Source organism: Lepisma saccharinum, chromosome 10 (assembly GCF_977018435.1).
Source record: "Lepisma saccharinum chromosome 10, izLepSacc3.1, whole genome shotgun sequence".
NCBI classification, from domain to species: domain Eukaryota; kingdom Metazoa; phylum Arthropoda; class Insecta; order Zygentoma; family Lepismatidae; genus Lepisma; species Lepisma saccharinum.
In genome coordinates, this window is record NC_139238.1 from 31,071,201 (window position 1) to 31,139,736 (window position 68,536).

General features: G+C 39.5%; 2 protein-coding genes across 2 annotated transcripts; both read right to left on the minus strand.

The window, feature by feature from the left end:
- Nucleotides 1–16,463: 16,463 nt before the first annotated feature.
- Nucleotides 16,464–18,287, minus strand: LOC145994046 (uncharacterized). Its single transcript, XM_083130129.1, has one exon. The coding sequence runs from the start codon at nt 18,285–18,287 to the stop codon at nt 16,464–16,466; it is 1,824 nt and encodes a 607-aa protein (XP_082986255.1).
- A 10,257-nt stretch (nt 18,288–28,544) lies between these two features.
- LOC145994047 (protein takeout-like) lies at nt 28,545–45,160 on the minus strand. The gene is made up of 6 exons (XM_083130130.1): nt 45,079–45,160; nt 39,905–39,997; nt 36,718–36,865; nt 35,245–35,378; nt 31,982–32,131; nt 28,545–28,699 (listed from the first exon to the last, which is right to left on the minus strand). Exons 1-6 carry the CDS (start codon nt 45,143–45,145, stop codon nt 28,545–28,547), a joined length of 747 nt encoding a protein of 248 aa, XP_082986256.1. The 5' UTR covers nt 45,146–45,160.
- Nucleotides 45,161–68,536: the final 23,376 nt, after the last annotated feature.

Below are 68,536 nucleotides of genomic sequence, written 5' to 3' on the forward strand. Positions count from 1 at the left end.
ATCCTTCTCGCCTAAATTAACTTTAATGTCGTTGCCTTCGAAGGTCACCTTCGATTTTCCAATCTTCCAAACCACACCGCCGCCTTCGTTGCTCTCCATGCTCGGATACAATCCGAACACTTCATCCTTGTCGAATTTCCCCGTGCTCAGGTAGTCTCGTGCCAAAGGTCCCAACTCGATCTTATCCAAAGACGACGACGTGCTACCTATGGCTCGACGTCGTGGCGGTACGTCTCTTAGTTCGAACGGCGTCGAAGGAATGCTCGAAATGGGCGTGGGTACGGTGTAACTTTTAGCTGCAAGTGGTACGAGTTCGTTGATCAAATTTTTATTTTGTTCCGTGACGCCTTTAATTTCTTTACCTAGATCGCCGATGGCGTCGATCACAGGTTGATCTTGACGTTTCTTCTCTTCGTAGAATCCGCGATTCTCGGATTTCCAACCTTTGAAGCGTTTCGCGAGGTAATCGCGAAGCTTGAGATTTTCGTCTTCGATTTTTCGTTTCGTCATAACGTTATTTATACACGTCGTTTCTCACAACGTTGCAACGTTTAGAAAGTCGTTGATTTTGTTTCTGTATTTTCCGTCGTTGGGTTTTCTCGTCATGTCGATCGTCGCGAATCCGAAATCGTCACTGTTCCAACAGTGGGAGCAGCAGCGTTCCGAAAATTGATTGTAGTTCATGTCTCCGCCTACGTAGTCATCGTACGCGTGCTTGAGGTTGGTGTGATCTTGACGAAACAAACATATGAAATTAGCGTTGTCGCGTACTAACTGTTTTGGAATTTTGGAAAACGTTTGAGCCAGGAAGAAGCAATCTATTCCTTTGTGACGACCTTGCGTGAAAAAATTGCGAATTTCATTTTGATTTTCCAGGATGACGTCGTCGAACACAACGACTGAATTTTCACGACAATCGTGGAGTGGTTTTATTTCCGAAGAGAACGTTGCAATGTCCAGACCATCGTACAGTTTCATCAGTTGCTGGTATTTCGCTTGTTCGAGACTTTTCGAAAATACGTAGAGGTGCCTGTTCTTCCAATCTAACCAATTCGGTGCGAGGAGAAAATTGTCCACGAGCAGTGTTGTTTTCCCACACTCTGAAGGACCTACGATCAGACAGCGGATGCTGTCGGGAAGCAACTCACCGTTCTTTTTTTTCGTTTGACTTTCCGAATCCGGTAGACGCTTCACCACGTTCCACGTACTCACAAGATCACTTCGTTCGCGTCGATCCAACTTTTTTCCGGAAGTCCCAGCCATTTGACAAACAGTTTGTCGCCTTTCCTACGCAATATTTTCTCGATGAGGTACGTGTCGGGATGTTTTGTTTTAGAGAGTTCCTCTTCGTAAAATCTTCCTTTCAAAATCTCGCCGCTACTATCTTTTATTATATACGTGTGTCGGTTTCCGGGTAAAACTCGAACCACCGTAAAAAGTTCCGTGCTCCAATTTTTTGTGAACCCCTTCTCGAAGGTGCGTTTGAATTTGCTGATCCTCACCTGGTCTCCAATTTTGAATTTTGATTTCTTGGTAGTCGTGGGAGTGTACTTTGGACAGTAAACTGTAGAAATTAAACGCTGCTCGTCAGATTTCGTAACGTCAGCCGGCTTCATGCCTATCGTTCTGTGTACCGTATTATTATAGGTGTCGACGAGTTCCGGCAGTATGTCGACCCATTTGTAATTTCCTCGAAGCGTGAATCGTTTCCACATGTGTGTTTTCAAGGTTCGATTAAATCTTTCCACGATGCTGGCTTTGATGTGACTGAAGGTTGAATAATGTCGAATGTCGTGTTTCCGAATAAACTTTTGGAATACGGCATTGTAAAATTCTTTACCGTTGTCCGTTTGCAAAAACCGAGGTCGTCTGTCGCTTTCGCGAAAAATTGTCTTGAATGCTTCCGTGACGCACGTTCCTGTTTTGGCTTTCAAAGGTAGAGCCCATGCGAATTTCGAAAACGTGTCTATGACGGTGAGGAGGTACTTGCTGCCCTTGTTCAATTTATGCACATTTTTCAAATTGCCGCTACTCATCTCCACGAGGTCACTTTGCCAGAGGTCATCGATTCCCTTGGTTACCACAGCTAAACGTTTGTAGTTGCGGCGTGCAGGTTTATGCAATTCTTCGACGATGGCTTGCCTAGACATTTTTTTTTAGAGATTACGTTTGAAGAGAAGCACCAGCGTGATGGGATTCAAAGAGGGTGGCACTTCGCTCGTGTTTTGAATGATCAACTTATCGCCGGTACTCACGTCAAAAACGGTGAGATCTTCGTCTTCGTGTATTTCATATATGTTGCGCGTTTCGTTCCAACGTGCCAGAGGAATATTTCCTGCTTTCTGAACACCACGATTCGATATCAAGGTCATGGTGGGAACGCTAGCTTTTCTGCCGTGAGACCAGTACGAAAATTCGTTTATCTGAATTGTACCATCGAGGAGAAACTTGTAGTACGGATGATAAGGATGTAACATGTACAGTTTGTTACCTTCGACGAACGTGGAGATTCTCTGTTGATTGGGTACGCTGTTGATTTCGATGGCTTGCAGAGAATGCAGTTTAGCGAATTTAGTATCGACGCTAACGAGGTTGCTGTGAAGCTGTCCCAGTGTATTTTGTACGGGCAACAAATATTCGACGATGGTATCCGTTACTGTAGAAAATGACGGCTTGATTTTCACTTCCACGTTCAACTGCTTGAAGTTTTCGTTGAGTTCTTGCAACTTGGCACCGAAAGAGGTCAGCGTCGATTCCTGCGTGGATTCCAGCACTCCAACTTGATCTCTGATGTTGACGACGATACTCTGAAGGTTCTCGACTTGATTCAATTTCGAACTTTTCTCGGTAAGATCGTTCACGATGCTTCGCATCTCGGTAAACTGCGTGTGAAGGTCGGCGATGCTCTGCGAAGTGGGCAGCGTCGACACCAGCGAAGCAAGTTCGTCTCGAATCTGTTCCACGTTCGCCGTTTCCGTTTCCAGTCGTTTCAGCATACGTGATATGCTTCTTTTCAAAGCGTGCAATTCTTTGGAGGTGGGGAGATTGGCAACCCTACTCTCGAGATCGCTCAACGAACTTTTGATGTCGCTCGAAACGGATAGCGCCGTCACCGCCGTTTTCAATTTTTCCAAATCTTCGCTCGAAGGTACGCTCGTCCGTAACGATTCCAAGTCACCCTGTATGTTGTCCAGTACGTGATGAAAATGAGCAAGGTTCGATTCGACGTTCAAATTTTCTAAATATTCGATCTTCTGCTGAACCGTGCTCAACGTGTCTTGTATGCTCGTCAACGCACTGGCTTCAGCGTGAATATTTTTAATTTCTTCGTTGATCAACTCCAGAGACGCCTGAAGCGTAGCGATGGTGGTTTGAATGTGTTCGAAATCTTGATAAGCCTCCAATTGAATTTTTATGTTCGCGACGCTTTTGCCGATGACCTGCAGTTCGTCTGACGATGGTAGGTTCGTCATGGTATCTTCCAAAGTCTGTAACTTGGATTTAATTTCTTCCAACGTGCTGGCGAATTCTTCTTGTAATTTGGAAACAACAACATGCAAGCGTTCTACATCAATATCCTTCACGACGGTTTGAAGTTCAGAGAAATTCTTTTCGATTGCGGAAGTTCGTTCTTCGATTTCGAGTTTCAATTTTTCCAAATCTTCATTTTTCGATTGAAATTGTTGTAATTTGGCCAAATCATTTTGAAGCTTATCCACGCTCAACTGTATATTTTGAACGTTGTCGTAAGAAGGTACGTCGACATAATTTTTTATGAGCGTTTTCAGTTCGGAATCGATTTTCAGAATGGGGTCCAGACATTGCGTTTGGAGCATAGCAATCTCCGACTCTAAACTTTTGTTTAAGGTCTCCTGCAAAGCGATCAAATCGCTCCTCAACTTTTTAATTCTGACGTCCAACATGAGAATCTCTTCTGCATGGTCTACACGTTTGGTGTGGCCGAAAATATCGTTAGGCATTTTGGTTAACGGTTATTTATAATAGGATAGACGATTCGTAATTCTACGAAGAGAGGAATAAGTTTGTCGTAATCTCCTAGGAGTTCAACGTATAAACAATCTCCTGCAGAAACATCGTACGTTATGTTAGAAAGCATCTTGTCGTGCTTGATTCGAAAAATGTTCTTGCCGGTAGATATTTTGATTTCACCTACCTTTTCCGGATTCACGGTGATTTGAAGTTTTCCATCGATCGGAATTTTGTAAAAATGTAAATTGTTGTTGAAGACGTAAAACATCTTGCCCACATCGTCATCCAATTTCGTCCAAATGCTGTTAAGGTGAACAATCAGTAGACCGTTGAGTTTAGTTAGCATGGAAGGTAGAAATTCATGATCTGTCGTCGCGCGGTGTACAGTCTCCATGTTGGTTTGTTTTCGGAAACCAAAGAGATTCATAGTATGCTGGTTATTTAAAATACGGTCAAAGTTTTTTTTTTGTAATAACAGTCAGTGTTGTTTTTTTGTAATGACTAACAAAATGTTTTGTTTTTTTTTTGGGTTTTTTTTTGTTTTTTTTTTTGTTTTTGTTTTATGAATCTTCTGTTGAAGATGGGCATATGTTGCAGGTTTTGTTTTCTGCTAAGCGATAGTGCCCCCACGGCAGTGTGTGGATTCCACACTCGAGGACGCACCTCTTGTCGTCGTTGGGATCCAGGGCAATCTTCCTCACTTTGTTGGTGGTCAACACATGGTCGACGCTCTGGATGCGCTGTTCTGCTCTTAGAACCGACGACCTGGTCTTGAGGCAATCGACGAAGTCCTCGAATGTGAGATGCTCCCGAACCACCTGTCTGCCGACACCCTTGGCCTTCTTGGTAACGCTACCCTCGGCTTTGATGGTATAGGCCTTGGCGCGAAGACCTGCAAACTCAAGAATCACATCTCCGTCCTTCTCGTCTTTGAGTTTGCCAGGCACCTTCTTGTTGCGGGCCAGGATGTCGTACTGGTTCGGCTGGGGATAGCCCGAGGTGTCGAAGAGCCTAACCAAAGATGGAACTGTGGCTATATCCCCGTATGCGTCGGCTGTGCGAACGTGGTACACCAAGCTGTCTGTGTCTGTGTAGAGGAGCGAGATATTGTGGTTGTAATGTGCACGTAGTATATCGTAGTACGTCTCGAACATGTGGAGCTTGCTCAGATCCAGAACAGTGGCTCCAACGTAGATGGGCTTGGCGAGTTTCACCACACCTTGCTTCATGTGAATCAGAGCCAGCTGCTCGTTATAGATTGTTCGAGACTTGAACAATGGACTCGCGACAAGCTGACGACATCGCTCTTTCCTCGTCACCAATTTTATGTCCACGCGATTCCGTACATTCTCCATGGTCTTGCCAAACACCGCATTATTCATGAGCTTGAAGAAATCCTTATCAAGCTCGGACGTGGCTGCGGTGCGGTGTTCAGTGTTAACTTCAATATATGGACGCAACCATGAAGAATGCTCGAACTTGAGGATACGGTGAACTACGTGGACTGTAACCCCTCGCTGCATCAACCACCGGAGATTCTGGTAGTGAAGGACGTAATTCTTCTTGGGTTCGAAATCCATGACGAGCTTCGTCTGGTTAGAATCGGGTGGACACTTGAACTCGGGTGCAGGGGGAAGATCGCAGAACATATCCTGCAGCTTCTCGGAGAACTCAAGGTCCACCTCGGCAAAGAACCCATGTTCCGAATCGTCGAAACCTTCAATGTCGAAGTTGGAAGGGTCAACCCACTCGAACCCTCTAAAGGGGAGTGGCTGCATCATGGAGTGCCCGTACAAGTTATTCACGTCCGTGTGCATGATGTAGCTGGACGGTTGTGAGGGGTCGAAACCGGTGGCCATGTGGTGATTGTTGGCGTGCGAGTGTCGCTGCGACACCTGGACCATTCCACCCCGTACGGCACGTTCCACAAACAGCATCATGTCTACGTCCGAAAGAAGCTCCAGCTCGATCTTCGTCACCAGAAACATGGCTGACCACGCCAGTCCGGGGAGACTATAGAAGTAGGCGGGATCCAGGTGGTAGATGTTCATTGCAGTCGCCCGGAACGTCTGGATCACGTCGGCGAGGAGCGTCACATCAAGTCTGAGGTAGGCGTCGTGGTAGTCTCCGAGATTTTGGCAATCCAGCTCGCGCCACATGGACTGAGCATGGTTATAGTCATCCTCAGAGATGCCGGAGCCTCGCAGTTTGCTATAGAAGTTTGCTCGAGGAGGAAGCGACGTCTCCGCAAACTTGGTAGAGTCGGTGACGTATTCGTAGGGGTAGACCCCCTTACGCCTGAAGAGACTGGCGTCCAAGTTCGGAAAATTCGCAGAGGTGATGAGCATTTTCTCGTCGCTAAGCTTCCCTGCAAGGGCATCGAGGCTGGCCGGGAGGAACCTCAGGGAGTCGAGGAAGCGAAGTTCGACGGTAGAGTCGGATGCTGGGATTCGAACCAACTTGCTCACACTGATGTAACGCTCCTCGTTTTGTGCCAGGACGTTGATTCGCATGTCGTCGTACCCAAGATGCTTGATCAGGTGGTGAAAGTCGTACCCCGAGCCGTTGTGAAAAAACACAGGGATGAAGCGCGGGTCCCGGGCCAAGCGGTTACAGTCGTTGCACCAAGGACCAACATACCTGCCGTTAAAGTGATCGTGGTGTCGGACTTTATAGTTGTTGGCGGTGTACTCCTCAACGCAGACAGGGCAAGTGATGGCCTCGTCGTGTCTACGTTGATCATCGGGGGACAGTGGGAGCATAGACTTGGGGGTCAACAATACCTTCCCTATCTCGTTGGCTTCCACAACCATCCTCTCGAGGAAGTGTTTGGCAGCGTCGGGACCGCGGTACACGTAGGGCTCGGGGGCGATGTGCTGGTCTCGTCGCACCACAACATATGCAAAACTGGATGCCTCGTGGAGTTGGTAAGGGGTGGTGGAAGAAACTTCAGGATCGGGATCGCAAGTGGACAGGGGTTTGAGGAAGGCCTCGAAATCCGCGATGATGATAGCAGAGTGCTTCGCCATAGCACCGTGCATGTGGAAACGCTCCACGGTGCCAGGTTTGGACAAGTCTGCCACCCCCGGTTCGTTGGCTTTGCAGTAGAGCTTGTGGTTAGCGAGCTTCTCGGCAGCGATGTTGCGACCTCTGATGCGTTGATAATCCCCCCGTTCTCGATTACGAAATTTAGACAAGCACCTGGGACAAACTTCTATGTGGGTTTTGTCTTTGCTCAGCTGGCTCGAAACAAGCCGAGAGAGCGAACGAATGAGGGTGTAATGGTGATGGGTCTCGTCCTTGATGAGCAGAAGGTGAATTTCCTGCGCACCATCGTTGTTTACGTCGCTCACCCGGATGGGGTACACCACATTTTTGTCGGTGAGGCCATAAACGTTGATGGCCAACCGAGGGTTGTGTGTACGGGCCTCGAACTTGCGAATGTCCGAGACCTCCACCGGGTAGTCAATCCCAGCAATAGCATCTTCCAGCTCTGGCTCATAGGGTAGGTAGTGGTTAACTCGGTGTGGATGGTTTTTCCGGTCGACAGGGTGCAACGCCGCAAGCACACACCATACGAAGCACTTGTTATCTTTATTTTGGATGTTCAGGACGGCCGTCTTTGCCGCAATTGCTTTTGGTAAGCGGACGTAGCTGGAGGCGGAGAGAGGCACAAACTTGGAAAGTTTGACGCGCAACTCGTGAGGCTTACCACACAGCGAACCCCCCGAGCCCTTAGCTTCATGTTCTTCTTGCTTTGCCAGCAGCTCCTCGACAAACTTGTTGTAGATGTCCTCGAGGTTGTCGACATCCGCCAAATGCAGCGTCTTCGCCTTGGTGTTGTGGCAGAAGCTGTAAATTTCATCAGACGGCTTCTTGTACCAGCAACAAAGCGATGCGTAGAATTTGGTAGAGTGCGTTGCAAGTGCATCGCCGAGAATGGAAATAATTTGGGCTTGCACGTTCTCCAAAAAGCTACGCACGTCGCATGAGTCCTCCGAAGTAAAAAAAAAATCCTCTAACAAATGCTGGAAAGCAGACTGGTTCGCTTTCGCCACATGCTTGACACGTTTGGCGGGTGGTGCATTGATGGTGGCTGCTTCCGCCTTCCTCTTGGTGGAGGTCGAAGGCTGTGCCCCAGATGTATTTTTGCTTAGACAAGTAAGCTTATGTTTCTTGGCATACGCAATCGTAATATGTTTATTGCATCCGGAACACAGTTCAGTGGCAGCCAAATGCTTGTCTGGCACGCAGGTGCGACAATGTCTTGCAAAATTTTTGCTTAATATAGTTTTTTTGCACACAGGGCAACTTTTCATAGAGGGCATTTTTTCGGGGTATGTTTATTTATATATGGGTAGCGTTGTCTTCCTCAAATATGTGTTTTAATCAACTCTATAAAAAAAAATATAAAAAAATATATAAGAAAAATATGATTGTAGATGGAAAAAAACACAATAAATATTGTATGTATGTGTAATTTTATTTAGCTTACTTTCGCTAGACACGAATTTTCTTCAGATTTTATTGCCCACTAGTATATTTTTCCACCAATCTAGTAGAGGTGTGAAACTATGAAAATATACTTGTTTATATATATTTTTTTTTGTTTTGGCTGATATAATAGCAAATATATATATATAGTTATTTTGAAATTCTAAAACTTTCAGGTATACTTATTTTTATATGCAAACATACATCATAAAAAAATTACACAATCGTATTTTTTTCCATACACATATTTTTTATTTTCAGAAAACAAAATTATTTTCGATCTTTATTTTTTTAAAAAATTTATTTGTGTTTATAGTATTTGTCGGGCAATAGCAGATAGAGCAAGAATCGTTTTCCTACAACCCATAGTTTATAAATTACAAAACATCTTAGAAATTACATCTTGAAATTTTAATCCAAAATAACTCAAAAACAGCAGGTACTAGTCATCATCCCTCCATTAGGTTGTAGAGTACTTCTAATTTTGTATCGAATACTATTAAAATTTTCGAAATAGGGTAAAAACTAAGCCAGCAAATCAAGTTTCTCAAAAAATAAAAAAATTGTCTGTATTTCCGAAACTTGAGGGGGTAGAATTGATTTTATTTGCCAGTCGAATAGTTCTCGTCGAATCCTATCCAACAAACCTAAAATCATCATCCTAGCTCAATTAGAAGCCGAGAAAATCAATATCTTGGAAAACGTCTTAAGATTTTTGTCTTAAGAAAATTTTCTTGATAGACCGGAAGTAACATCTTGACAGACCGGAAGTCGACTTTCTTAAAGATTAAGATATTTGTCTTAAGACGTTTTCCAAGATATTGATTTTCTCGACTCCTATGGGACCTAGAACCATGTAACTTTGGTCTATGTATATACCAGTACTTGCCCGACCCTGTGGCCGAGTGGTTAGCACATCGCGCTGCGACGCCAAGGGTCCCGGGTTCGAATCCCGGTCGGGTATGGTTGTTTGTGAATATCCATTTTCATCAATTCCATCACTCATCCCCATCTTCGCAAATTAGCCAAAAGGCACAAAAACACGAAATAAAATAAACTAAATCAATCAATCAATCAATCAATCAATATACCAATACTTTTCCTACATATTCACTCACCTTACAACCCACTCGATCAAAAAATAAAATTTACCCCCTGCGCGCATGCGCGCATGTTAAAATTTAAAATATAGGCTCGACATTAAAACAAAATATTATTTTTTTCCTCCTCTCCTCTCTCTGGCCAAGATTGCAAATAATTGCAGAAATAATAATACCATGATATTTTTTAGACTGTAAGTCTAAATAAATAAGATTCGAATAACTATGTACTTCTACTAGCCTTTGCGATGGCGCAGCGGTAGCGTCGTTGCCTTGTAATCAAGGGTTCGATACCTACACAAGTGGTTCTTGAAACTGTAGGTTCAATCCCGATTAGCCTTACTGTGCATAAAATAGACTTAAAAAAAAACATCAAATCAATCAGTACTTCCACTAGCCTCTGCGATGGCGCAGCGGTAGCATTATAATCAAAAAATCTCGGCTTCGATACCCACACAAGTGGTTCTTGAAACTGTAGGCCCAGTCCCGATTAGCCTTACTGGGCATAAAATAGACTTAAAACATCAAATCAATCAGTACTTCCACCAGCCTCTGCAATAGCACAGCGATAGCATTATAATCAAAAAATCTCGGCTTCGATACCCACACAAGTAGTTCTTGAAACTGTAGGCCCAGTCCCGATTAGCCTTACTGTACATAAAATAGACTTAAAACATCAAATCAATCAGTACTTCCACCAGCCTCTGCGATAGCACATCAATAGCCTTGTAATCTCGGCTTCGATACCCACACAAGTGGTTTTTTTGAAACTGTAGGCCCAGTCCCGATTAGCCTTACTGTGCATAAAATAGACTTAAAACATCAAATCAATCAGTACTTCCACCAGCCTCTGCGATAGCACAGCAATAGCCTTGTAATCTTGGCTTCGATACCCGCACAAGTAGTTCTTGAAACTGTAGGTCCAGTCCCGATTAGCCTTACTGTGCATAAAATAGATTTAAAAAACAACAAAATCCAATCCAGAGTATCACCAAATTCAAAAAATAGAGTTTCCCCTGTACACTTGTATAATTTTAAACTCAAAGTTCGATACCCAGCAGAGGTGGTTCGGATCTCGCTGTAGGCTCAGTTTCCATTAGCCTTACTATGCATAAAATAGACTTAAAACAACAAAATCCAATCAAGAGTATCAACAAATTCAAAAAAAATAAAATTTCCCCTGTACACTTGTATAATTGTAAACTCCAAGTTCGATACCCAGTGGAAGTGGTTCGGAACCCACTGTAGACCTAGTTTCGATTAGCCTTACTGCGTAAATTTTAGTTTTATAGCTAGTCAAGCAACTTGTGTGCGTATAACTTATGCTGATATGGTACTCACCTGACAGACCAAACTAATTTAGCTTCTATTACACTTGATATTTACACTTGGTATAGCGTATACTTTTATGCGACTGCCCAGTAGCAATACTCGACTGCAACTGATGTGGGCGGGGTTTCTAATAGAAACTTATACCTGTCGGTAGCTAAAATTCCAAAGTTAGTTCGTGACGATAAATAATAACAAAAAAAAACAACACACCCGTCCATCATGATTTGGATCGCAGCCTTTAAAGCTTTCTGCGTCACTAGCGTGCCCCAGCAGCGAAACCAACACAATACCACCGGAAGGTCTACTCCACCCAGTTGCGGCCAGTTTTTGTGCAGGTAACCTCGGTGGGAATAATCGCGAAGACAATCAGACGCCGCCGCTTCACGTTCCCACGCTCATCATGATTTGGATCGCTGCCTTTGGAGCTTTCTGCATCACTGGCGTGCCCAGCAGCAAAACCAATGCAATACCACCGGAAGGTCTACTCCACCCAGTTGCGGCCAGTTTTTGTGCAGGTGACCTCGGTAGGAATAATCGCGAAGACAATCAGACGCCGCCGCTTCACGTTCCCACGCTCATCATGATTTGGATCGCTGCCTTTGGAGCTTTCTGCATCACTGGCGTGCCCAGCAGCGAAACCAATGCAATACCACCGGAAGGTCTACTCCACCCAGTTGCGGCCAGTTTTTGTACAGGTGACCTCGGTGGGAATAATCGCGAAGACAATCAGACGCCGCCGCTTCACGTTCCCACGCTAACTCCTCTAGTTACTAGCAGTACTCTGCCAAATAACCAAAATACTACGACAACAATTAACCCACCCACTATTGCCGGCACCACCACTACCATACAAAAAAAAACACGTGAAACTCTACAGAGGTGCGGTTATTTAGAGCCGCAGCCATTAGAACCTTTTTGGTTGGGCACCACGCACCCTGGCGGGGTTAGGGGCCAGGCATCTAAAAAAACAACAATTATTTATTTGTTTGTTTGCGTTACAATACGAAAATAATAAGAAGCGCGCGCGCATATGCATGTGCAGCACATCGTTCCCGCGATGAGGTTTGCAAAAGTCGCGATATACATTGGCGCCCCGGGACTTGGAAATAATGCATATTCGCTCACCACTGTTGCCAGCTTAGTCTCTCTCTTCATCTACAGCAATATTGGCATCTCTCTATCTTTTTTTAGTTGGAGGTGGGTTGCCAACACACTCTAGTTAATAATGCTACATATTATACACGCACACACATACTGTGTTGCCATCTCTCTTTTACGGCAGTATATATTTGTTGCCGGCTCTATTGCACAGTGTGTGTATGTTACGCCAGTGTATAAATTGGCTAAACCCTTATCAAGTAAGAAAAACTATAGGTAGGTGTTGGCAGCATTGTCGGTTGTTTAACTCTTCCCCCTCTCTCTTTTTTTTTTTTTTGTAAAAAAACCATGGTAGAAATACCAGTAGGTTGGCAACCTTGATTTATGCAATTAATTAAAGCAAGCCTCAAGCCTCAAGCAAGATTGCCAGCTCCTTGCCTTAGGTTAGGTTAGACCAAAATAAAAACCTTGGTAACTTTTCGAGTAAAATATTAGCAACACTGCAAGACAAGCCTCAAGCAGTATTGCCAGCTCCTTGCTTGAGGTTAGGTTAGACCAAATAAAAACCTTAGTCATTTTTTTCGAGTAAGAGGTTGGCAACACTGCGAGCCCCACCGAGCCCCAGCTGGCAACACTGCGAGAAAAGCCTCAAGCAAGATTGCCAGCTCCTCGCGTTAGGTTAGATTAGCCCAAGAAATAAAAACCTTGGTAACTTTTCGAGTAAGAGGTTGGCACCGAGCCCCACCGAGCCCCAGCTGGCAACACTGCGAGAAAAGCCTCAAGCAAGATTGCCAGCTCCTTGTTTGAGGTTAGGTTAGACCGAAAAAGAAAAACCTTGGTTATTTTTTCGAGTAAGAGGTTGGCAACACTGTGTACCTCACTATACCTCATTTTCGGGCGCAGAACCCGGCCCACTGTACTACTTATGGCCCAGTGCGTCTAATAAGGAGCGCAACCGTAAGTGCTTCGGGGCGTCTAATTTCGACACAACGCCACCGAGGGACGGACAAACACAAAAGCTGACGCTGTTCTCCTCGTCAGAGGTATTAAATCAAATTTTGATCACTAGGATCAAAAAGGAGATACATTTCTGAATTCATTTGCTCACTTATTAACTTTCCTAATTGTTTCATATACGAGCATATTCTTAATTATCTTAATTGGCTACTTACAACATTTTATTCACTCCTTCTATAATTTTTATACTCTTCCTTTATGTATTTTGCATTAACTATAATATATATAATCACTCTTCTCCGCTCCTAGTTTCTACAATTAACTCTGCTCTTCTTTATATGGCGTGCTTTCATCTATCGTCACTCTTGTGAAACATTTCTTCCTTGCATTTCTCAGTGTCGTCGGAACTGGCACGTGACAGATGGGAGGCCGCTGTAGTCTGTAAAATCACTCTCCCTCCGTCTATCAGTTTCACACATAACACACTTGTCAGAGAGGTCACATTTATACTTCCTCTCTCGTCGCATTGGGGAAGGGGGGGGGGGGCTGAAAGTTCAAATCTTATTGGCTCTTTCAAAATACATTGAACTATGGAAGGAACCCATGAACATATGAACTCTTCACAAATTACAAAAACTGACTCTAATCAGGATCTGGCCAGATAAAACAAACACACTCATTCACACACAATTATGAAATAATAGTACACTTAATCAATTACTCATAATTATACACAAAAATACATAACAACAAATACTGTTTTTAACAGAACCAATCTGCAAAAAGGAAGCTAGGCAGCTCATAACAAGAAAGAAGTGTAAAGTTTTTCCATTAAACGAAACCCGCGTTTAATTTTTTATGTCTTTTCCAACTGGAAACAAGCTTTAAGAAAATTTTGTTCCCATGAAACCTGTGCGTCACAAGAAATACTCTCGCGTAATGTTAAGAGCGGGGTATAATAGAGGGTATATGGACGTATACGCCGTATAGTCTCTGGTTGAGAGCATACCTTTTACTGTCATTTCGTTGATATTTATTCATATAATTTGGTCATCACTGCAGTCGGCTAGTTACTGTGAAAAACGTGATCGGAAACATAATGCCGAAAAGGCCAACCATTTGATCATTTTAAGCATACATATATGACGAAAGAACACATTGCTGCAAATGATGCTAATTCAAGAATTTGTGCAAAACGTTCTTGTGACAAATGTGGTGACGTATCAACGAGTAGATAGAAGCGGATAAAATTTTAATAATAATGCGGCTATAAATGCACTTACTCATTTTAACAACAGATACATCTCTCAAATCTACAAAAATCAACTTTGTTACTGCAGGAAATGATATTAATACTGTTGCACGTTGTAAATACAAGAGTCATAACCAGAAACTTTATATTTCACTGTACACTAAGATAAGAATATATATATATATATAATTTGACTTATAATTTTGATTTTTTGATTGATTGATTGATTGATTTGGTTTATTTTCATTCGATTTTGTGCCACTTTTGGCTAATCGCAAAGACGATGAAATTGATGAAGGGACACTCGCAAAACATCCATGCGCAGGCTGGGATTCGAACCCGAGACCCATGGCGTCGGAGCACGCTGAGGTAACCGCTCACCACGTAGGTCGGCTTATAATCAATGGATCTCGGGTTTGATACTCGGTAGAAGCACATAGTGGTTCGGATCCAATTTTAAACTGTAGGTCCAGTCCCGATTAGTCCATATGTGCGTAAGTTGGACTTAATACAAAAAACTACAAAAAAACAGGTACGGAAAACTCCAGAAGAAAACTAAATTGCTCAATGCCTAAGTGTAGCTGTTTTCTAAGTATTTTTGCAAGTATTTAATATTTAGTGTTATTGACAGTATGATTAAAGTTATTAACAATGTACCAACTAACAATTCACAAAAACAATATCAACAAGAAAATAAAATACAATAACATGCTGTACTGCATCACTTACGTTCAAATGCAATCATTAATATATTTGTGAGTTTCACATTTTAAAAATACATTATCTGTTGCAATATGCTCATTTATGCCAATCATGGGCATATCATCATAATCATTGGATTTTTCTTGCACAAGTTAAATTCTTTATGAATATATTTAATGAAAATATAATCCAAAGATAAAGAAAACATTGTATCCCCTTAAAGTTCTAAGAAACATCTTATACCCCTCTGAAAATTTTTGTTACTAAAGCATTGGTTAGGAAGGGAAGATTTACAAGATTTCTTTGTGAAGTTATAATTCAATATTTTCAAAAGATTACGTCAGATGTCAGAACTGTAAGCGAGTTCGTCTAAAATCACTTACAATGGTTGCTTCCAGGGGCGGCGATTCGGGTGGGGGGGATTTTTGCCACTCTTGCCCCCACTATCTTGCCCCCCCCCCCTAGTTCTGGCACCTGCTTCCTAGTTTTGGAACCCAATTGTCGCCACCAGTTGCTTCTGTTATCCGAAATTACAGCTCGTTCACGCTTGAAGAAGTGTAACTGTGTGAATGTATACCACCACAATGTAACAATAAAACAGCATATGGAGGAAGGGATCAGGGGATTCAATACAACTTCAGAAATATGCATCCGGCCGACCTTCAGAGTGTTTAACACATCTCTCTATGACGCTAGGGACCCCGGGATCGAATCCCAGCCTGGTTATGGATGTTATTTGTGAGTGCCCTTTCATCAATTCATCATATCATCACTTATCCTCATCTTCGCAATTAGTAGGGTGACCATACGTCCTCGTCCCGTCCAATACTGCAGAAAAAAGCCGTGAGAATAATTACCAACTCACACAAATTAGTTCATTAAGTTAAAATTTATGACTGTGATAAATCTATATATTTACACTGTGCTGTTGTATGTAAAGAAAAATTTGCCACAGCTACAAAGTAGACATGTTGCGGCTCCGGACTGTTGTCTTCCTTCACCGCTGAGGTTATGATAAAAAACAACACTCGCGTAATGATTATACGTGGATATATTGTATAAAAATATAAGCGAACTGTAAATATACATAAAAATACATGAAAGGACGTAGCGTTGTGAAAAGCGATCTTTTCGCGTGCAGGTGTCTGTCTCTGCTGTACGCTCGACGATGTTCTATTGTTTTTAGTAATTCTTAACGCCAAGAGATGGCACTGGTTGGCCTTTTACATACTGTTTTGCGATTGACGGAACATGCCGCCCACCTTGAAGGCACTGCCTTCAACCTAATTAAGTCACACTAGTTACACTACACTGGAAGGGGGCACAGCCTCCCGACTGCTCTCTTAGTCTGGCCGTGGATTGTTTTTATGGATACCACCCGAACAAGTCCATCACCTCCTGGATGTAGCTCGATGATTCTTCCTAACTTCCAGCTCAAGGGGGGAAGGTTGTCTTCTTTGATTAAGACCAGGTCTCCAACGCGTAGATTAGTGTTCTTCCGTTTCCATTTGGATCGTTGTTGAAGATTTGTGAGATATTCACGTGACCACCTGTTCCAAAAATGTTGATAACTGTTGCATATGCTGCCACCTGGATAGTCTATTCACTGGAATTAAGTTCAAATCAGGTTCGGAAATGGTAGTGAGTGCCTCACCAACTAGAAAATGGCCAGGGGTTAAAGGGTTGAGGTCATTCGGGTCATTAGATAAAGGAGTCAAGGGTCTAGAATTTAAGCAAGCTTCGATGAGTGTTAGATATGTGTAAGTCTCTTCGTAAGTGAATGAGGCGTTTCCTATTATCCTCTTCAAATGATACTTCAGCGACTTCACTGCAGCTTCCCAGAGGCCTCCCATACTTGCTAACCTTGGGGGTATGAAATGCCATTCAATGTTGTCAGAAGCTAGGAAATTCTGAACCTTTTCTTGATGAACTTGCGACATGAATAATGTTTGTAACTCTCGTAATTCACGTTGTGCACCTACAAAGTTTGTTGCATTATCAGAGAAAATTTTAGCACATCTTCCTCGTCGAGAGATGAATCGTTTCAATGCTCCAATAAATGAATCTGTAGTTAAGTTGCTGACTAGTTCGATATGTACAGCCTTTGTAGCCAGGCAGACAAAAATTGCGATGTAAGCCTTTTCTAGTCTGCTGCCACGACGATTGTTGGTTTTGATGTAAATTGGACCGCAATAATCTACACCGCTGTGTAAAAATGGTCTACTTGGTGTCACTCTTTCTCTTGGAAGGTCTCCCATCAGCTGTTCAAATGTCTTCGGTTTGTTTTTGAAGCAAACAATGCACTGATGTACAATTCTTCTGGTTAAGTTACGTCCACTGAGGGGCCAATACGATTGTCTTAGTGACGTCAGCAGAAGTTGAGGTCCAGCGTTGAGTAGTCTTCTGTGCTCATTTTCAGCAATCAAAATAGTCAATCTGGAGTTTGCAGGTAGAATAATTGGATATTTTTGGTTATATGTAATTTCAGATGCTGCAAGTCTTCCGCCCACCCTAATTACCTGATTCTTGTCGAGAAACGAATTTAAGTTAAGTAGTCTGCTTGACTTGGGTAGTTCTGCTTTACTTTTGAGAGCTTGCAACTCTGGTTGAAATTCTTGTTCTTGAGTAAGTTTTATTAAGCATGTAATAGCTCCTTGCAGTTCAGTTGTGGTCAATGGTCCAAACTGTCGTTCCTGCTGTAACTTTCTTGAGTTGTGAGAAAATCTCATACAATACGCTGTTACTCTCTGTAATCTTTCTAATGTGGAGTATTGTTCAAGTAACTCAAATGACTTTGTAGTTGTTAAGGCGACTGTAGTTTTCCTTTGTTCATGTAAATCTTGAGGTTCAACTGTAATCTCATTGTGATAAATAAGTTCATTTGTTAACCATGATGGTCCATGCCACCAAGATTTAGCATTTGGCATTTGTGATGGTAACAACCCTCTTGAAATATGATCTGCTGGATTGTCTTGAGTTCGTACGTGTCTCCATTTATAACTGCTTGTCAGTTTCTGTATTTCAGCCACTCTGTTGGCCACGAAAGTTTTCCATTGTGATGAAGGCGCTTTCAGCCAAGCTAGTACAATAGTAGAGTCTGACCATAGAATAATCTTCATTCCTGTCCATTTTAGAGCTTCTGTGACCTTGTGTGTAAGTCTGGCAAGAAGTAATGCTCCACACAGTTCCAAACGTGGTAAAGTTACCTTTTTTAGAGGGGCAACGCGAGATTTCGAGCAAAGTAAAGTAGACGTGATATGTCCATTTGAATCCTTGCATTTAATGTAAATGCATGCTCCATAACCAAGCTCAGATGCGTCGCTGAACCCATGTATCTCTACTTCTGATGTTGGTTCGGTCATTGTCCATCTGGGAACATGAAGTTTCTCTAGCTGTGGTAGTTCCTTGCGAAAGTGATCCCATTCTGAATGCAGTGATGATGGTAATGTTTCATCCCAATCTAGTTTCAGTCTCCACAGATGTTGAAGAAATACCTTTGCTTTGAGTATGACTGGTCCTATTATTCCTAATGGATCGAAGATACCAGCAATGGTGGATAAAATAGATAGTTTGGAAATCCTTTCACTTCGATTTGTATCCTTTATGGTGAAGTAAAATTCATCTGTGGTTGGATTCCATAATAATCCTAAACTCCTATAGTTTGTTGTGCTTCATCAATGTGATCTAGTTTTGTTTCTTGATGTTCTACTGGAATGCGAGATAATAATGTTGAGTCATTAGCACACCATTTTCTCAATTGAAATCCTCCACGTTGTAATAATGCGATGAGACTGTTCTGCAATTCTAATATTTCTTCCATTGTGTTGGAACCTGTTAGAATATCATCAACGTAGATATCTCTGAGTACGACTTCTGCAGCCTTTGGAAATTCCTGTTTTTCATCTAATGCAAGTTGTTCAAGACTTCTCGTAGCAAGAAATGGCGCTGAAGCTGTCCCATACGTCACTGTTGAGAGCTGAAATGTTTTGAGAGGTTTCTGTGGGTCATCACGCCAAAGAATCTTCTGTAGACAAGTATCTTCTGAATGAACTTGTATTTGTCTATACATTTTCTGAATGTCACAAGTAATGACGTATTTGTGTTGCCTAAATCGTGTGACAATAGCGAATATGTCATCTTGTATTGTAGGTCCCACCATTAGAATATCGTTGAGTGATAATCCACTGGAAGTTTTGCATGAGGCATCGAAAACAACACGGTGCTTTGATGTGGAGCTTGTTTCCTTGGTTACGCAATGATGAGGCAAGAAACATTCTGAAATGTGACAGTCATCTTCCTCAATACGTTGCATGTGTTTCAAACTTTCATATTCGTTCATAAAATTGACATAAGCATCCTTCAATTCTGGATTCTTGACGAGCCTCTTCTCCAATAAATGAAATCTTCTGGTTGCTATTTCCTTTGAATCACCTAATTTACTTATGCTGTCCTTTACTGGCAATCTAACAATAAATCTTCCAGTTTCATCTCTTTTGAAATTAGCCTTAAAATGTTCTTCACAAGCAATCTCTTCTGCGGATAAGCTAGGCTTAGTGTTGCATTCTTCAAGTGACCAGAATCTTTGTAGTTGATCTTCGATTCGTTCTTCTACGCTAAGACAACATACGTTTGGCGATGCATGATGTGACGTAATATCATATTTACCTCCCACGATCCATCCGAAAGTGGTTTTCTGTAGAGTTGGCAACCCTGTGCGAGACGTATTTGACCTATACAAAGCAGATCAAAGAATATTCCCGCTCCGATCAGTAAGTCTACTCTTTGAGGTGTATTGAATTGTGGATCTGCCAAATGAATATTCTGTTTAATATTCCAATTGTGGATATTAATCGGAAGTTCTGGCAGTTCTTGTGTGATTTCAGGCAGAACGACAAATTCTAATGTGGCAGAATAAGCATTGAATCTTGATTTGACAGTGGCTTGAACGCTGTGACACGCCTTTGATTCTGATGCGCCTATTCCATTTATGTGAGACACCCTGTTGGTTCTTTTCAATTTCAACATTTGCGCCATTCTCGAACTGATAAAGTTTGATTGCGATGCCGAATCGAGAAGCGCTCGACAAATATGATATGATCCTTGTGCATTACTAACATAAACAACTGCTGTACACAACATTACATTTGTTTGTTTCTGAGTATTTTGTGTTACACATATAACGGATTCTGTATCTCTCCGCCCTGCACTCGGAGTGACGTAGTTTTCTGATTGAGAAGACGACGATGATGATGCGCTGCGTGATGATGACTGTTGAGAAAAATGAAGTAGGGAATTGTGCCTTGAATTGCAAATCTTACAATTACCTGAGGGGCACGTCTCAGATCTGTGTCCAGCTTTTAAACAATTGAGGCAAAGTGAAAGACGCTTTACTACATTTATTCGCTCTGGTACTGATTTTGCTTTGAATGAAGTGCACTGATAAATGAAGTGTGCTTGATTACAAAACCTGCACTTTGGTTCATTGTATGAAAGATGAACGTTTGTTTTAAACGTATTCTTACTTTCCGATCCACTCTTCTGAGAATAAGAGCCTTTGTTGCGAAACAGAGGTTTATTTTGTGTGGGCCGATTGTTATCTACGGCATCTAGAACTTGACACCTTTGTTGCAGAAACTGAATGAGTTCTGACATCGACGGAAGTTCAGTACCTGGAATTGTTTCTTCCCATTCTTTATGAGTAACGCTATCTAATTTATTTGTTACTAAATGCAAGAGAAGAGCGTCCCAATTTTCTGTCGGTTGACCAAGCGCTTTTAAAGCACGTAAATGTTTCACTATGCTGTCTAGAAGTCGCTTCAAAGCGGCAGCCGATTCCCTTTTTACAGGCGGTAAATCAAACAATGCCTTTACGTGTTTGTTTACAATGTAGCTTTTGTTTTCAAACCGTTCCTTTAAAAGTGACCACGCCGTTTCGTAATTCTGTGCAGAGATCTCGAGCGCTTGAATGACTTCCCCTCGCAGCGAAGAACGCAAATAGTGAAATTTCTGAATAGCTTGCAATGACGAATTGTTATGAATTAGTGCTTGAAACGTGTCAAAAAAAGACAACCATTCATCATAATGTCCGTGAAATAACGGTAGATTTATCACTGGCAATTTCACTGCAATATTGTCCTGCGTATCTTTCGGCACTTCGTTGTGAATTTTAGACGTTGCGTGCGACTGGAGTAGAGTTTGTGCGCGCGCCGCTAACTCAAAATATGCATTTTCGAAGTGTTCCCTTTCTTGACCTTCCTGTTCCTGTAATGACTCATCTTGCAAAAGTTCAATTTCTGACTGAATGTTTTCGAAGTCTTTCCACGATTCAACAAATTTCTCATGACGTAATGTTAATTGTGCGATTCCATGCTCTTCTGTGAGGCTATCAATGTATGCTCTGAAACGCGTTACTCTAGCCTTTACTTGTCCCCGCTTAACGATAAGCTCTTTCAGTCTCTCTGCATTCATTGTTGCTAACGAGAATTCAAACTGTTTTGTCACGACACTGATGCGCTGGAACTGTTCGTTGCAGTATTGAAAGTTCACTTACATTTCACTGAACACTAACACAGGGTAACACAAAGGGTGTGAGGATGTAATTAAATAGGAAAGTGACGAATCTTGCATGCACTCACTACCTACCTTGTTGTTGCTGCTGCGATGAGACGGTTGACGTCCATGGCGGGCTCAATCTCGTTGCATCCGGATTTGGAGGACCAAAATGTTGCGGCTCCGGACTGTTGTCTTCCTTCACCGCTGAGGTTATGATAAAAAACAACACTCGCGTAATGATTATACGTGGATATATTGTATAAAAATATAAGCGAACTGTAAATATACATAAAAATACATGAAAGTACGTAGCGTTGTGAAAAGCGATCTTTTCGCGTGCAGGTGTCTGTCTCTGCTGTACGCTCGACGATATTCTATTGTTTTTAGTAATTCTTAACGCCAAGAGATGGCGCTGGTTGGCCTTTTACATACTGTTTTGCGATTGACGGAACAAGACAAGATGTACATTCCTATACTACAAGAAACAGCAGGCGTATAAATATACCCTATCATAGACTCTCAAAATCCCTGAATAGTTATGCAGCTCTAGGATTAAGACTATTTAATAAGCTACCTCTTGATGTGACAAATATGCCTATGAATGTATTTAAACATAAACTGTATGCATGGTTACTTGCTATACCATTCTACTCAACTCAAGAATTTCTTGAAAATAAAAATATTGTATTTTAGTGCAACTTAAACATAAAACGGGTTATAATTTTATATTATTTTATAATAAATTTTACATGTATTTTGTTCTTGACGTTGTCTATTGCTGTACAAGCTTAATGACAATAAAATATTATTATTATTATTATTATATTTTAGAAGTTAGCTTGAAAACTAAATGTAAATTTGAGACATTTCAGGCTAAAAAAAAGTCGATGGAATATTTAAATTAGTGTCATGGCAACACTGCTCCAAGTACTTCATAGAAATTTGTTATTTGGCGCTTTTCTTCTACTTTTTGCTAATTGCGCCAACAAACACTGTCGTCGAGAAGCTTCGAGCAGACAGCAGTTTTGCTGTTTAGGTTATCTCGCGTTACGATTCTTATTGTTTTATGTGGATTCCGTTATTTCTATAGCAGTAAATATTAAGGGAAGTTATGAACAGTTTTGGCATTCTTTAACTTCAGCGTATGGGCCTAAAAGGCTGACCAGGAGAGAGGAGAAACACTGAGCTTACAATTATCAATTTGATAACAGGAGATCAAATTTTATTTGTTGCTCACAATGTATAATTTATGTGATTCATACTTAAACTAATAATAATAATAATAATAGTTTTATGATTGCCAATTTTTCAGGATGTGGTATACTGACTTACTTGAGACGTCTCGTTTCTGGGCCAGAATATTATGGTCGCTCTAGTGGCAGAAAACCGAAGTAAAATACACCAAATGAATCGATCACTAACATGCATTCCGACCACATACGCTCTTACTTTGGCGAGTGAACACTGACCTTAAGGATTCAAGACTGCATCAGCAAATATGGCAGCGTACTTTTGTGTAACTAATTTGCGAACGTTCTGTAATTGACCAGTGCCGGATCTACAAGCTGCAAAACCCCGCAGTGCGGTGGGGCCCAGAGACATGTAAGCCTTTAGGGGGTCCTCAGCCATTTTCATAGTAGAGGGCTCGTAAATGCGAATGTAAAATTTTAAGTTAGTTACTCAGGGTTGCAGAAACGAATACAATATAGCTATACAGGTAAAACATCCCTTTGTATATATCACCATGCCATGAAGGCACATTTTGGTTATGTGCGCCGCACATATTTTCAATGTTGGCTATCTTGGAGGTGATGTGATCAGCACCACGCTGCGGCCACATTTATCCCCCTTCCCCATGGTACCATTTGCTTTGAGGCTTGGTGGGCCCTAGAGCCGCTTTATGCGGGAACAGAGCCGCAAAAATTCCGACCTTAAATCACCCACCCCGGGTTTGGAATTGTACGAGAAATGCAATGCTGAAGGTTTCTTCAACCTATTTTTAGTCAGGAAAAAGTTAGGACTGCATGATTGTAACAAATCACATCACCCCTTCCCATTTTTTTAAAAAATGAGTTGAATTCAATATGGCGGTCACCAATTTGGCGGACATCCCCTTGGAACACACCAATGTGGTTCACCCTAAGCCTAACCTGTTTTTATCATGATCAATTGTACACAGCCTAACTCCATTACTTTTTTATAGGGGGTGGTAAGGGACTTTTGAATCACCCTCTAGGTCCTTATATGTGACTTTGTCAACATGAAATCAAGAATTACATACACACACACACTCTCACACACACACATACATTCTCTACTTTATGTTGTTTCAGTGTAAAATGGCCAAATAAGACTGTATCTGAAACTCTGAGTAAATAAAATAAATAAATAAAATAAAAATATAAAGGTAGGTAAGTAGGGGGGGGCCTTTGGTAATATTTTGCGGGGAGGCCCAAGATTTGTAGATCCGGCAATGTGTAATTCATAAAGAAATCAACTACAGATTTATTTGTGTTTGTTTTGTCACAGGGTCGTGCAAGCTAGATGGTTCCTGAACTTGCAAGAACGCTCAACAGATGGCACGAATTTAGATTGTCTGTAGTGACATCTAGTGAGATTTAACTCAAGCTACAAGTGCTCAGACTTTTATGCTATTTATTACATATTTTTGTTTTTGCATATGGCGCCAAGCAAAAGAATTACAATTGTTGACGACTTACATTGCTAGGAATAATATACATGAATTTAATGTTACATATCTTTACTCGTTTTGAGATATATAATAAATTCTTCGTTTGGAGTATATATTTACGTTTGTAGACTACTTCATTCTGCTTTGATTGAGTAATGAATCTTTTTTTGGGAACTTCTCAACCCCACTTAAAACTGCGGCTGAGAGCCTGTTTTAAACAAACAAAAATACAACAATTTGTATCCCATGTAATGGTTCAGCACTTTTACCCGCAATATCCAAAAGATAATTAGCTTGACAATTTTCAAACCGGTAGTATGTACTCAGCGCTTTATTAGTAAGCATTCCGCTGTTTTTGGTCGCCTAAAATAATAATGTCTTAATACATTCATTATAAACTGTACATCGAGCAGGAAAAGTCTTGAGTTACGTAACCTAATGGTTGGCGCTCTGGCCTTTGGTGAGAGCGGTCCCGCGTTCGCTCCCTGTTCCATAATTTCGGTGTTGATCCAGCATCTTCCGGACCTTTGGGAAGCTACATGAATGTGAACCCTGATGTCTAAAGCCAGAAAACAGCGGCGATGGGACACGATCCGCGACCAGGTGCCGAGAACGATAATCTGCTTGGTAAGACTTTGCCCTCAGATGGATTTTACGCTACAGAAATTTTCCATGGTTCAATTATGTTCAAAATGGTGTACAGAAAATTAAAATTCTATACATCTAGAACAGGGGCGCAAGAAAATTTGGAGGGGTTCAGCTAGGGGTGCCTAGCCCCCAAGGCTAATGGCGAATGCCCCCCTCCCACCTCGACAATAGTATGAGGAGAGTTATCTCGTTTTTTCTCCTTTTTTTGTTTATTATTTTGGAATCGCAATTCAGAATAGAATGTCTGTTGACACACTTTTCAGAAGCAGTTTGAAATATTTGATTGGACTCTTCATCTCAAATCTTCCAAAGTTTCTGAAGCAGTTCTGTGACGTCTCTTGGGCAAGAAGAGCAGAAGCTAAATTGTGATGAGGACTCTAAATACTTTGACAATTGTGCAGTAAAACTTAAAACCTTTTCACAGATAAAGAGTACAATTAAGAAAGTCCACTTGTTAACTGCGGCTAGAAGATCACTTGCTTGAGATGGTTCACTCGAACCAGGATGCGAAATCCTGTGGGGGACGAATTCCCCCCACCAACGATCTTGTCCTGAAATTTCCCCCCACCAAACTGTTCATGGGGGGAGAGTTTTTGTTTTAACAACGAACATAAACAATTAGTTTGGGATTCGAATATGCTTGACTGGAATAATATCGATAACACAAAAAGAACGGACTAGAAAGAGCCTCATCTCTTAGGACACTGAATCTAGCATCCCTGGAACACGGAAGTTAGACCGACTTATTTCTTCTCCATTTCTCATCGCCTTTCGTTAGCAACCACGAAGTATATACATATATTAATAAAACACGTAATAGCACTTATATGTGAATTTTATACAGGAAACTTTTATCTTCTTAATATCCCTTAATTTTTGTACCTCCTGCCTTACGCAAAACATTGTTCATAGAATCAGTAGTATGACATCAAAATCTTCAATTTGCAATTACATTTTGAATGAAAGACAGTCGATATAATACACCGTGTCCATAAATATACTGACATACTTTAAAGTGGTATTACGTCGCTTTGGATAATCGTACTTAAATTAAATTGGTGACATTTGAAAGAGACTCCCATAAAGTGAATGTCTTTTGTGCCGTATCGAAACGTCAAGTCTATGGCCCATTTTTCTTTCGAGAGGCCACTGTGAAAGGTCCAGCTTATCTTGACATGCTCACTGAATGGTTATTTCCACAATTGGAAGAAAATGAAGGCAATCAATTTATTTTTCAACAAGATGAAGCACCTCCTCACTGGCATTTACATGTTCGGAAACATCTGAATGAGCGGTTTCCAGGAAGATGGATTGGACGTGCTGGAAATTATGATAATGTCTTCTACAATTGGCCGCCGAGGTCACCTGACTTACCGGTCTGTGACTTTTTTTTATGGGGTTACATAAAAGATTGTGTCTATGTACCTCCATTGCCTCAAAACCTGCAAGAACTGCAAATTCGCATCACTTCTGCAATCCAGTCCATCCCTGTGGATATGTTGGAGCGTGTGTGGCATGAATGGGAATATCGCCTTGATGTCTGCAGGGCCACTCGTGGGTGCCACATTCAATGTCTATGAGTTGTAAAATAAACTATTTGAGTTTTTCTTTCAAATGTCACCAATTTCATTTAAATACGATTATCCAAAGCGACCTAATACCACTTTAAAGTATGACAGTATATTTATGAACACGCTGTATATTGTATATTTTATAGTGTGTGTGTTTCCGAATGTCTGTCTGCTCCTTCCCCCCACCAATCTGCAGTGATTTCGCACCCTGACTCGGACAGCTCCACTTAACTGACAAGGTTGAAGCAATTTAACAAAAATGTGAAGTGAAGCATGTTTTTCTAGAAATCGAGTTTCGCACACCGACAATATTTTTTTTTACAGTCTGGTACATAGTGCAATATATTTGTTTTTAGTATTTCACCTCTGCATGTAATATTTCTTAGAAAGAACATACAAACTTCACTTACTGTACCAAAACAGTTTCTCACTGAAGTCAGATTTTCAGCTGATATATCACTACACAGTATGAAACTAAAAAAAAAAGTGTCACATTGGAAAGTATGCTGAATTCACCATAGTATTTTTTTAAAAAAGAAGAAAGGAATTTGGAGGGGGTCCGGATCCCTGGACCCACGCCCTGGATACGCCCTTGATCTAGAAGTAAAAGCTCGATAAAACTGTTGCGCTCGTAATATAGGCCTGTGATTTTGATATTTTAATACATGTTACTGTGGACTATATTGTTATTCGACAGCATTATGCATGATGCTCTTCTTAATTACAAATCCAGCAATAGATGGCACCACACATACTTGTCTGGAAATTTTCATAACTCGGTAGTCTTTTGAAAATACAAGTAAGAAAAAATGAATAACAAAATAATCCAATCGTCTTTGTCGTACATGTTTTATTGTGCATTACAAAAAAGCAAAACAATATGATTCTGAGCATCTTACAAGTGAATGATTTGTACTGAACTACATTCAAGACCACAAGCGTGTGTGTATTTTGATATCAGGTAGCATACAAGCAGAGTCACAGTGATACAAATTTTGTCAATATATATTTTAAAATAAATAGCACAAATACATTAACATGTGTTTTGCCATTGTTGACTGGTAAGAAGAAAACTTATCAATGTTTCCAACTTAAAAAGAAGTGTTAATTCTTCGACGGTTATCAATATTTTAAGGCTACTTAACTGTTGTGAGAGCAATATTTATTTGACTTACAATCACACCCTTTAATATTTTTAAAATAAATATGTACAAAATATGAAAATAAGCGCAAATTAAATGTGAACTAGACTGGAATTGTATAACAGCATATGAAGATGATGATCACATACTGAAGAATGGTGCAAACATTAAGAAATTCTAGAACAATTTTAGAAACAGCAAATGACATGTGCTAGGAAGTTAGAAGAACTAAATATTATATGCTTACAGGTTCGAAAGTAACGGTTAAGTTTATAATCAAAACCTATTGATAATAACACATTTGAATCAGTTTCTTTACATAATTTAAAATATGAAAACTATATTAAAAAGAGAATCTAGCAGAATTAATTAAGATAATGCATGTTACTTTTCTTTTCATAACCTCTTTATCATCCTGTCTAATATAATAGATTATAGAGATTACTATAGACATAGTAATAATTTTTCCTGTAGCTTCGTATGAATATGAAATCTGGACGCATATACTGAAAGAGGAACTTGAAGTAAGCATTTTTAAGATTAAAATTAGATTTGGGCCTAAAGGAGATAGAACAACATTTGAGTGTGGAAAATTATGTAACATTGCATTGCACAATATACATCCCTCCCCTGATATTATTAGAATAATTAAATCAACAAGATTTTCGGTGGGCAGGTCATTTACCAAACATGGGAGAGTATAGAGACTTCTTAAATTATCCTTGTTGGAAAGCCTGATGGTAAGGGACATGAAGACGAAAGAAATAGGGACAGATGGAAAACATGTGTTGCTGCGACATTGAGTCCTTCGGGTTTAGGATTGCCAAAGAGTTAATTCGTTTTAGTACAGTGTCAACTTAACATTTCACGTTCATTCTGTCTATACTTCTGTAAATATTTTAGTAACAAACGTTCACTAACACACACACTCGATGACATGTTCAAAGTCATGTGTTTCTTCACGTATGCTAATGATAGCGGAATAAAGGTTCGTAACACATCCCATTGCAATATTTATGTTCGCGGGAACATTTCTGAATACGGGACTTTATCGTATATCCTTTCTGCTAGGCTACCAAACAGCTCGCTCAATACAGAATTCACAGATGGTTGCAACTCTCTGTACAGATCTGGAAAATGCTCGTTCAAAATGTTGTTCATCGTTTCACCTGAAAGAAGACAAAAGCTCTACTGAAGAAAGAACACTTCAACAATGACAAGGCAGGAAAAAATAGACAGGGTGGTCACAAATTATTGAGTGAATTTCAATAAAATAACTAAATAACTTATCCAACCTTGTAACGACCCTGCGTGGTCGCCACATTTAACGATCCTGCGTGGTCGCAATATTATATTTTGTTTAGAAGGTATGGATGAAGAATGCATGCTGAATGTTTAAATGTGTTAACGGATCCACCTCTACGGTTATTAGTTTCGCTTATTATTATTTGACCCTGCGTGGTCGCTGTATTCTGTAAATGTTAACGGGTCCACCTATACGTTTATTAACTTCGCTCATTATTAGACCCTGCGTGGTCGTTGTATTGTCATTTACACTGTTCAAGTCGATGTTTAGTATTGCAGAGTCCTGCGAGGCTCATTATTAATTGTATTGTCTGAATGCACACAGTTTTAGTTTATATTGACACGTGCAACTAGTGATTTCTTAATGTTACTTCTTGGATGTTTCTCAGTACGAAGGTTGCAATATGTAAAAAAATGAGTTAGCAACGCGTACTTGTAGTTAAAATTGTCACCACCCATGCGCCACCGCGAGTATAAAGCCAGCGCAGCGAGGCCCGGAATTCAGTTGGCTTTCAGGTCGGCTCCCGATAAGATCTCTCTTACCAACGGACCTGGAAGTAGGATAACTCCGCCCTTGCGAGAGTCCAAGCATCCTAAGGAAGGAAGGAAGTTGCACTCCGCTCTTGCGAGAGGCCAAGCGCCCGAGAGAAGCCGCACTCCGCTTTCCAGCGAGAGAGGTTGAACTCTGCCTTTGGCAAGAGAACCCACTCCACTTTCGAGTGAGAGATAATCCACTCCACTTTCGAGTGAGAGATACCCCACTCCGCTTATTGGCGAGAGAGAACAACTCCACTTTAGAGTGAGAGGACCCGCTCCGCTTGCTGCGAGAGGTTTCGTTCCCCTATCAACCTGCGGCACCCCGCCAGGGTAGTGTGGCGTTGGGTTTCCAGACAACCTACTCTCTCTTTCAGGGGAACCCGTGACGACTGCGGCGACCAGGCCCTAAATAAAATTAGGTCCCCATACTCCCCATTGGCGCCTCACTGCGAGGAATGAATTGGATGTTCCCTGTTCCCCCCTTATCTCTTCGAGTCTAAAGATGGTACAGGTAAATGCACGTGAGTGGTAAGGGTAAAGGTAAAGACACGTGTGTAAGTGTGCTAACGGACATCCTTGTGATAGGATTATAATAAACTGTTACATCTATATATGTATAAACCTGGTTTAGTCTTTCTTTACACCCAGCAAGCCCTGAGATATTTCTGAGTCTTTGTACTACGACTGAATCAGTTAGCACATATGGGTAAACTTTTGCCGACCACCCAACTGCAGTGTTTAGCGTGTTGAACGCAGCCAGTACCAGTACTCCTGCGCCGTGGTGCTGAGCACTGCGTGGGTGGACGTTGCAACCTTGAGTGAAATATTTCAAGATTTTCAAAACTAACTGCCTTCGGGCTACTTTATTGATACTGTAAGCAACTTACGGTTGATCATTCTTTAGAAAACAACTCAAATATACTCGAAAGTAAGTGAAAATTACTTGAATAGTTACTTTCCAGCAAATTGTTACCTAACATGTTCCATGAACTTCATTAGCCATAGAAACTTAAAGCCATAAACTTACACAAGAAGTAATGCTTACTTCCACAAGCTTTACAAGTAACAGTTAATTGGAAGGACTGTCGAAAACTATTGTTGTCCTTAAAGTAGAAGGACTACGTTTATTACATTTTCTACACTCTTTTACATCGTGTTGATTCAAGGTGTAGTAATAAAGGTGGGTCCATACAAGGTTGTATGACGTCACGTTTAAGTTTTGTTGTATGTTCACCTTTTTTATGAAATAGGCTAATTGGGACTGGAACTACAGTTTAAAGTGGGATGCGAACTACTCATCGGGAAGGCCCGTATGACGTCATATGGAGGATAGTATTGCAATGTGAAAAACTTCATTGAATTAATGAATTGTTTGAATTGTTATTTTAAGTCTACTTTATGCACAGATAGACTAATCGGTTTAGACCTACGGTTTAAAGTGGGATCCGAACTAGTGTACAATGTGCCTCCACCGGGTATGGAACCCAGGAATGTAATTAATGTTCGGCATAGGTCATGCGTTAACTTATGACGCATTTATCTTTGAAAAGTCTTGATTAGAAAAAATAGGCAATAACGTTTTTATTATGCACATTTTTTAGTGTGTCTAAAATATATAATTTTAATATTCTTCGTGCATATTAAGAATCATTCTACTTTTTCACAAAATATTACTATTTACATTGAACTATTCTTGCATTTCTCGATACGATTCAGGTTATATAAAGCCATATGCTCTCACTTGACTCGTCTCCGGCTAATACACAGAATTCTAAATGCATGAAATCAATGTTGATGCCTTTTTAATGCATCAATTTACAAAATTAAAAGTGTAAATTGTGGTTTCTTTGAAGTCCGCTCTGTTCAATTAATGCATTTTAGTGCATCACACAGAACAGCAGCTGATAAAAGTTAAATTTTATGCATTTCTGTGTGTATTTTGATGCACAAAAAGTGAGTTATTAGCAGTTGATGCACAAAAGTGCGTCATTAGCAGTTGTTGCACAAAAAAGTGCGTCATTAACAGTTGATGCACTATAATATGTTACTGGAGTCACTATATTTGTGTGAATTGACATATTTTTGTTCTCTGTCCAAGAAACCTGGCAATAGAAATGTACAAGGTAGGATCAAAATGTACCGGAGCTTTGTTTTACTTCTCTTCAACTAGATGCAGGGGTGATGTGTGACGTTGCAACTTACAGCGCATGCGTGAGTTTCCCGGCAGCGTATGTCGTATCAGTTGACTTGCAGCAGGTATCTAGTCTGGTCGTCCACCTTGTTCTCTGCGAATGAACATTCAATCGGCATGGTTTTCACAATGTCTCGGCGTAAGAACAAAAGACTACAGAGCGTACTATGTTTATTTTTTTAATTTTCATTATTTTGCGCAGCTTTTATGTCAATTTCGGCTAATCGTGACGATGAGAATGAAACCATGATTGCAGGAAAAGGATGAAGGGACATTCACAAGGGACTTTTGCCCAGTACTTGAACCTGGAACCTTCAGAAACGAAATAAACTTATGATTATGGATACGATCTGGAAATGAACGCAACTTTTTGATCCTGCCTCGTATATAATTGTGTATCTGACAAGAATAAACTTACCCAACCGTCTGTTCCCGTTAAACAGATTTTCAAAATGTACATTTCCTCTGTTGGGATATAGGTGAAACTGGAAATCCGTGATCTTCATGTACATTTTTCCTTTTCTCTGCACTGGTTTTCCTTCTACGCGGAAGAATATGTCATTTTTGTCTGTAACAAAACAAAAGAGAAACTACTATTTTATCTTTAAGGAGACTCGAATAAGCAAAACTGATAAGGTGTCTGTCCTCTGACGATTATAAACTACTTCGTCAATATTTTGTTAAACTACGCAACGCATTGCACTTCGTGCTGCAGGAATATTTTTAAAGAATAAACACACTCGTGGCGTTGCTACGACGACTACAGACATCTAGCGGAGTATACAGAAACTTCTTTGAGTTGACGTAAAGCCGTAAATTATTGCCATCAACAGTTTTGAGTGCTAATGAGTGAAGTGTGTAGTGATAGACCTGGAACATGGTTCAGAAGCATTGTTGTAATCTGTTTATTGTATAGCCTATTTGTTTATAGGCTCATACTATGAAAGAGAGGGTTAAGAATTGGTAGCGATAAGTAGTCGATTACACATCGATACAAGCATGCTCGTACATTCAACTTTCATCAGCCCAAGAATAATGAAAATGTAATAGTTATAGACCGTTAATCATAATATAGTGACTATTGCTTGAAGTTAATGAATATATGTTAAATGGTTAGTTATTATTATCACTATTATTATAATCTTCATTAAACAGTTTTCAATTAACCGATAATATATTTCCTTTTAAGATATATCATTGTGTATAATATTCTGCATCTACTAACAATATTATTATTCTCCATTACGTCTATTGTAGCAGTGCATTCATATTTCTATTTTCAACTTTTTACAAAATCTATCAGAATATGTCTAAATTTTCACTTTTTCAGACTACATACAATTAATTATTGCCAATTACAGTATATATATATATATTTTCCCATAACAAATTCTGAAATATACTTAGGTTATGAGGAAAATAACATTATTGTTATTGAAGAATGTCTGGCCATCCATTACAAATTAACCATAATATTTATTTCAAAATTCTTCCAGGTAATATAATGAAATGATTCTTGATTTGATTATGTAATTAATGCAAAAGGATTACTAAATCGATGGGAGGGGTTTGGATCCGTCAAACCCTCCCCTTGGCCTCCCTGATGGCTCAGTGGTAGCGTCGTCGCTTTGTAATCAAGAGGTCCCAGGTTCGATACCCGGTAGAGGCACATGGTGGTTCGGATTCCACTTTAAACTGTAGGTCCAGTTCGATTAGCCTTACTGTGCATAAAGTGGACTTAAAACACCAACTCAAACCAAACCCTCCCCTTATATACATCCATGGATACAAGTATATTTATTGATTTATTTCTCTCCGCCCATTTAAAATACGAATTATAATTGTGAGTAAACATTGGGGGTGGGAGCATCATGTAGTCTTACATTCGGTACCTACCAATAAGTGTCACCCAAAAGAAAAAAAAATATATTAAACGACTATCACTGATTTCAAAGTACAGTCATATTAAAAATCCATACGTCTTGCTTTTTGGAATACCACTTGTCTGTCTCTTTCATTATATATAGTAAATAAGGAATTGAATATCATTTTAAACTTGTTACAAGGAACAAAGTGGTCCATAAGTTACTTCACACTATAGCTTCTGTCTACTCTTACGGCAGGCTACCTACATGTTGAAAAGGGGAGCGGGAAATATGCTACAGACCAACCAACCAGTCGGTGGCCCCATGAGTTACGGCGTTGCGGGAGGAGGTGCTTCCCGCACCTCGTACTACAGGCAGCTATGTTTCTTATCGCGCTGGATTGGTCGCTTCCCCGCTCCCCACTTCCCTTGCCAGCATGTAGGGCGCCCGCCATAACATTGGACAAGAGATAGAGTGGTAATTCACTTCTTCTTCTGACTAGCATATACTCCGTCCCAGATAACTGGAGACGCGAGACGGCTCCACCAATGAACACGTGAGAGGAGCGGAATTGCGTGGAGTGGTGGAAAGCGACTGAAGTTACCAGCCTTCTCTCAGCGTCTGATTCGCTCTGACCAATAGATTTCTCTCGCTTCTCTGACGCTATGCGCCGCTTTGATCCACAGTTAGCTAGGACAGGCTATAGTAGCTTCACTATACTCTCTCCCACCTATCTCTGAAGCAAAGCCAAATGTAGCATCAGAGAAGCGGGGGAAATCTAGTGGCCACAGCGAAACAGTACACTCAACTCGAAGGCTGGTAACTGCACTCGCTTTCCGCCTCCACGCAATCCCGTCCCCTTTCCCGTATTCATTGGTGGAGACGTCTGGCGTCACTACTTGCGCAGGGACTTGTTTCAGTTCGCTTGCTCAAGAGATAGGTGGGACAGAGTATAGTGCAGTACTTACTTGAGGTTATGATGTTGGTGAGCAGTAGCTATTGAAAAGCACGTATGGAAAGCCTTTAGCATTTTTTAAGTTATTTTAGCGAACAAGTGTATAAATAACAGAAAGTTAGCTACGGACGAGAGATTTATACTTCACAATTGGTGGAAGCATGATCAAAATTGGATTGGATTGATTTGTTGTTTTAAGTCCACTTTATGCACAGCAAGGCTAATCGGGACTGGACCTACAGTTTAAAGTGTGATCCGAACCACTATGTGCCTCCACTGCGCCATCGGGGAGGGCCATGATCAAAATTAAAGTGATGTTGATTTTTTTTGTGGAACGTTTTCCAAGAACCGTATTCACAAGTTGAATAAAAGATTAGAACAGACTGGGTCCAGTGGCGGTCCTTAGGGAGGGGGCAGAGTTGCCCCCGACTTTTTCCCACTTTTGTTCTCACACTATGCTAAACCTTATGTATCAACAGAAACTAAACTGTCCTTGCCCCCCCCAGGTTTGGCACCTCCCAATCGCCACCACCGTCTGGATTGGTAGTGGATCATCATCGTTCCGGTAGTCCTAGTTACTATAGAAGAAAATCATGAAGTTGTAGCGCAATAGTTTGTACAGTCACAAGCAAAACTGACACGAAAACCATCCCTTTAGAATGACATTCCTGGAACAAACCCATATCAGTGTACACAACTATCTCTTTTTGTAATAAATATTATCTGCGCGGCTTTACGTTTCCGAAGGAACAACAAAACCTGTTTACATTAATAATGTATTTTTGTCACCTGACTTATGGGACACCCTGTAGCTGGTGAGGTATTGCAGATTAAAATGAATACACTTCACATGATACTTACACAGTGTAAAGTTGCTGTGTCCTTCACCGATTATAGGCAGCAGTAAAACTCGCCCATCAATTTTGTAATTCCCGTCAACTAGCACTTTATCGTTGGTCGCATTCCCTTCCACGATGAATTTTGAAGGATCTACCCTAGAAGGTATAGAAAAATTAATTAATTCAAATTGGGCTAAACAAGAGTTCTTGTACCATGTTCGCCTTTTTGTATAGTGACAACAATAGTACCGTCATTGAACAGCATCCATATCTTTATTTTTACAAATGACAATTACGTATGCATGCAATCTATAGTATCTATTTGATAGTATAATATCGTATTTAAGCGAAAGAGTTTAAAAATTAATTATGTATAATACAGCGTGTCCACAGAAACATTCCGTGATTATAAACACATATAGCATCGCTCTCGGTACTCATACTTATATAAAATTGGTGCCATTAGAAGCAGAAACGCAATACGTAACTACCTACCTCAGTGGCACTCAATGTGTGCTCCTCGGTCACGCTGCAAACATCAAGGCGATATTCCCACTCATGCCACACGCGTTCCAACATGTCTACAGTGACGGTCCCGATGGCGGCAATGATACGACATTTCAGATCTTCCAGATCTTGAGGCAGTCGAGGTACGTATACAAGATCTTTTATGTGATCCCATAAGAAGAAGTCATAGACAGACACGTCAGGTTACCTCGGTGGCCACTTGCAAAACACACAATCTTTGTTTCCAGAGTGCCCAATCCATCTTCCTTCAAGTTTCTCATTTAGAAAATTCCGAACATCGAGATGGAATTTACAATCGAAAGATTTTTCCTTTTTTTTCATTCTTTTATTGTTATGCCATATATTGTTGTAGTTAACGCCAACAATTACACATCCACTAAAATTCTTTGTGCTGTTCTTTGAAATGGTATCGATATAAATTTCGTAAAATACATAATTAAAATTTTGTGGTCCTTTGTAATCACGATGTTTTTGTGGACACGAAGTAGTTTCCTAAAAAACGTTTTGCTATTTATTGGTTTCTCAGTCGTACAGTTGTCTGACTGAATGGATTTATATCATGTTCTATACAAGTTGGAACGTTAAAGAATAATAACAACAATACATTATAACAGTAAATCCTGCTCGGATTGTTGCAAAAGTCAGTATGATTTAATTGGCATTGATCAAAACTCCTTAGATAATATCTAAATATTGAAACAATCCATTATATAGCAGAAACAAAAATTGTTGAGAAATCTTTGTGGAAGACATATGTTTCTACTAATGCTAGTTTATAGAACTTACGTAAGGTGTGTTCATTCTAAATATTGTACAAATGAAAATTAAACAATTTAGTTACAGCTTTTTCTAATCGTGTTATATGTAAAAGGAAAAAAATAAATTTTCGTCATTCACGTGGATGAAAGATGGAGATTCCTATTTGTGAATAAGGATCTATGATTTTTAGGAACCTAAAAAAACTAACCTTAGACTTGTAATAACGGTGGACGATACCCCATAAATTTTCATGTTTAACAGTTCGAGGTGAATACCCAATGATCCTATTCCCTGATCCAATACCATCTTGGTAACTACAAGCGGTTCAGTTGGCGGAATTCCGAACTCCCGTATACCTGTAACGAAATTAAAATTTTCATTACAAATCAACATTAACAAAAAAGATAAATTAAATAATGTTCAGCACTTTTTCGATCAGCCCTGGAATATATATATATATATATATATATATATATATATATATATATATATATATATATATACATGTCCATAAATTAAGGATTAAAAAGACGTAGTCAACATATTTCTTCAATTTTCTCGTAATAAGACATATTCCTGTATAATTTCGTAATTTTCTTTCCGGTTATTTTAAAATTAACTAGCTGATTACCCGGCGTTGCCCGGGTATTTATTTATCCCAATATTCTATTAGACAAGGAAATAATAAATTCTAACTTAGTGTAAAATGATCTTCGAGTTGAACGGCATTGGGAGTGCCACTATGCATCGTAGCGACCTCGAAAACTATGGATTCCACACTAATATCGGTCGTTTTCGATTATTTTAACATGTCACCCCCTACCCGCTCCCATCTCTAGGGGTGCCAGGGGTGTCTTATCCCCACAGTATTTCTTTCCAGATTTGATTTGATTTGCTTTATTTTACTTGGCGTTTTGTGCCAATTTTGGCTAATTTGCGTAGATGGAGATGAGTGATGATATGATGAATGGACACTCACAAATACCCAGGCCAGGATTCGAACCCGGGATCCCTGGCTTCTTTCTAGATTGTAAGTGATATGTGAACCAACTTTGCTTGAAATTGCTCCAGGGTAGCAATATCGCACCTTCTGTGTAGGCAACCAACTTCGCCGCGCTGTGTAGCAGGAAGCATAACTTGCAGGATATGACACGAAAATGCCTCGCAACAGAATGCTATTTTATGACCCCTTCCCACCCACACGTTCCACAAAGAAATGCGGCATGCTCTATTAAAAAAAAAAAACACATGGCAGATGTATGAAGTTGATGCGCAAGGGATTCCCCAAAGGAAGCGAATGGATCTGTTGAAGTCATGGGAGTAGGGAAAGGTTTAGCGAGATGTGTTATCCACGGAAAGTGATAACTAAGAAGAAAGCGAATATCCGTACTGGACATCACCATTACGTAAAAAAAACAAAGATGGCGGTGGTGCTGCGCTAGTTTGCATATGTGTCGACTTGTTGACTGTGTGCAGAGTGGAGGTGCCGAGGGAACCACATCACAGACGATGTTCAAACTGTCTGCCATTAACTTCCACGCAGAGATGACAACGCCGAATCAACGATCGTTTAGTGCGAGCAAACAACCCCGCGGTGTCTGCTATCGTCGCTGCGACGACATTAATGCGTGCAACGAGATCCTCGGCTGATGCGACAGGTGTTTCGTATACGAGGCGTTTCATATCTCCCAAGGGCACGTCCTCCAACAGTTCAGGCAAAACATCTGACATGTGCTTTTTTTTTAATAGAGCATGCCGCATTTCTTTGTGGAACGCCCTTCGCCGCGGTCATATGGTTGGCCGTTGTGCCACTATTTGCTTGTAAACATAATTTTCCCACTTTTTCCCACTTCAATAATTCCGACTGGGTGCCATTTTCGGCATTTCGTCACATGAACTTTTGTGTTTACTTTCACTTGTAGAATCACCTCCTAAGTGTTTGAAACGAACTTTAGTAACACCCTGTATAGAAGATTCTTCGTACCTTTAGCACGACGGATAGTTTATTATCCTGCCAGCGATAAGTTAATTACGGACGAAGATATTAAAATCAGACGCCATCTTTTCTTACCAAGTAGTGTAGAACAATAATGCGCCCTTCTTTTACCCCGCCGACAATTGATAGCCGTGCGAACATTATTCAGGAAAATTGTTCTCCGCCATTGTTGTGCGAGCACGAAAATCAACGTAAAGAAGTTTCAATTGGTCTAATGTCTTTACCTTTTGTCCCGCTTCTCACAACAATCAGACAAACGTAACAATAACATTCGGTGCATTACAGCCCCTATTCCATCGAGTAGGGGTATGCAAGATCACTTGTCGACTCTGTCCCGGGTAACTCTGGAGCAGGCGAAGGGAAACAAGTCTCTACGAAAGTAGTGACGCGAGACGGCTGCACCAATGAACGGGATTGCGTGGAGGGGGTAAAGCGACTGCGGTACCAGCCTTCGCAGCAGCATGTACTGATTCGCTCTTTGTAAGTGCATTATGGATTATTCTAACAGAAATTTTGAAAGCGGTTTTTCAGAATCTATGTACAGTAAAACCTCGTTAATCCGGACTAATAGAGGGAGAAGTTGACCGGTTTAACGAAAGTCCGGATTAACTGAAGTAACCTAACAGAACAGTAAAAAGTGCATTGAAACTACGTTTATAGCAACAAAACATGTCTATTATGGAGTATTTAAATTGCATAGGCCTAAATACACTATACAGTACAGTACAAAGTCTGCGGGAAACATAATTTAATCAGTAGAAAGTTCTTTTGTTGACATCTAGCCACATTTAAAACCTTGCATTCTGTTTTTTTTTTTGGCCTCTTGCCTGTCCGGATTAAGCGAAGTCCGGCTTATCGGGGTTCGGATTAACGAGGTTTTACTGTAGTTAAAATTTGCCTAAAAAAACAACTTGTGTTTGTGTATTTATTGCCTAGATTTACCATAGCTGAAGCGAGCTGCCATGCCAATTATGCTTTAGTTTCTACAAAGATATAAATCTGACATACGTAATAGTAAATGCAACTTAGGATAACCGCAGTGAATCTCACGAAGTTTTCAGTATTTTCCCAGTACATTCTTCGGTTAAGGGGATTCTGACTTCATTTAATACCCCACCCCTGCCTTAGTCGATCTTCACCGGAAGATATTGACTTCCCGTATAATAAGAAATTCGAAAATACTGTTGTGTATATTTGTGGCTTTACTGGAAATATTTCTGCATTTTTCTTTAAAAAATTTTATTTTATGACATATTTTTCAATTTTATGACATATTTTAAATTTTTATGACACATTTTAAAATTTTTATGACATAATTGCATACATATTTTACGGTTTTATAGGACATAAAGTCCCGGGCCTTAGTAATAAGAATTGTGATAACTTATCCTAAACTTACCTTCTGATGAAATATGAAAGAACTTCTGAGCATTTCTTCGGGCACATTCGTTAATGTTCGGGTCATCGTATTTGCATGGGTTAACGTGATTGGCTGAAATAGAGCGAAATATGTTACCAATGCCTGACTTCTTATAAAGTTTGAGTGGATAGAATTTTTAAAAAAATATATATATATAGTATTTTTTTAAAAAGTAACAGATTTATTTTAATTTTAACAGTTATTTTATTCCAGACAAGATATAAATTGCAGAGCAAGTTTTGTGCTGGAATTGGGACTGTTGTGTTAATTTTTGTGACAATTAAAAGTACATTAATTTTCATAAAAATATTTGTATGTAGATATGAAAATTTAGAAAAGATAAAATTTAAAGTACATCCTTGTACACTTGAAAATGAAGATTGATATTATATTTCTCTTCTTTGGCAAACATAATTATGTAACTACTGTTAAACGAAGAAGCTCTGGAATGGTAAGATTATTGTGGGAGATTATATACGTAGCAACTCTCCTGGAAAATAAATACACTTGTGCTAACATGAAATGGTGATTTTGGCGATAAACATATATATATATTTTTCATGCCTATACTCTGTCTGATGTAAGGACGAAGCCAGTGTAAACAAATGTAGCTTGTGAGAAATTCTATTGGTTGTTCTAATTATAACTGTACAGAAATCTTGCGCGTAGGAATATAGTGCATGTGATAAAGCCACCACATCATTGAACGTGGCTGCTGTATTGGAGATGTTGAAAATTATGATCTGTACAGTTTCGACCAATATATTCATGGGCAAAATAACAGCAGAACTAAGGCAAGGAAAGGAACTATTTTTTCAAGTCACGTGATTTTGTTTACATTAACTTCATTCTTGTAGTGGATGAAGAATAGTCTTAATTATTAACTCGTTTATTCTTTCAGGCAAATATTTGGTTCAAGGTATTGCAAAAATCCAGAAGATTTGTAGTTACTTGAAATACTTACCGTTGCTCGAAAAAGTAACTCGTTACTTCCAAAGACTGGAAAGAAGCGAGTGTAAAGCAGCTACTCTAAAAGAACAAGTATCCATCTTGTTTACCCATTTCTTTGGGTGCGGAAGGTAAATTTTTTGTTTGTTCTTTAAAGTATCCTCTAAGTATAGAGAGGTTAATCGAAACTTAACCTACAGTTTAAAGTGGAATCTGGGTACCGATCCCTTGATTACAAGGCGATAACGTTACCACTGCGACATGGGGGAAGCCCAGAAGGGGGGGTGGATCTGTTCAAGTAAAACTGATATTATTCTGATAGTGGAACTTGAATGAGATCATACATTAATCAAATGTTGTATTTACAAACGTCGCAGTCGTTCTTCGTGGTGGAGTGGTTATCAGAGCGTTCCACGACGGCAAGGAACCCGGGTTCGAATCTCGGCCTAGGCACTGGTGTTCTATGTGAGCGTACCTTAATCAATTTTATCTCATCAATCATCGTCATGATCACAATTTGCCAAACGTAGGACTAAAGCGAAGTGAAATAAACCAAGTAAATAAATAAATCAGTACGTATTATAATGGCTGTAAGTGCTTACAAGGATAGTAAGGTTTCTACGAGGGACAGTCAAATGAAAGCCTTAATTTGTTTTTTGTTCTTAATCTAGTAGATTTCTGCTTGTAATGTTTCACAAGTTTGCTGCATTGCAGCATAGACCCATTGCTGATCCACGTATATTTCCAGGTCTGATTTAGTGCCTGTATACCTCAGAAGAATATTTGGAATCTATGTGCCTTACGCGTAAACAACGATATAATAAATATACTGCCCCAAGACTATTTTATACACGTAGATGGATAATAAACCTTTTCGAGCAAGGCCTCATCTCCAGGAAACTATCAACTCGCGGCAAGCCACGGCACCTAGCGACCTGTTGAGTGAGATGAGTCAAGGCAAAATGAATAATAAACCTTTTCCTGCTCCCACAAAAATAGGCAATAATTAGGCTGGATAGTTCAATGAACTAACCAATCAATCCATTATTTATACACGTAGATGACGTAATCTATATAAACAAACATGGCGAAGGTGAATACTTAGCAAAGGGCGCCGTGGAATTAGAAGAAAATTATACTGCGTATCAGTTGCTGATGTGTGAGGAGAACATTTCATACTCTTTCTTCCAAATTCGAACAATTTCGCATCTAGGAAAAGAACGTAATATAGGAAATATTCTAGTGTTTTATGGGAAAATGACTAATTTTGCCTCACGACTGCCATCTGTTGTTCTTTTGCATACTATTTATCTTCTTCCATAGTTGATGATAGAGAGAAGAGAAATTTTGTTGTAAATAGGATTCTTTTCAGTTCGTTAGGAACCAATACAGTTTAAAATGTCACTTTCCTTTCATGAAAGCCTTGAAAATTAATTTTTTATGCACTTTAGATTGCCTACGTAGTCTATGTAAACTACAACCCAATGTAATCTACGCGTAGATTACGTGTAGGCAACGCATGTAGACGTAAACTTATAGTGTACGGCACATCACTGCTTATGAGCCACCGCGAAGGTCTTTCCACTATCTGCGTGCGGACTTAGGCTATTGTCGAACTTCCTCCTCTATTTGTAAACTTGCTGGCGTGGGTAAGCTTGCGCTTATATATTGAATTTTCATTTGCCGTAGAATGTCTATAAGTTTTAGGCTTCCAGAAGGCAAGAAACCACTGCTCTTCGTTGGTGCATGTGCATGCAGGAGGCGCCATCTTTAAAATGACAAATATGGTGTTGTGAAGCTCACTTGATCAGTGTTGAAGCCTTTAGGTCGTTTTGTAAATAACAGTCGATACCTCATGTGAATTTCAGATGTTTACAGTCTGTACTGTAATTTTTATCGGACTTATAAGGTTTTCATTCGAGTCTTCCTCGTACTTGAGAACCTTCTGAAAAGATTACTTTTTATACCACATATACAGGGTGATTCAGTTAAAGTGTGCAAAAATGAAATAGGAAGTAGCTGATGCATCAGCGAACAATTCCAGATAGGTAACCTAGGGCAGGAGTAACCATCATAATAATATATGGGTTGAAACATGACGAGCTCTAGCATACATCCATAGGGATGACAAATCAGCGACATCCATGGACATTGTTGACGTACAGTGAGTAGCGACATTTATTGGCATTAATTTACGCGTATGAGGTACGTGCTTGACGTTTACAAACTAGTTTCATAGCTTTGAGAAATAGGTGCTAACAAGGTACAATGTTGTGTTTCACAACAGGTGTTCAAAATGACGACGACCAACCAGAATGCAAGCATGAGGGCAGTGTACAGGGTCTGCGACATCCTGCGTTGTTATAAATCACATCACAAGCAGGAACAATCCTAACAACTCATTCCATGACCGTGTCCACTGGGGTTCCATAAACATGTGATTTGTGATATGCCAAGACGAGAAATGGAGTAGGTTCAGGTCGGGTGATCTCGCAGGCCATCCATTCAATCCAGCGAACAAGGACGCTAACATCCAGATGGTTACGGAGATCCGCACTGTAGTGAGGCTATGCTCCGTATCTCGACACGCTAGCTTCTCTGACCCTAGCTTCCCTATCTCAAATTGTTCAGTGGGGCATCACCTATTTCTTGTTTTATTTTTGCACGCTTTCACTGAATCACCCTGTATATTACTATTGTGGATCTCACTTTAAACTGGAAGTCCAGTCCCGGTTAGACTACCCGTTCATGTAGTGGACTTAAAAGCAACCTCAAGGCAATTCATATTGCTATTGCGATCACTTCTTTGTGTAAGAAAGGACCTCAAATATATGCCATTACAATACCACTAATGTGGTAGTCTCCAACAGTAATGTACTAATGTCCTTTACTTTACACTGTCAAGTTAACCGCTATAAAGAACGTTAGAGGAGTACAAATAAGCAAGAAAGTGTACGTAACCTTAATTAAAGTCACAATCCTCGCATTTGCCTGATACACGATAACTCGAGTTGCTTTTGAAGCCCCATCTCACGGACACTTAGACCCAACTGGAATTTGCTTTCGTATTTGGAAAGATCAAGACGAGACGATACCGAGACTTAACTTGGTCTCATCCCTAGATAAAAGGTGCGGGACCTGTGCCAAAAAATAAACGCGGGACCTCTAACTAAAATTTTTCACAGATCTGAAAAAAATCAGTGATTTTGTACCTTAGTTTGAAGCACATGTGTCCTACATGATCACAATATAAAAACATCATTACAGTTAATTAGCAATTAATTTATACATAATTCGTATTAGTATCTAAAAGCAATAACAAGAACATGTTGAAGAAGAATTATGGGAGACCAACAAATATTTCTAAATTAATGTTTCGATGTTGGTTGTTTGTTTGATTCGGTGTTTAAGTCCACTTTATACACAGTTAGGCTAATCGGGACTGGACCTTCAGTTTAAAGTGGGATCCGAACCACTATGTGCCTCCACCCGGTATCGAACCCGGGACCGCTTGACTACAAGGGGAATATTTCGATGTGCCAGGGTGTGAAGTTAATTCTATTTAATTACAAACTGATTGGGTTAAATATCAATCTATTAATCTGCCTATCAAAGTGACAATTGAAAATTATATGCAATAATATTCTTTTGTTTCTTTTCTTTGAATTCTGACGCTGTAGTGAATGAGCATGGTTTCATAAATAATATTTTCACTTGATTATTTCAATCTATAATTAAACGATTTTTATTTTTATTTGCTTTATTTTACTTCGCTTCTTGTGCCACTTTTGGTTAATTTGCGAAGATGGAGATGAGAGATGATATGATGAATTTTATGAATGGAGACTCACAAACATCCATGCCCAGGCCGTGATTCGAACCCTGGACCCCTGGCCTGGTAGTGAGTTGTGCTAACCACTCCGCCACGGGGGTCTGCTATAATTAAACGAATAGTACACCTATTATTTTTTATTGAAATATACACATTCAAATATTATTTTGTAGCTATTTTGTTTAGAATGTGATTTCAGTCATTTTGGATATTTTAAAATATGTCAAAACAATCCATGACGTCAGTAAAAATCAGATTAGTAGCTTAATTGGAAAGAACAGAGTCCTGCAAACTCGAAATAAATCGTACACAAAGAAATATTTTGATCTGGCGCAGGATCCCTGGTAAAAGGGTACAATTTGGATCAACTTACATAGCTTTCCACAGGCCAGCGAGGCACAGCACACAAGCAGCAGGGTTTCCAAACGTAGCGGCTCCATTCTTACTCCTGCAGGGACGAGGCTAAGCGAATGATAAATCGCTAGAACGCACCCCCCTTGATATACTTCCGTTTCAACCTTCAACTCGTTCCCGATCGAAAGTTCAATGCAACATTTCTTCCCACTGTGCGTAAACTTCCCTATTGACACGAACTGAAGAAAATTCTTTGTTTACATGCACCTTCAGTTTACCTGTTTACGTCTTCTGTTGACATACGGAGCTGTCGACCTTATATATGTTTAAGGAAGCTTCTGATTTCGACGTACTGGCTTCTCGGAAGGTCAGGAACGTGTGCGCAGTTGGAGATTATACCAAAAATTAAACTACGTTCTAATATATCAGGATGACTAAGAGCCCCATGGCTAGTTGTGGACGGAAAGCTTTAATAAATTGTATCTTCCTTGCTTCAGTTGCGCCAAATGCCTTTTCGAGGATGATTTTACTGTTATTTTAAAGTCTGTCGTTTTACAATGTGATGTTCGTTATAGCCATGTTTAGTTCCAGAAAGTTTGTAAATTGCTTGAAAATTTCAACGTACAAACTCAAACTCTATAGGCTGTAGCGTAGTTTACAAAAGTGCTGACCTCTATTGGTAACTTTTAGAATTATTTACCATCTTTGGACATGGTAGAATATTTAAAAATCTCTAACAAACTAATGTGTTAACTCTCTGGTTAAACGGCAAAGGAGAATTATGACAGCCTTAGCTTATACAGGGTGAGAAGAATTATACAGGGTGCGACAGTATTCGTAGCGAAATTTATAACAGGGTTCACTCCCGTTTCGACGAATGCCCAAGAGATCTCACACAAGTAAATATTTCGGCAAAGGGGAATTCCCGATTTGCCGAATTCCCTTTCGCCGAATATTTTGAAGGAAGTAAATCTTCCCTCCGGTGGGAAATTTCAGGGACTGAAGTGAAATTTAATTTCAACGAAGTGAGAAACTCATTGTGCATATTCATTGGCTGATTATTTACTTAGTCCTGGAATTCTTACATTAATTTTTCCTTGGTTTCTTTCCAATAACCATACCCCCATTTATTTTCATCCCCAATGCTCACAGTGGGCATTTTAGTATTCACCGTCCTCTCGTGTTCTGCTAGTAAAGCCATGTCATCCGCAAATCACAGCTAAGCCCCGCGACAGGTTAAGTTTGTAGCAGGTTTTATATGTTAGTCCACTCGAGAAGGGTACTCAGCATCTCCCGTGTCAGTGTTGCCTCAACTGCCAAGCTGTTCACATCCCAGACTGTGAGAAAATTGGCAGCATTACAGCTCAACTACATTCTGTGTGAACATTTTGTTCTATATATGCGAAAAGTTGCTGCAAACTTACCCTGTCCCGGGGCTTACATTTTATTCTTCATTTTCCTATTATTGATTATTCGTTCCCCAATTTCACTTCCCTCCGTCATTTCTTAAACCACTTTCAGTTTTACTATTTGTTTCATGTACAGATTGTTTATGAGAACGGCTCGGAAGTTGATGACGAATCATCTTTTTCCTGAGCCTTGAAAACAATGCTAAACCTGGTATTAGTCTGTTTTCCTCCAGTTAGAACCAGAAAAGACACACACACACACACACACACACACACACACCATCACACACACACACACACACACACACACACACACACACACATCATATATATATATGCATACAATTCTTTGTTTCATAAAATATACCAAGTATTTCTTATAAATGTTAATATAACTTTCAGAAACATTAATAAATATATGTTCAATGTTTATCAACACATTTATGGCTTATTTTGTTTACATTTAGGTACTGAAAATCTAATTTGAGATTAAGTATCCGAAATATGGGCACTTGACCCTATATATTGTATATATACAGTATGTAACATTGTTATTCGTACACATAGAATTTCCGAGGAAAAAATGTCATTTCTACTAGTAGCTTGACATGTCCTTCCTGGACGTATGAACAGACTGCTGAAGTATACCATCCCGCCTGATAGATATGAATCTTGTTGCGGGGGATAGAAGTTACGAGATTAATGGAAGTTCATGTGATAATTTTTGTGCTGCTGTTACTATGATTTCTAGTGCATTTCGTTATGATGTAAAATGTTGTTCTTAATTGCATAATCAAGATAAATATATTCTGAACCTAGATGTTAACACGTAAGTCCTGAGTTTGTTAATTTACTGCAAATCTTAATGTTTTCCCGTGCCCTGGGAGGTATCACGTGTATACCGATATACAGTCTCATGTTACTCATTCTCAATTTGTATTGAGATAAATCTATTCTTATGGATATTAATATGCTATAGTTGAACCTGGCACGACCGTGTCAATAATTTGGCGGACAGAACGTGGGGCCGCGAACACATTGTGCATTAGTTACGTTAATCTTTGGTAACGTGTTTTAGATTTGCAGTTGACTCAGAACTTTTGATGCGCAACAATGGAAAAGAAAATATTAAGAAGTGGAAGCAAAGCGTTAAATGTTGACGAAAGCACAGTTCACAGTTCACAGTGCTGTGAGACTACATCAAGGCTTGATGATACGTTTGTTTGCACTGAGTGTCACAATACTTTTCATTTAAATTGTGCAAAGCTAAAGTCACCAAAGGAAAGTAATTCTCCTTGCGAATTAACATGTCTCGCATGCAAAGAAAAACTTGCAGTTCCTGTTGTTCCTGTTACTACTGATTTGCTTGCGTCATTGCAGCGAATGCTGGAGGCAAATTCCCGCAATCTGGAAGATAAAATGGCAGAAAATTCTAGTAATCTAGAACTTAGAATACAGGAAAGAATTACTGAAAATTCTAGTAATCTAGAACTTAGAATCCAGGAAAGGATTACTGAAAATACTAGTAATCTAGAACTTAGAATACAGGAAAGAATTACTGAAAATTCTAGTAATCTAGAACTTAGAATCCAGGAAAAGATTACGGAAAATGCTAATAATCTAGAATCTAGAATGCGGGAACATTCTTGGAGGCTAAGTTACATGAGAACTCTAGGAGGTTAGAGGATAAACTTCAGGAAAATATGAATATCTTGGAGCACAGTTTACAACTAAGACTAGAAGAAAGTAGTAGAACTCTTGAGTGCCGGCTAGAAGCAAGGATGGAGGAGAAACTGGCCCATAGTTGTTCACAACTCGCTGCGTCCAATTCAGAGATGGGACGGAGGATCGAACAACTGACTCTGCAAATGTCTGAGGGACAGCAGAAATTGAAGGAAAGCCTTGAAATTGAGATGATGAGCTTACGTCAAGCATGTCAGTCAAATTCTCAGCAGCTGGAATCTAAACTCCATGAAACAGTTGTTCTGTTGAGGGAAGAAGCTGAGCAGACCAAGGAGGAGTTCCGAAAGGAAATCAGTGAAACGCAGAGCGGTTTCAGAGAAGAAATGTCCAGAGAGTTGGACAACCAGGTGACCAATATGGCATATCAGCTGAGAGAAAACCTGAATTTGCGAGTTGAAGAGACTGTGGCGGAAAAACTTAAAGGCACAAAGGGTCCTAGAGAGAATGCTGAAGAGTGGAAAAATGATATGGAATCCAAACAAGGGAAGCTTTCTTCAGACATGCGTAATCTTTGTGAAGAAGTGGCTCAAATTTCAACCACTTTAAGCAAGTTGCCTCTCTCCGGTGAACCAGAGTTACCGCGGGTGGACCAGCTGGGCGCGCTTTTTCGAAGGTTACTGTCTCCTAGTCGTTCTGAGGTCTCTTCGGGGCAACGAAACCGTACACATTTAAAAAAAAAAGACGCCACAAAGAGATCGTTTCCAGTTCTTCAGGCAGCGAGTCGACTTTATCGGAAAAGAGAAAAGAAAGAAAATCTCGAATCAATGCTACGCGTGGTGGGATGACTCCCCGGATGGCTGACCTGAATTCCATGCGGAAATTCGACGGAAATATTATAGCCACTTCGGCTGAGATTTATCTCAAAGAATTAGATACCAACCTTGAGATCCTTCAGATCCCGCATAGATACAGGCTGGAGATTATTCCTCGTTTGCTAACGGGCATGGCTTATCATTGGTTCTACTCTCATAACAATGATTTCCACACATATTCAGATTTCCGTAGGGCGTTTAAGAGGCGTTTTGCGTCTTCAGAGGCAAAATAAAGGGAGTTGGCATCTGTTAGGGCCAAACGGTACAATAAAAACAATGACAATAGTTTGGAAGAATATGTTTGGTCTGTATACTCTGCTTACAGAAACCTGAGTAGCCACTACACAGAGCAGGAGGTGGTAAACCTCATAATCGGCCAATTGCCTTATAGAGTGAAGCAATTGTGTATGGCCCACGCTCCCGTAACTGTTGATTAGCTTGCAGATTTTGTTAAGAGATACGAGCAAGAGGAAGAGCAGGATGCTTGGCGAACTGCGTGGAGGAAGGAGAATCCTACTCACCAGAACAACCGAGATATTCCAGGCAATTCGGAAAACAGAAACTCGAGGGTTCGTATGGTCCAGAGGCAGAATAATTACCGTGAAAATCGCCCTGCAGGTCCATATAGAAACGGCAATCGTTATCATCAACAAAGCCAAAATAGGCAGAGATGTGAGTATGCTGCTCCCAGATACGAACCTTGTGAGAGACCACGAAATGAGAACCGTGTATCTTCACCGGAGCACAGTGAACCTTTGAGGGAAGGTCGTAGCTCTCCACGATTCCAAGCGGCGAGCAGTGGCTTACAAACAGATGCTGCAGTGTCGTACCCTAGTAACGAGCAGCAACAGAGCGTTGAGCTGACCAGAAATTTTTGCTGGGAGAATGGAGCAAATCTCGACCAGGTGCGGGATTTTACCCCACGCCTGGCATAGAAACGTCCCCTTCTGATGTCGGGCGGTCTCGGATAGAACTGGGGCCTGCAGAAAATATTTCCCAGTCTGTAAATAATGATCTGAAGCTGGTGTTTGTTATTAATCATGAAGAGAGTGAGTTTCTTTACAATTTGTGTCAGGCTAGTCAGTCTAAAAACTTTGGAAGAGCGCCTGAGTTCAAGGCACGTGTAGCAAATGTTGATATCACTTGTATAGTAGACACTGCAGCTGAAATATCTGTTCTGAGTCTCGAGATTTGGAAGAAAATAAAGCAAAATTTGCCAGCGGCCATGTTACAAGCTACTCCAGAGGTACGACTTATTGATTTCGCTGGAAAAAGTCGAACTCGAGTTGTGGGAAAGCGCAGAATCGTGCTGGAAATTGCTGAGAACACCATAGCTTTAGAAATTTTTGTTGTGAAAGATTTGCCTTCAGACTTATTATTGAGTTATTCGTTCCTGCAGAAATATGAAGCAGAGATCAATCTCAAGCATAAGAAGTTGTATCTAATGGTGGATGGAGAGCCAATTGAGCAAAAGCTAGATGATGATGATTCCGTTGATAAGCAAATGAACGTCCGGAGGATTGAAGCTAGCTACGATAAATGGGCTACACTGCTAGAGGATATAAGGGAGAAGATTGACTCCAGTGAATTATTGGATAAGGAACAAAGAGCCGAATTGTTTGAGATATTTATTGCACATAGTAAGGTGTTTTCAGAGAGGTCTGGCACGGAAAATGGCTTAGTTTGTAACATTCGTCTGTCCAGTGACGTTCCAGTGATTCAAAGATTTTATCCAGTTGAGTTGCAGAAATTCTTACGTTTTCTTCACGTGTATTGCCAGTGTGTCTACCTGATATTGTTCAAAATGCTCTTCAACATTGCCTCATTGGTTGATAACAATTACAAATTGTTTTTGTACGTGCAGTTCTATCCAAGATTGTACTAAATTTCCAGCCCGAATCCGAAGATGGTGAGAAAGACTGGCAGAGTAAGGTTGTTCAAGTGCAGTTAAGGGAACGATATGCTGTGCAGATGCGGAAACTGAAGCAGAAGTGCCATGCTTTGCAGTTGAAGTAACATTGTTATTCGTACACATAGAATTTCCGAGGAAAAAATGTCATTTCTACTAGTAGCTAAATAGGCTATAATCATTTTCATATGTACCTGGAAATTAATGTTAATGAAGGTTTCAACAACAAATGTCAATAAAAATGTATGTTCAAAGTGTATAAACAGAGCATATAATTTGTGTGAAAAGAGAAAAACACTCTGTTTCATGCAACATTGTTATTCGTACAGGCAAGAGTTTCAATCTTCCTCGCATACAGCGCCACCGCTATTCGGGCGATTTCGTGCAGTTTGCAACTTCGTAACAAGTTTGAACATGCAGGCGCGCTCCCCGTCAAGCGGAATGCTGCCGTAGGTATTGTTGTAGGCCTATCATCTATCTATCAACGTGTTCGAAATGGGCAATGTAAAGCATCTTAGTTCCGATCTGAAGGATGTTATTATAAATTTGGCTTTTAGAGGTTATTTGTTAAGAAAAATTGGACAAGCACTCAATAAATCACATTCCACAGTCCAATACATAGTAAACAAATTTAGAGAGGAAGGTTCAACTCAATGTGCCGAGAAAACTAAAAGAGAGACTGTTGAATAAACGAGAAAACCCCCGACTAAGTGTTCCTCAGTTACGGTGTTAGTAGAAAATTTTGCTGGCAAGATGATGTCCGATCGAACTGTCCGACGTGCCTTGTGCAAGCATGGATATCATGGCAGAATACCACGAAAGAGACCGTATGTAAATAAGGAGAATCGCAGGAATAGACTTTCATTAGCGAAAGAGCACATCCACAAGTACCAGGAATTTTGGGATAGTGTCATATGGTCAGACGAGTCCAAGGTTAATATATACGGATCAGGTGGAATAAATAGGGTCTGGAGAAAATCAAATAAAGACAATGATCACATTAACACAGTTCCAACAGTTAAACACGGTGGTGGGTCATTAATGATTTGGGCTGTATGTCTTCCAAAGGTATTGGCACCATCCAGTTTATTGATGGTATCATGGATGCATATGTCTATTTGGAAATATTGAAGAACAATGTAAAGCAGAGTGCCCAAAAAATGGACATGCCGCCTATCTACAGATTCCAACAAGACAATGACAGTAAGCATAAGGCGCGAGTTAATATGAATTGGCTAATATGGAATGTGCCCAAACTACTACAAACACCAGCTCAAAGTCCAGACTTAAATCCCATTGAGCATTTATGGGCAATTTTGAAGAGGCGAGTCCATAAAGCAGGCGTCAAGTCCAAGCAAGAGTTGAAAACTGTTGTGGAAGCCGAGTGGAATAAAATAAGCTCTGAAACATGTCGGAAACTGGTTAATTCTATGAAGAACAGGTGTCAAGCAGTAATTCAAGCCAAAGGATACGCATCAAAGTATTAGGACTGTCGGTCAATTTGCTCTGAATATACTTTTTTCTTCTATATTATTAAATGTACGAATAGAAAGTTGTACAAAAAATGGCATGTTTCTCTTTCAGTTTCATTTAATTTATTATTGTCATTGGTTATACAGAATTTGGGTAAAATTTTATGTTCCTAATGATATTAGTTATTGAATTGTAAAGAAACAATTTCAAAAGAGTGTATTTCCTTTCTGACATTAAAGCATTTTCTTTGAAAATCCGTGTGTACGAATAAGAATGTTACATACTGTATTTGCATTTTTCAGCCTTTTTAGGTCATTTCTCAGAATTTTTGGCCGTTTTTATTGCATTTGCTTCACTTATGAGTCTTTTTTTCCTCCTCCCTTGTTGTTTCGTGAATTTTTAAGAAAAACACATTTAATACTAAATATTTCATAAAAGATAATTGCGTTCAAAGAGTTGCCGCACAAGAGGACCTGGGTTTCATATTTGACGACAAACTTTCCTTTTCTGAGCACATCTCTACAGTCACAAGGCCTTCAATGCGTATGCTGGGTCTTCTATATCGTTTCACGGAAATAAACAACTTGACTACACTCAGCACCTTTTACAAATCTTTTGTGTCACCTAAAATTGAATACTGTTCTCCGATCTGGTCTATGGCATGCCCCTCAAATTCAGATAAATGAAATTCCATCCTAAATTTGCCTTTTGCCTGTCCGGATTAAGCGAAGTCAGGTTTATCGGAGTTCGGATTAACAAGGTATTACTGTATAACTTTTATTAAGCATTCTGTTTGTTTAAACATGAAATTTCCCAACGGAGGGAGGGATATTCGGCGAGACGGGAATTCACCCTCTCGCTGAAAATTTTACTTAGCTGGGAAATCTGATGTAATGTGTCTCTGGGCCATTCGATGAAACGGGATTCGGCAAAACGGGAGAACATGATTATAAGTAGTTGTATTTACAATATTATAAACCCGAGAAAGTATGAACCCCCCTCAAGCAGATTTGGCTACACTTAAAACAAGCTCAACATGCCCATATGAGCTTTTTGCTCAAGTGTGGAACCCTGTCTAATCCAAGATTTTTGTAAAAATGACCTCAAAAATTTTCTGAGAAAGTATGACCCCCCCTCAGATTGATTTGCCTACACTTATAAGAGGTACTTCTGTGAGATTGTTGTCCATAAACTTGTCAAAAATATGCCCCTTTTGATATTTTTTTTGGCCACACTTAAAACTAAGCCATTCTCACCTATACCCACATACACACCCACACCTACCCACATACACCCACACACCCACCTACATACACACCTACACCCACCCACACACACACCTACACCCACACACACACATACATATTGACCTTGACCTTGACCTTGACCTTGACCTTGACCCTGACCTTGACTCGTTGACGTTGATTGACGTTGATTGACGTTGACGTTGATCTTGACCTTGACCTTGACCTTGACCTTGATCTTGACCCTGACCTTGACCTTGACCTTGATCTTGACCACACCCACCCACATACACACCTACACCCACCCACACCCACCCACATACACACCCACACCCACCCACACCTACCCAGATGTTTTCAATGCGGTCCGTGTTTAGGCTATATAAAGAGATTTTGTATTGCATATCAGCCAGTACTGTGAGAGCTGTTGAAGAGTAAGGTTGTGTTGTTGCAGTGCTGCTCATATTTTTTAAACACAAAAATATTGCAGATTTATATAAATTGAATTACAAATCTATTTGATTTAATTGACAACCTGTCATAGGTTTATTAAGCATAGAGTTTTGATTTGAACCCCAAGAAATTTTATATAAATACCAAAGCCAAAAATATTAACACACATACACACATACACATACACACATACACAAAGCACAGTGCTGAACCCAGCTGATATTTTTTATCCAGCATAGAGTTTTGATTTGAATCCCAAGAAATTTTCTATAAATACCAATGCCAAAAATATTAACACACATACACACACACACACACACACACACACACACACACACACACACACACACAAACACACACATAAAGCACAGTGCTGAACCCAGCTGATATTTTTTATCCAGCATAGAGTTTTGATTTGAACCCCAAGAAATTTTATATAAATACCAAAGCCAAAAATATTAACACACATACACACATACACATACACACATACACAAAGCACAGTGCTGAACCCAGCTGATATTTTTTATCCAGCATAGAGTTTTGATTTGAACCCCAAGAAATTTTATATAAATACCAAAGCCAAAAATATTAACACACATACACACATACACATACACACATACACAAAGCACAGTGCTGAACCCAGCTGATATTTTTTATCCAGCATAGAGTTTTGATTTGAATCCCAAGAAATTGTATATAATAAACAACAACAAAAATGCCAAGTCAAAAATATTGTAATCAATGCAATAAAAATATATCCAGCCCCAATTGGCCCAAGCACCAAAAGATTTGTAACCCGGACAAATACAGAACTCCCACAAAAATATGCCCCAAATGTAATAGAAAATATAGCATAGAATATTTCACATATAAACATAAAGATACTTGCTCTGTACAGTCATCAACATTGCCCTCACAACCATCTACATCTGGTCTGAAAAGAAAGCATGAAGCACCTGTTAATGCTGGACCGGCAAAACAGCCACGCTATGAACCCATCCATAGCAGTTTTAATGGCCAATTAAGAGATCACCGGTTTGTATCAGAGCCTAGATGTGGCATTAAGAATTTTTTGAACAGTGTAAATCCTGATGTGCAGGCAATTCTAAATGCACAAAATGGCTCTTATAAGCTGTCCCTCAAATTGTTTACACAATATAAGAAACCAAATGGCACAAAATTTACACAGCCCCACATAACAGAAACTGTACCTGTATATTCAAATGCAAATTCAGACAGAATAATAAGCAGGTTGATAGAACAATTGAATATTAAACACTCTGAATTTGCAGCAAAAGAGTCTGGATGGAGCCTATGCGGCTCTCCACACAAGTTATATGTTAATATTTCTGAATTCAGCCCATTACAAGGATCTACATATCTGCCATTACCTGCCAATATTAAAAACAAAAGAGTCGTGGTTAATATAGAAAATACCGACCAGAAATGCTTTTTGTGGTGTATTTTAGCTGCTTTGTTTCCAGTTTCAAGGAATCCTCAGAGAATAACTTATTACAAACAACATGAACACAAATTTGATGATGCAATGGAGGGTTTAGAATATCCAATGTCTGTTCAGAATATTGATAAATTTGAAAAAAAAGGCCCGGGATATTAATGGCAAACAATTATCTATTAATGTATTTATTTGTTCCACTGGCCGTGGTAATTGCTTGATAGAACCTCTCAGAATCAGTACATTTGATGATGATTCTGCTGTTCCGATTGATTTGCTCTTAATTGAAGGGGATGGCACATATCATTACACTCTGATACATAATCTTGAAGCTTTAGTGAGAACACAACTAGACAAATCCAATACAATATTCAAGTTGTGCAGAAGATGTTTAAGTGTATTTGATGGTAGAAAAATGGTGAATGGGGTTCGGGAAGTGAATGCAGAAATTGCTAAAAACAAGTTAATTGAACATTTAAAATACTGTAAAAATCATAAACCTCTTCATATGGTGATGCCAATGCCAAGTGAAAATGCAAAATTCAAAAAGTTTGAAGCCTTGTTGGAACACCCAGCATATATTGTCTGTGATTTTGAATCAAACCTCAAACCTCTTGCATTCTGCAATCCAGATCCTGAAGAATCTTCAATTACACATACCAGCTACATGAACCTTCTAGTTTTTATTATGTTGTTGTACAGGATGGTGTTGTTACTAAAAAATATTCACACATGGGACCAGATGCCATCAAAAAATTTGCACATAAAATAGAAAATGAGTGCCATGACATAGCATCTAATATTTTATTAAAATCAAAACCCATGTTGCCTTTAACAGAGAAACAGATTGAAGATTTCAACAATGCAGAAAAATGCCCGGTATGTGATTCTGAATTTTCAGATACAAATATCAAGGTGAAACACCATTCTCATACAGATGGTCGATATAAACAGGCCCTGTGTAATAGCTGTAATATTAAGATCCAGAGACCAAAATTTGTCCCCATACTTTGCCATGGAGCATCCAATTATGATTTCCATCATTTGATCAGATATGAGGGGTTTGACAAGCAGAATTTAAATATTTTAGCTGAAAATGATGAGAAATATATTGCTATTAGCAAAATAATTAAAGTTAATGGTGTTTCTATTCACATAAGATTTCTTGATTCTTACAGAATTTTATCTGCTAGCCTGGCTACACTGGCCACTCAATTATCTGATGATCAATTCAAAATTACATGTGCATTGTTTCCAAATCAGGACCTGAAATTAATTAGGCGGAAGGGTGTATATCCATATGACTATGTTACAGATTTTTCTAAATTTGATGAGTGTTCTCTGCCACCAAAACAACAGTTTTACAGCAAAATCAGAGGATCTGGAATCACTGATGAAGATTATCACCATGCCCAATTGATGTGGAACAATTTAAAATGCCAGACATTTGGTGATTATCACATGGCTTATTTAAAACTTGATGTGACCCTCTTAGCTGATATATTGCAGGCATTCAGAAAATCTTCCATGCAAAATTATGAACTGGACCCAATATATTTTTACAGTGCCCCAGGCCTAGCATGGGCTGCAATGTTTTTCAACACTAAAAAGCAATTGGATCTGATCCAAGATCAAGATATGTATCTGTTTATGGAGCAATGTATAAGAGGAGGCATGGTGCAATGCTCTCAGAGATATGCCATAGCAAATAACAAATATATTCCTGATTATAATCCAGAATTGCCATCAAATTATATACTGTATGTGGATGCAAACAGCCTGTATGGCTATGCTATGATGCAAAAACTGCCATATGCAGGGCTTGAATGGGTTGAAGATTTCAATATTGAAGATCTTAAGAATTTTGATGACAGTAATTATGGCCTCTTCTTAGAGGTTGATCTGACAATTCCTGATGATTTACACAACAAATTTTCTGATCTGCCCCCAATTCCCGAGGTTCAGTGCTCACCTGGCTCTAAACAAAAGAAATTGATGATGACACTGGAGCCAAAACAGGGCTATGTCATATATTACAAAAACCTCCAGTTCCTGATGCATCATGGTGTTCAAGTGATCAAAATTGGCAAAGTTTTGAGGTTCAGGCACTCAAAATGGTTGAAGTCTTATATTGATACAAACACAGAGCTTCGAACATCTGCAAAGAGCCAATTTGATAAGGCCTTGTTTAAATTGATGTGTATGGCAAAACTATTGAAAATGTCAGAAAACATACCGATGTTAAAATAATTACTGACCCCAGCCTGAGCAAAAAATTGGTTGCAAAGCCTAATTTCAATTATAGAAGAATTTATGATGAAAATATGGCACTTTTCAACATGAAAAAACAAAGATTAAGTTTGATAAACCTATTTATGTAGGGGCTGTGATATTGGAATTGGCCAAATTACATATGTTAAAATTGTATTATGATGTGCTGAAACCTTTTTATGGTGATAGTGTAAAATTAATGTACATGGACACGGATAGTTTTGTTTTTGATATTCACACAGAAGATGTTTATCAAGATATTTCCCAGCCTGAATTGTTTAAATATTTTGATACCAGTGAACATACAGAGATTCAACCCCACAACAAAAAGGTGCCTGACAAGTTAAAAGATGAGACACTTGGTAATGTTATTGTGGCATTTGCTGGGTTAAGGGCCAAGATGTACAGTTTTGAGACATATAGTGGTGCTGTTGCCAAAAAGGCCAAGGGCATTGGCAGAGTGACTGTTGAAAAAGAGCTTGAATTTGAGGATTACAAAAATTGCCTCAAATCATGTAGCACAATCAAAACATCAGAATCCAGAATTCAGAGTGTGGATCACTTATTGACTAGCAATATTGTAAGAAAAGTGGCTCTGGACCCACATGATGATAAGAGATGCATTTTGTCATGTGGCATACATACTTTACCATGGGGTCATTGTGATTTGAAAAATGGGAATCAATGCCCAATTACAGAGCATGATTTGAAATAAATAAACATGCCTATGAACTTATTTGGGTTTAAAAAACAAGGTATTATGGACCTGCCAACACCACAAGCCTCTCCTGATATACAGTCTATGCTGTCTAAACTGAGTGCTTTGTTAATTATTCATCTGAACAGCATACTTACAGATATTGATGATAAAACAGGTAAAATATTGTACATATTTAACAATAATTTAAATCATTACCAATTACCTGTAGGTGGGCAATTACAATTTATTACAACTCCTGAGGGTGATGTTAAAATTTCAGTAGGGAGAAATATTTATAGAATTAAGCACTCAAACATGATTTCTGGCACTGTTTATACTGTTTCTGCTGGTGACTGCTTATATATTGAGGTCCCGGGATCATATGACAAGCTTATACCCTTTTTTATAGAATTAAGAATTAGATATTCAATAATAAATAACTACTAAATCAAAATGCCTAATGATATTTTTGGACATACAAGGCATGAAGATCACAGTGATGAGATTCTGATGCTTGATGTCAGAGTCAAGAAATTAAGAAGTGATTTACAAGCTTTACAAACTACACTCAATGCCAGTCTTCAATTAGAAATTACAAATTTGCAATCACAATGCATGGACCCTCTTCTTAAAATTGATTCTGAACTCAAATTGCTGCTTCAGAAATATACTGACCTGGCCACATTGGATAATTTTCAAAGTTTAGAAGAAGCTGTAGCAGCTCTTCAAGCCAAATTTAAGACCCAGGCCACCAATTCTGAGCAATTGAAACAACAATTGGAAGAGCAGATAAATAATGTCCAGGCACAGCTCCAAACAATTGTCAAAAGCATAAAATCACAAGAAGATTTTGATCTAGTGATTTCCACTCTAAAAGAACAGATTCAGTCACTCCAAATACCTAATCTGGACCCTCTGAACAATGCCATAGCCGAGGTTAAAGAAAAAATTGAGACACTTGAAAATTTTATGAACAACTTGCCATCTTCTGATGCTTTGAATGCAATAACTCGGAGTGTTGCAAATATTAAGCTGCAACTTGAAACATATGAAGATTTTGGAAAAATTCAAAGTTCCATAACCCATCTTGAAGGTACAATAGCAGCAGTGCAAAGTGATTTGGCAAATGTACTAAACTCTCGCCTGCCCGGTATTGTAGATACCCTTGTTAGTGTCCAGCAACAAATCACAAAGCTTGAAAACCTCAACACTGAATCTGAACTATCTCATTTTCATCACTTGATTGATGATATCCAAACAAAACTTGAAATTTTACAACAATCAACACCCTCTCAGGCAGATATAGCCCTGCTCCAAAATGCTATGCAAAATGTGGCTGATGCTTCTGAATTAAACAATGTGAAATTGGCACTTGAATTTTTGCAAAATACTGTGTCAAATCTGCCTACATCACAGGAACTTAAAAATATAAAAAGGGCAGTGAATTGCATATTGAAATCAGAAGATATCAAGAATATCCAAGCAGAGATCAAACATCTCACTCAGACAGTGGCCACTCTTCCAACCAATGAACATATTAATGAACTGCATGCCCTGTTTGAGGATATCAGAAGACAAGTCCATGATCTTACTGCTCAAATTCAAAATTGGCAATTGTTGAAAATTTGCAACAAATTGTAGCTAATATCAAGCAACAGCTAGGGACCATGGAATCCAATCAAGCAAATGCTTTGTCTGTTTTTGCCACCCAGCTACAAGAAATTGTGCAACAATACAAAAAACTTGCTGTGGACATAAAAATTAAGCCAGGCCATGATGATGTTGTTAGAACTATCAATGAGCACCTTGAATCTGTAACAAGCAGATTGCTCACAGCAGAAAAAGAAATAACAGGCATAATCGAGAATCCAAAACATACAGTAATTCTTGAATTGTACAGCATCCCCAACAAAGAATATGATTCTCCATTTACACCAGGTGGCAAAATATATATGCTGTCCCCTGCACAATTTTATTACCAATTTTTTGTTGGGGGCACAGTGAGACCAATCAAGATCAAATATTGGCTTCAACCACAGGCACACCACTACCCTACCTTATCAATAACAAATGCTGAGAACAAAGTAAAAATCACCAGTGTAGAATTGGAGGATTTTACAGACCACAATACATTAGAAACAGCCTATACTGAAGATGATGGCTCTTTGGAATTTAAAATACATATTGGAGACAAATTATATTTAGAAAATCCTGCAGTCTCAGCTGCTGAACACCCCATAGTTGCAATATTCTTGTTTACATATTATGTCTAGAAAAATTATTGTTGATGAATTACACAGACAGGCCAGACATAATTTTAAGAGACTGCCAGTAGTCACAAAGGGCATAGATGATTTATGGCAAAGCGACTTGATTGAAATAGCAAGTGGACAGTTGAAAAACTTAGACAAAATCAACAAGGGCTACAAGTATCTACTCACTGTAATAGACACATTTTCAAAATTTGCCTGGGCTGTGCCACTCAAATCCAAGACTGGAAAATGTGTTACAGAAGCCCTCAGGACAATCATCAATCAGAGTGGAAGATCCCCGCGCTATTTGCAAACAGATAATGGCAAAGAATTTTATAATTCAGTGTTTCAACAATTTATTAAAAGCCAGGCAATACAACATTATTCAAGTTACAGTGATCTCAAAGCCTCAATTGTAGAGAGATTCAACAGAACCTTAAAAAATCTTATGTATAAACAATTTACCCTGCAAGGTAATTATAAATGGATTAATATTCTTCCAGAACTTCTACATAAATATAACAACTCGGTCCATTCCACAATCAACATGAAACCCTCTGAAGTAACTTCATCTGATGAGCAAAAATTGATCAGCACTGTTTATTATCCTAAATATCAGCCAACAACAAGAAAAGCCAAATACAAGATTGGTGATCAAGTAAGAATCAGCAAATATAAGCACTTATTCAAAAGAGGCTTTACAGGAAACTGGAGCACTGAATTATTTACAGTGGTTCAAGTTAAACCCGGGACCCTTAACACATATATAATAAAGGATCACCGAGGAGAAATTCTCAAAGGCAGGTTCTATGAACAAGAGCTCAGCAAAACTAAACAGCCTGACACTTATCTCATAGAAAAAATTATCCGCAGAAAAAACGACAAGTTATTTGTCAAATGGCTAGGACTTCCAGAACACAGCTGGATCGATGCAAACAAAATAATAATATGAGCACCTGGGATGTTATAAAAAGGCTGCCAGAACCTGAACAACAGAATAAGAGAAATGGCAAATTGCTACCTGATAATATTAGGTGTCTTATTGTTGGGCCATCTGCTTGTGGTAAAACTACACTAATGGTTGATAATTTTTTATTGGCACCCAACTGGTTAGACTGGAAAAACAGGCACTTGTATATCTTCTCTAAGAGCTTGGAACAATTAAAATATCAGCAGCTGATGAAGCTATATGATGGATTGGATATTGCCACTTTTGAACCAGATGTTAAGCCACTTCATGAATGTCTCGATAATTCTGTTGTTGTGTTTGATGACATTATACTGGATAATCAAAACAAGGTTAGGAATTTCTTTACACAGGGCCGGCACAAAAACATTGATTGCTTCTACCTGGCACAGACTTTTTCAAAAATACCGAAGCAACTGATCCGAGACAACAGCAATTTTATATGTGTGTTTCATCAAGACCATACCAACCTCAAACACATACATGATGAATATGTAGGTGGGGACCTGAGCTACAATAATTTTTCTAAGTTTTGCAGCAGGTGCTGGAACCAGGACAGTTATGGGTTTGTCACAATTGATATGACAAGAACACCCAATAGTGGCAAATACAGAAATAAAATCAACAATTTTCTAGACATTGAAACATAAATAAATAACCATGAAAAGGCCAATAATTGATGATCTTAAATTAAGAGATTATCTTGTAAAAAGATTTAAGGGATGGAAATCAGAGAACCGGGGAATTTATGAAAAACACAAACAAACAGAACAGCCCATAATTGATGCTATTGGTGAATTAGGTAAAAATATCAAAACTGTTACAGAGCAAAATCAAAATTTGATCACAGAGCTTGTACCTGTAGCTGCAAGAAACATATTAGATTATCCATTCACCCCACTTTCCAGTATTCATACACCTAGTCCTATTGCTCCTAGAAGAATTGAAGCTACTCAGGATCCTATTGAATTGGGTCTTCTTGCTCAAAAATATTTAACCACACCTAAAGACAATAAAGATGAGGTTTTTGGCTTATATGCTGACACAGAGCGTGATGGTAGCATCATACATAGAATTGGCAATTTCAAAGTAACATTTATGGGGGATGATCTGATTGTTTATTCAGAATCTCGTCTCGGAGAAAAAGGTGCTTTTGTTAAGTACCCCGGCACACCTGGATTGTGGGAATTGATGACTAGAAAAAGGCCTGGCAGCTATACAGATCAAGATTATGAATATTACAAAGAAATATTAATAAAATCAGATGCTCTATACCAGAACAATGATCCCACACAAAAAAGAGTCAAGTCGAGCAGTGGAGCAAAATACAATAATTTAATCAAGCCCATATGGTCACAGATCAAGACTGGCAGTGGAATCAAACAATACAACACCCTGCCTAAAGAATTTGTGTGGGTTGATGATGTCAGGAAACTTGTAGATAGGTTATTGGTGATAGCTGGGGAGGAAAATGCTGGCAACCACAATTTTTACAATGAAAAGGTTGGAATTATGGACATCATAAGCACAAAATTGTCTAATTTTATAGTAAATGACACTAAGGGGATTGGATATCTCATAAAAATTATTAATACTCTACCACCTAAATTTTGGAATATTTCTGAGGGTCGGGGCCTTGTTAATGACATTATAAACAAGCTGCCATTTGAACTACATATTCCAGGTTATCAGTATTGTGGTCCAGGCACAAAATTGGATCATAGATTAAACAGAGGGGATCCTGGTGTTAATCCTTTAGATGCTGCTTGTAGAGACCATGATATAGCATACAACACACATTCTGATCTTGACAAGAGACATGTTGCAGACAAGAAATTAGAAGAGGCTGCATTTGGTAGATTTGTAAGCAAAGATGCATCTTTGAGTGAAAAAATAGCAGCATTGGGAACCACCATAGCTATGAGCACCAAACAAAAACTGTGGTGGGGGTTGTGAATATGTATATAATAAACCTACAATGAAGGCCAAGGGTGTTATGTATCAAATACCTTATGCAGGTCTCAAATCTCTTGGGCCTATTGATAATCTTCTAACCAAAAAGCAGCGCAAGAAAAAAAATTCTTGTCTTGCAAAGGGGCATGGTATGAAATTGTTGCTTAGTACCCCCCAATTAAAAAAATTACAGCAATCAAGAAAAAAATCACATGTAGGGGGATTCATATTTACCATCCCTGCCATCTTAGCTGCTCTCGGGGCTGTTGGGAGCTTGGCTGGGGGATCAGCTGCCATAGCAAAAACAGTAATAGATGCCAAGAAAAATAGGGCAGAATTAGATGAATTGAAGCGCCATAACCTGGCCATTGAGAAACAAGGCAAAGGTGTTAAGAGAGCCATGAATAAGTTTAAAAAAAACAAGAGCCGCTTACAAACCAAGATATTGAAGCTTTAATCAAGCCACTGGGCATCAAACATTTTAGAGGTGTGTACATGTCTGATTCTTTACCAGAACAACCACTCAACAAAGAGTGTGGCATTGTTAATTTGGATAAGTACAAAAATCAGGGCACTCACTGGATTTGTTATCTTAAATATTTAAAAAATGAGGCATTTGTGTTTGATTCATTTGGAGGTGTTCCACCTGAAAATTTAATAAAATATCTAAATTCAGTTAATCTTTATTACAATAATGCCCGTGTTCAAAACTTCAAAGATGTTAATTGCGGACATTTGTGTTTATCTGTTCTTAGATATATGTCTCAAATAAATAAACCATCAATTGAAAATTTTCAAAAAGCCTTGTGGTATCTGAAACATCATGGGGGTATTCCATCTCACCAGCCAAAATTCAATATTGAAACTCAAATTACATGATGACATAGTGTATCCCAAAACAATAGCTCTCAGAGCATTTTATGGCATGTACTTGATCCCTAATATTACACACCACAACAACAAAATTGCAGTTGGGGATCAAAAAATTGTCATTACTCCAGGGCAGTATAATCTATCTACTCTAAATGCTCAATTACCCAGAGGTGTAGTGTTAAGTCAAAATTCTGTCACTCACAGAGTAGAAATTGTATCTGCCACAGAAACATTGACTCTGGGTACTATAGGAGAGCTGTTAGGCTTTGAGAACAACACAAAACTTGAACCAGGCATCAAACACACTGCTATTAATATACCTAAATTCTTAGCCATAGAGACTCTAAATATTCACTGTAATGTGGCTGAGGGTATGATCACCAAATCAAATGGCATAGGCACTCACAAACAAACCGGCATCATTGCAACATTCAAACCTAATTTTGAATTTATGGAGCCCATCATCTACAATCCATCCCCAACATTATATTTTCCTGTGTGTCATAATAGAATAGATTATATTGAATTGATGGTCACTAATGAAAAAGAAGAATTAGTTGATTTTGCTGGAGCCACAACAACTGCAATCATAGAGATTAATATTTAAATAAAAATACATACAAGAAAAAAATGGAAAATATTGAGAGTTATGAGCTACAATCTTTCCCCCCAAACAGGAGGACATTTGCAAATTTAAATCAACCCAACACAGAGATTGAGGTTGATCTTGATGTAGGGAATGGATTTATACACCCCCACAGAGCAGATCTATACATCAAATTTGATGTTGTAAAGCTCGATGGTACAGATTATGCGGCAAATTCAAATATAAGATTGGTTGATAATTTTGTGCCACATCTATTCTCTGAAATTGAGATCAGAAAACATGGCGTTGTTATAAACAGAGTGGATTATCCCGGCATTACCTCCACAGCTTTGGCCACATTAAAATTATCCAAAACCGAGGCTTCTTACTACAAAATAGGTGGATTTGAGGCTGGTGAAAAAATATTATCTAAAAACCACACAGTGCTGTTCCCCATGCGCCTATTGCCAGGATTCTTCTCAGATTACAAAGATATTATGTGGAAGGGTGGTTTAAGAATCACATTTAGAAGAGCTGCAAATGATAACAATGCTTTGATGAGGTACAGTGCAATAAACTCTACAGGGGAAGCTCTGCCTAATACCCTACCAGATGCAGGCAAATGCATTATTCAGACTATGGAGTTAAGAATCCCTGTTGTTGAATATGAGGCCAGTTATGCTCTTAAATACAAAGCTGATATAATAAAAAATCCACAGGTTCCTTTACAATTTTATACATATCAATGTGTACAGAAGCCCGCATCTGGTACATATTATGAGTTTGATGCTACAAATTCATTCTCCAGCATACAATATGACATGCCTGATTTTGTGGTGGTACTGTTTCAGACTGGAAGACACAATAATCAGGAAAAAAATTCAAGTAAATTTGATAACTGCAACATCAAGAACATATATCTTAAAAATGGCAGAAATGAGGTATTTCCTAGAGAAAATTACAATTTAGACATGTCCAAGGATGATTTCCTCAAATTATATGAGGCATTTACAGCATTCAAAAGGGTCACTACAGGCAATACTGACATGTATTACACACCAGATGAATTCAAAGCACAGAGACCCATGTTTGTAATCAACACTTCAAAAAGAAAACAAGTTGTGGTTAATGACAGGACAAACATTAAAATTATCTGTGAATTCCATGAGGCATTACCTGATGACACCATATGTAGTGTTATTCTCATAGGTGAAAAATCATATGTTTATGATGTAAGAAATGAGAGAGTCACGGAGCAATTCTAGAGGGTCTCTGCATATTACATTGTTTTAATATTAGATAAACAAATTGAAGCTGGTATCCAATTGAACTTAAACCGGAAGTAAATATGTGTGGGTGTATGTGGGTAGGTGTGGGTGTGTATGTGGGTATAGGTGAGAATGGCTTAGTTTTAAGTGTGGCCAAAAAAAATATCAAAAGGGGCATATTTTTGACAAGTTTATGGACAACAATCTCACAGAAGTACCTGTTATAAGTGTAGGCAAATTAATCTGAGGGGGGGGTCATACTTTCTCAGAAAATTTTTGAGGGCATTTTTACAAAAATCTTGGATTAGACAGGGTTCCACACTTGAGCAAAAAGCTCATATGGGCATGTTGAGCTTGTTTTAAGTGTAGCCAAATCTGCTTGAGGGGGGTTCATACTTTCTCGGGTTTATAATATTGTAAATACAACTACTATTATACAGGAAGGAATGTCATTTGCGAGTCAATGTTTGAAAATTACCCATATGACAATGGCAAGCGTTGTCCGTTACTCGTTCTAGCATTTTTGTCGGGATACTGGTAGCGACATCTCAGTTCCGAGATCGTGGAGGGATGTATTTGGAATACTTCTTGCTTAAGAAAACCCCGTAAGTAGCCCGAAGAGGATAAATCTGGGGACCGAGCTGGCCACGAGATGCCACCCTAATGGGAAATCACTTTCTGTGGTGTCACCTCCGTTTACAGTGGCAAATCCTCCTATGCAAGTAGGTACAGTCAGCGGCAGTAAAAATTGGACACCTAGATCCTAAGATACTCGCTTCCTGCAAGGTGTTATGTGTGTTGCCTAACTCTACGGCGGTGGTAGAAACTGTCATGAATATTTGCTATTAAAATCCTGCAGTGACGGTCTTGCTTCGTGTAACCTCCGACTCCACTCCTTCACCCGCGACAGAGATAAATAATATTCCGCATGCACTGTCGTCATTCGACGCTGAATGTCTCGCTTAGTACTGACTTCCGCCACCAGGAAACGCACGACTGCTGGCTGCTCTTCCTTTCTGGCCTCCATGATAAGTCCCTGCACGTCTGCACTCCAGATGGCTCACACTCGCACTGCTTCACACAACCTGCGACGCGACTGCCATCTACCGGGCGACAACGGAACCCCCTTCCATTGTCAGGAGTTTCGTGGAGCCGCGGCATCTACACGTCGAGATATTCGAGGTTTCCTGTTTTCCACTGACTGACTCTTATGTATTTTAGGAATCAAGAGTTTCGTATGCGTATCCCTAGCCATCTAAACAATGCACAACATCCCACGTCAGTTGTACCATTTTAAGAGTAAGAGAAGATGGACTTTTCATTGCTTTACTTTCCAGTCCTGCATACAAAACATTATGGTGTGTTCTGGCCCGAAGATGCTAGTAGTCTATGAAGGTCATTGTGGTCTAGATGTCGCTCAGGAAATCATAATGATGTTGAGATAATCGGACAATATGAGGGTGTGCGAACATCTGAACTGTTCTAGGAACAATGGTTTCCCCAAGGAAATGTTTCCAAGTGTTTGTCGTTGCCATGATTCCGCGTTTATTTGAAGTAGAATAGCTAAGGTTCTTGGACCACTGTTTTCCTACGCGTTCATGGGAGTCCACTTGTATCAGGGTTCTTCATTCAGTCTACAACCGCGTCAGAGGAAACTATGCGCTTAGAGTAGCTTCGATAACATGAGGTGTCTACGATATACATAGTTTGTTTCATAGCCCGAGAGACGATCTGCACTATGGGACACGGAAGTGAACGATGACAGCCGAACACAAGTTGACCGATTGCCGATTCTTTGCATTGCACCCTCTAGTTCAAACGGCATCCGGTATAGTTTGTTATAGGACTTGGAATCACGGGGTCACCATGCGAATTTGATTTTTTGTTTTAAGTCCAATTTTTGGACAGATAGGCTAATGGGGACTGGACCTACAGATTAAAGTCGGATCCAAACTAACAGGTATCGAACGCAGAACCCCTAGATTACAAAGCGAAGATGTTAATACTGCGCCATCGGAGAGGCCTTCCCGTGACTTGTGAATCTGTGGATTGATTTCCCGTCCATCCGACTATTGACACAGGCTGACTTGAGGATCTGTTTC

What these genes read in the sequence shown, in the direction of transcription:
- LOC145994046 (XM_083130129.1), bottom strand. Translation starts at nt 18,287, where the DNA reads ATGACCGAACCAACATCAGAAGTAGAGATACATGGGTTCAGCGACGCA.
- LOC145994047 (XM_083130130.1), bottom strand. Translation starts at nt 45,145, where the DNA reads ATGGAGCCGCTACGTTTGGAAACCCTGCTGCTTGTGTGCTGTGCCTCG. An exon ending in ACACAGCAACTTTACACTGT is followed by an intron (nt 32,132 to 35,244) that starts GTAAGTATCATG and finishes GTTTTGTTACAG; the next exon opens with ACAAAAATGACATATTCTTC. An exon ending in TAACGGGAACAGACGGTTGG is followed by an intron (nt 28,700 to 31,981) that starts GTAAGTTTATTC and finishes GTCTTCTTTCAG; the next exon opens with GTGAAACGATGAACAACATT.